The sequence below is a fragment of the Poeciliopsis prolifica genome, unplaced genomic scaffold (genome assembly GCF_027474105.1).
Source record: "Poeciliopsis prolifica strain line A6 unplaced genomic scaffold, Auburn_PproV2 SCAFFOLD072, whole genome shotgun sequence".
NCBI classification, from domain to species: domain Eukaryota; kingdom Metazoa; phylum Chordata; class Actinopteri; order Cyprinodontiformes; family Poeciliidae; genus Poeciliopsis; species Poeciliopsis prolifica.
The window spans coordinates 1,760,775-1,814,304 of record NW_026562447.1 but is presented as its reverse complement, the minus strand read 5'-3'; the positions used below and the strand labels follow the sequence as shown (position 1 = coordinate 1,814,304).

The window sequence follows — 53,530 nt, the reverse complement described above, 5'->3', positions numbered from 1 at the left end:
TCTGAGAGCGGCGCCTTTCATCTCAGGTAAGACGCTGTTTCTATAAAACTCCAATAAAATATCACAGCTTTTAGTGCTTTATGAGCATTTGAGCCACTATTCATGTTTCTAGGTTATTCTATCAAGGCAGTTATGTAATTATGTGCAAAGATATTTAACTTTGGTCAAACGTGCCATCAGGTTTGACCTTGTAACTGTTAAAGGGAAACTAGTCTCAGCTTAAGCTCTGCAGGAGGATTACTGAATCGTGTCCCCATCCTGTGAAACGTTGTGCTGAGGCGTCAGTCAGAGCAAAATGCTGTTTTTTCTACAGCAGTATGTAGGTTACCTGTCAGGAAATTAAGCTTATTAACTGTTTAAGTAATGTGTCATACGCCATGCTGAGTTCCCTGATATTTCACGTAACGATTTGTGGTAAGAGATTATAACTAGAGAAGACCAGGTTTGGCACTTTATGCGTTTTTTTCTCATAGAGAAAAGATACATCAGGATACAAGAGCTGCAAATTATATCACATTATACAGATTTTTTATTTGGGAATATTAGTGATGCATTAAAATGCAAATAAACAATTTATTTCTTTTTTAAGGTAAGAAAATAAACATTTTATTGCCTAGAATGCAACAATATGGGATTCCTTTAGTTTTGATCTGCGGCTAAAGACTCTTTAATGTCACATTTAATTTAAGATCAGTACAGTTTCAGAATGATTTATTGATCATTTTTATATTTATGGATTAATATTGAATGGCAACAAAAATTTGGATATTTTACTATCAATTTCTACTCATAAATGAAAAGTAATGCATTATTATTGGAATATAGTAGCTATACACGCCATTAATTACCAAATCCCTCTTCATGAGCCTCATATGAAGGTCAGATATGGCCCTGTGTGACATCATCAGAACCGATGAAGCTCTGTCAAAGCATCAACATTTGACAACCGTGTAATATAAACAGGTTAAATAATGAGGTGGGGGCAGGGAGGCTCTGTACAGCAGTCTGGACCTTTGTCTGCTCTAATCGTGCAGCTAGCATAGCCGTCGGTGCGTCTCCATCCCTGGTCTGAGTCCAGCGTTCATGAGCCATTTGTGAAGCAGCAGAGCAGGAAATGAGGTTGGAGCTCTGCAGTCGTCGGAGCCTGGAGGAGTCATGGCAGATCCGCCGGGCCCCTCCCACACAGACGGCAGGAATGGGTGGGGGTATGAATACAGGAGAAGCGATCGCAAACTGGTGTTAATGGACAAAGACATCTTTGCTCTCCGAATGTATTACAGTAGAAACAGAGGTTAACTGAAGCGAAGTTATTGATGAGGCGCTGTCCAGTGTTTATCCTCTGTGAGGTTTGGGAGCAGCACTCTGACTCCACTGTTGTCTGGCTTCTTCGTCTGTGTCTGAAGTCTTCTTCTTGTCTTATTTTCATGGCTCCTTTCCATTTTAGGTGCTGGAGCTGATAACTATGTCCTTATTATTATTATAAAATCTCCAGTTTTCTGCATAATTGTTAAAAATGTCACCATAGTCAGAGTTTGTTATGAGACAGATAATCAGTCCCTGAGCTACTATTGCTGTCCGCAGAACTGAACCAATCAGAGCCAGGAGGCGGATCTTAGCGCTGTCAATCAGCAGTGTGTATTTGCTAATGCTAATCATAGAGAAACAACTCACCATTACTGGAAAACTGTCAATTTGCCGTAATTGGTGGCCATGCTAACTAGCATTAGCATTCACAACAAGGTGTGCTAGCTGCATCGTAACAGAGGGAAAGGTGATTGACAGCGCTGAGACCCGCCTCCTGGCTCTGATTGGTTGCTTCTAAAAAGTACTGGAAGAAGGCAGATGAAATAGATTTTTTCACAGATTATCTGTTTCATGTAAACATATAAAAAACATTGTTTACATATAAAAATCACAGCCTGCAAGTTTTTAAAGAGAACGTATTGATAAAACTGCCTGATAACAAACATGCATCAGAATCTTTTGGGGAAAATAATCACGGTGCCATCTGTTAGTCTGAATGATGAATTATCAGCTTCACTGGCACAGCCATTTGTTTCTGACAGTTTGAGCAGAATCAATAATTTGCAGAAAGTGAATCAGAGTTGCATGAATCGCTTTGTCTGCTCACACAGGGAGAGCGATAATTGAGCAAAGTTTTGTCAGATTAAGGTTGTCATTAATGTAAACAAATAAGACAACTGGAGGGAAAAATCACTTTATTTCAAGGGTAATTTCAGGCAAACCACTGGTAGAGGCAGTTTATCATAATTACTATGCTGTTATATTCTGTCATACATTGCTTTATTACAAAGGTTCCGATTTACAGACTGAGCAAAAGTCTTGGGTCGCCGACATTTCAGTGTTTTAAAGTGGTTTGATTACAATGTGGCGTTGGACTTTTCATTATCCATCCATCCATCCGGTAAAATATTCCAATTTCTCTAAATTTCTGAGGATTTTATTTTCATTATCTTATATTACCGTTATATTTTGTCATTCTGTAAACACATTTTTTCATTTTTATTTTCTATTCTCAACTCATTTCCATCCAAACCCAGAAACGGTGGCCCCTCCTGCAGTATCCTTTGTGTTATTGGGGTTAAGCAGCAGCCCTGTTGGCCGGACTCTCAGACCCGGCCCGGCCTCCCGCCGCCTCCGGCCCCCGGTGTAACGGGACACCGATCCGTGTCTGAGCAGTCATGGCCTGTTCCACCTGACTCGCTCCCGGCTGCTGCTCCTGTTAGCTTTTCTTCCACCGGGCTAATTTATGACCCTATCACAATCCACCAATTACTTAGACTAATTACTGGAGTCTAATAACTCTAAAATGCTCACCTGAGTTTTGATCTCTAATATATAAAGAAGGAGCTGGGACACATGCGTTGCTAGCATGTTGAATCACTTAAAAAACTGTAAGTATGCTGATCTTTTTTAACTTACATATCTGTATTTTTTTGGCAAGCTGCACGTTTTCCTTTCTTTCTTCCTCCTTCATTTGATTTCCTTATTTGCAAATTCTGGGAGTGGCTCAGCTGAACTGCATGCTTACAGTGTTTGTTTCCAACTGTCTTGGTGACTTTTCTTTGCTTTATTAATATTATTTTTCTCAACTCCAACCATCAAAGGTCAGTAAATTAATCTTGGTCTTAATACTTATATCAAGTAATAGTAGTAATATAAATTTGATCATTGTTCAGAGTGAAATAACTGCTAATCTTTTGTTCTAAAATATTGCATTTAACATCACTTTGGTCTGACTTTATTAGTCAATATGTAATAAATTGAACATTTTTTGACTAAAATGAGTTAGAGAAGTTAATTTTGCTTGCAGATGTTTCTTATGCCAAGTGATCTGAAAATTACGTTATAATAATATAAACATTGTGTTTTAAAGCGGCTTAGGAAATATCAACATGAGTCTGGTTAGCTCTAACATTCGTCTGGAAGTGAACCAGCAGAAGAGAACCAGCTAAATATTGAAGCATTCGGCTCTCAGTGTCTTCTATAAGCAAGAAATAGAAAGAAATCAAACAATCACAGATAACTTGTGGCTTCCTCCAAAGCTAAACACAGGTGCAATTGTTTTATATTAATGAAAACACAATGCATTGTTTATCCATTTAAAAAACTGTGCTGGGTAATCTGTTTGTACAGTGTGATAGCTCTTTCTGGAGAAGGAGACGTAGCTAAATACAGCAACATAGTCCAGTAGACTCGGTTTAATTGGGGATTAAAATTGCAACATTTTGAGTTGGTGCATTTTGCTTTCACACTGCGCTGTGTGAAACAATCCAAACTGATTGAAAAACCTGTTTCCCTCCTCGCCTGCGGTGGCGCTGCATCAAGAACAACTGAAGGAAACGACACAAAAACCTCTGAAGAAGACACTCAGCGCAACTTCCTTCTTCGCAATATGTGACCAAAAATGAGAGTCAGGTTTTAGTGTTTGAAGGATTTCTATTTTGTCTTTGGTAAAAGACCACAAGCTGTTTCTCCCGTTAGCACTAATGTAGCGTGTTTTATAGTTTGCTTCCTTCTTTTGGAGTCACCTCTGGTTTGCTTGGCGTTCACATGTGCATTCAAACTGCACCAGAGTTCACATCAACTAAACTCAGACTGAGATTTGTAAACGAATCAGAGTTTGATGTTTTGGTCCACAATTTGATTAGTTTTGTATAGTTTTGGTTTAATTGATGCTCCGATATGTCCATTTTTCTTTTTATGTGCGTAGTTAACAATTAATTGATTGCTAAATTAGTTGACAATTAATCAAGCCCAGGAAAAAATGGTGAGTTCTTATTGGTGCTCCCTAATCAAACCAGACTTTCTAGACAAACAAAGTAATGCTTGATTAAAGTATCTGTAGAAATATGTGGCCAGACACTGATTATCACAAAAAGAAAAACAAAAAGCGCAAACAATTCATGGCAACAACAGCTCCACCAATGGGACTATTTTCTATAAAAAGAAAAATGAAGAACTTACATTTATTTGCTCACACAATTTAGCATTCCTTATTTGAAATCTTTCAAGTCCAGGCTTAAAGAGTAAATCAGTTAATGACGGCAATAAACCATCAATGGCTCTGTCCAAAAACACAATGAGAGTTTAAAACACAACCACTGACCCAGGAGCTGTTGCTACAGCAGCAGTGGCACAGTCCATATTTCATACGTATTTCATACATTTTAAAATCTTTTATTGTTGTTTCAAAAAGCCCAATCATGTCTATTTATACGAGAGACACAAGCTGAGCCTTACATGTGTAGCTCATTATATGTGCACTTGTACACAGGCTGTGGTTAATGCCACGTCCCAACACAGTTAATGAAAAGCGACAACCAGCCAGTGCTGCAGGGGATGCAGGGTTAGATAACCCTACACACACACACACACACACCCACACACACACACACACACACACACACACACACACACCCACACACACACACACACACACACACACACACACACACACACACACACACACACTGTCTTCTCTGAGGGATTATTTCCTCGCATCCTGCTTGTGCTCTGGTTGGAGGTGTCCACTGTGAGTCTTTGGGTTTCGTCTTCCTGTCTCATGTGTCAAAGCGTGTTGACACATGCAGAGGCAGCGATGCATTATGAAAGACGTCCGCAGATTGCTCAGTGCTGCACAATACCTGCACAGGGATTCACATACAGGAGTCTAATTGCTCTGTGCAGATAAAGGCTGGCGGCATTTCTGATCGATAATCGGTTAGTTTTATCTTCCTACATCCACAGATATATCTGTATTTGAATCATCGTGATCATAATTAGCTTAAAGGTGACCTTTTATGCTTCATTGAGCAGGTTAGCATAAATGTATGCTAGCCTGAAAAACATGTTCATTGCATTTTTATTTGTTTCTGAAGAAAATTATACTTAATGAGATTTGATTTTATTTTGAACTCCTTTTAGAATGAAGCGTTTTGGGGCTTCTGTCACTTTAAATCCAAATAAGGTGCTGCTGGCCACGCCCCCCAACTCACTCGCAGATAAAAATGGCTAGAAAATGATCAGGAATGTTTTTTTTTTTTTTACTATCCGGGAGTTTATTTCACAAGGAAGTGCTTTTCCAAGACCAATATTTCTGTTTGCGGCGCTATAAATGCTGTTCCAGTCACAGTTAACTAAAACATAAATAAAAAAATAGTTTTTTACTCATCTATGTGATCATAATAGCAACACAAAATATTGTAATAAAATTCTACCTCTGTATTGCCAACCTGTAAAACAGTGAGAGGCTTCTCCAAAGCCGCTGTAACACAAACTGCTGGAGAAAATCTTTCCTGCCTTCACCACCATGTATGATAACTCTGAAGAATCTTGAGTTAATATGAGTTACAGCAATATTTACATTCCCTTTGGGATCAATAAAGTATTTTGGATTTGAAAACATTCTTGAGCTCCACTTGGATTGCTGGGTAACAGCAGAATGTTACTTTTTAAACAACAAAAATTGATAAGTTGTAGCCAAACGTATTCAGAAGCAGTAGAACCCAACTTTGAACATATCCAAAATGTGAGTTTTGCTCCTTTAAGGAGACATCTGAACATCCAGTTGGCCTTTTGCACCAGTGCATGCTGCAGGCGTCTGAATGGGTGTCTATATGGGGAAAGGCTCAATGCTGCAATACAGGCTAATTCCTGCTAATCCTGCTGCAACTCCTACTACTTACAGAAGGTTTCCAATGGCAGCCCCCAAGCAGGGGAATTGCTGGTGAGATTAGCTCCTGCGTTAGCTCCTCCTCTGAGGTTTTCATTCACGGCCGCGCCGGCCCAGCCCAACATTGCTAACCTTTCGCTCAGAAATGGATTAATTTTTTAAAATGTCTTGTTTCATATTGGGAGAATAATGTAAGTAAGTGAGAGTCACCTTTTCAGATATTTCATTTGATCCTAAATAGTCGATTGATAGATGGGAATCTAAGAGCAAAACAAAAATGAATATCCTTGAGAGAAATCTCTTTATTTGAAAGTGTTGTAAAGGTCGAAGCAATGTTTTTATTTTGTTTGTTGGTTTGTTGGTCTTTTCTCGAGTTTGTCATTTAAATGAGTAGATTTCTCATTTTTATTCTTGTCTTGAAGATTTTCCAGTTCAATTTTTAAAATAAACGTTTGCATTAATTGATTGCTCTCTGGATCTAAATATGCATCTCACATGTCAAGCATATAATTAAAACCGAGTGTTTGACTTGCTTATATAACAACCAGAAAGTTGGATGTCTCCTGAAATAACCCCATACTTATCCACAATACAGTGCAAAGGTTTTAAACCATTTCCTATTTCATTAAACATTGCTTTTCGTCATCCAGATTCTCTTGTTATATTTAAAAGTCGTTCTTTCAATATTTCCAAATGCTCTCAAAATGTGTTTCACCTTTTAAGGCAGTGTATTCCTCCAGTTTTTAGTTAAAGGCTCTTTAGGAATCAATTGAACTGAGTTGATATAAAATTTGCTGGCACCAAAATGTCTAAAAAATCCATTATATATAATGTATTGACACTGGTTTATTCATTGGGTTTAAGAGCCTTCATATGTCATAGGTCGCAGGTAAGTGGCTTAGTGGACACAAATAAACAAACAAAACAAATTGATTAACTACTGAAATTGGTATAAAACAAGAAAATCTGACAACCATTTTGAAAAGCTAGAGGATCTTTGGAAGCAAAGATTTTAACAACTGACAGTTCTTCCTGTTTCAAGAGGTTCAGTGGCAGTGGTTAGAGCAGAGGTAACCAAAGTCAGTGTCCTCCATGTTTTTTTTCTTCATGTTTTCTGAATCAAATGTTGATTTATGAGCAGAACCTCTGCAGAAGTTTAAGATAAAAGGAGTTGAATCAGCTGTTTTGGAGCAAAGACATGTCAGAAACTGTGTGGAGTTTGACATCTTCTGCCAGAGAAGCACTTTATCTGTTTTGTTTTGCTTTGTGTCGTTGTGCAGGAGATCTCTCCTGAAAATGTTTCCACAATCAGGAAAATCGATTGTCTTCGACAACTTTCCGGATCCCACCGACACCTGGGAAATCATTGAGACAATCGGGAAAGGAACATACGGGAAAGTCTACAAGGTTCTGAACAAAAAAGATGGAAGCAAAGCAGCTGTGAAGATATTGGATCCCATTCATGTGAGTCATAAGTTTGGTAGTACCTTGGAAGTTTACTGCAGTACCTTTGTCTCCTACATCAAATAGCTCTTTTTTTGCTGGAGGAGTAGATTTAGCTTTTCAATCTTACAAAAAACAACATTGTATTCTTAAAAACTGGAATACAGAGAAGCACACACACCTCCAAATTGCACCCACATCGCCAAATTGCACCCAGATTCAGCTATAATATGTGCTGGAAGACTAAAGGGAGTAAAAACATTATTTTCTACCAAGTATTTTTTGTCTAGTTTCTAGTGAAAATATCTTAGTACACTTGAAATAAGACAAAACTAACTTACAAACAACTTTTTAGCATATAGGAGCTTGTTTTTAGTAAATAATTACTTTTTATTGATGGAAAAAGTATAGTACTGGCATATTATTTCACTTATAACATGGACTTTACATGGGCTGTCCTACTCCTAATTACTGTGACTAAACAAATTAAACAAAATATTAACATGTTTGATCAAACCTATTTAGCTATTGGTTTATTTAATTGTGCCCCACTTGTGCAGCGTTATCAATTCAATTTGTAATTCAATAAAATTATGTTTGTATTTTAAAAAAATTAATGTTTTAAGTCAGTTCAGCGTTGTTTTTCTGTATAGGACTGATACTGATAACTCACATATAGGTAATCTAGATTTGGTGTTAAAACTAAACATTAGATATTCATAAAAGTTGAGAGAAATACCGGCGCATTTAGATTTTTTAGCCATTATCCTTCCCCAAAATAAGGGATAAATACACCTTCCTGATGACAGCTTTAAAAACTTGCATCAAAAAGTTGATAGTTGTTTGTTTTGTGATGATTTTAAAGACTTGAGATGTGTTGTAAAAATGTCTCTGCTTTGCAGGATATAGATGAGGAGATTGAGGCAGAATACAACATCCTCAAAGCTCTGTCCGACCACCCAAACGTCGTCAAGTTTTATGGGATGTTTTACAAGAAGGATCTGAAATGTGGCGATCAGTTGTGGCTTGTGCTGGAGGTAAGGACCACAAAATGTTTTGATAAGGTGGGACGACGGAGATGATATCAGGTCTGGGCGTTGAGACTTAAAATTAAAACCTCTTATTTTTATCATACCAGATGCAAGTTTTGCTTTCTTTCTTTTCTAAAACAGACATTACCAATGACAGAAAACATTTTCAAAAAGTGGCTTTTATTCAGTCATCCGTTCTGTGAGTTGTACAATGGAGTATTAGGACCAGGCTGCAAGAATCTTTGCTTAATTTGAGAATATAGTCATAATATTAGCAGAATAAAGATGCAATTTTACTAGAAAAACTTCTTAAAATTACAAGAAAAAAGTTGTTTTAAAGAGAACAGAGCTTAACCCTGGTAGGGTGGTTCTTCATTTTTCTCAATTTGCTCAAATTTATGATATTGAAAATACTTTGATGCTTCGATAATAAAAGATGAAGGATTTACTCATCTTCACAAGATGCTCAACATTCCTCATTCTATTTTTTTGCTACTTTTTGTGCTACTTTATCATCCTAATATTACAACTTTTTTCTTGTAGTTAAAAAAAAACCCTAGATGGAGTCCTGGTGCTAATTCTGCATCATAGAGCTCAAAGTCCAACAGCGGTAAAACACGCAGAGGAAACAAGATGGCGGCTCTTGGAGCGCTGACGTCACTTCTGAAATATGAAAACCCACGAAGGGCAATGGTGGAAAAAAATTCAGATTTTCCAAAACTTACATTTTCAGAAACCAAAAATTTAATTGCTGAATCAACTTTTCACCAGACCTGTATTGTACGTCTTGCTATCCATTGGTGCCTCATAATGAACGGGGATTATGTAAGAGATTTAGCCACCATTAGCATCCCAGGAGTTTACTTACAGCCTACCTGGGGGATCTGGTCCCATGCCAGCTCACGTCATGAGGGAGGAGGTTTGCTGTGAGCAGCAGAGCAGGGATTTCTATTCACCAGGGATGTCTCTGCAGATTACCTTACAACATCTCAGGCTGAAACGTCCAATTGGCTTTATGCTCCTGCATCTGCTGTTGTTCAGGGTTGGTGGGATGCCACAGGATTGTTTTGGTCAGAGAGCAGACTAGTAAAAACCCTCTGCCTCCTTGTGTGTCTTAAATGTCAGGTTCTAGCCAAACGTGTAATGGACTGAGGTCGAACTCAGATGAGGAAACGTGATTGTGAGATTTGGTAAAATGTCAGATATTAGTGTTTGCTCTTGTGTTTTAGGTTCTGCATTCAGGACATGGATTTGATTCCAATGAAGCTAAATAGTTTTTAAACAAAAAGTATTTGATTCTCCCTGGGTCTCACATTATAGGTCTGGTGGATTCTGTATAATTTGGGACCAAAAGAAAAAAATTGGAGGGGAGTCAGATTTTAGCTATTATAGGATTTATCTTTTGACTCCCTATGATTTGTTTTGGTTGTATTTACCCACAATGCCCTGCGTTGTAGTCCACTTCCTTCTTTTATACTGGTTTGTGGTTGACTTATTGTTCGCATAAGCATTTGAACTGCACCAAAATTCACTTAAATCAAACCGAGACCGAGGTTAGTATGCGGACCAGAGCTCACTCTTTGGTCAGCTTCAGAGTTTGATTACACACCTACACAAATGAGCTGGAGTTTGATTAAAGTGGACTAAAGAGAACTGGTGTGAATGCAACTTATAGTGAAAATCCCGTTCATTCGGGAAAATGTGAATGCACACTGGACCACTGGAGGCTCCTTACGCGATATCTGGTTGACTGGGAGGCAAGACGAGACTCTTTAACTTAGTTTTGTGTTAAATACAGTGGAGGATCTGTGATGCTGAGGGCCCAGGGTTTGGGCTTGGATAAAAATCAGGCGGTTTCTGAAAATTTAAAATAGGTCGGAACTGAGTTCTATCTTGTGATCTTCATGCAGATTTTTAAAAACTCGTTGCTTTGTCTGTGGCGCCCTTATCCAAAAAACTTTAATATCAGCATCAATTTCTGCAGAGTAATATTTTTCTCAGATCTGTGAGAAAGAAGTAAACCACAGTGCTCTTTGGACTGTAGTGGTTGTGATGCAGAGTTTCCATATTTTTGTAATCCTATCCCACAGGGTTCTGCTCTGACAACAGTGGCGATATGCAAGCCCAGCAGATGGTTTTCACCTTTCCATCTTGAGTTTCGTTGCCTTTTTATCGCCGTTCTTCCTCCAGACTTTTGTAGAGGTCCTTCAAGTTACTTTACTCTAAAAACAAATACCTGCTGGAAAGACAAAAATTTAATCCTAAACCAGAAATATTTGTTATTTTCTGCAGGGTAGTTGTCGCCTAATCCGTTGACGTTTGCTTAAAGTAAGTGCTGGTTTTACATATGTGGAATATGGCCTGACACCCAGGGTAATATGGACCAGGGGGCGGCATATATTTAAAAAAAAACAACAAAAAAAACCCAACAAAAAAACAAAGCTTGATTTATTTTTGTAGAGCATATCTAAAATATTTCAAAGAAAACGAAGCTTTGGAAGCGACAATGCTACGTCACACATATTATTATTTGCAAAGCAGCCAATTAAAGAGCAGCATTCATTTTCCTTGTACCTGATTGGCTGAGCCACCAAGAGTGGAAGTAAGGAAGACTAGATGTCAGCTTCTGCTACAATGGTTCCATCCATCCGTCCATCCATCCATATCTGTCCATCCGTCTGTTTTATTTACTCCTTGGCTTCACATTTCTCTTGTGAGACGTTTAAATCTGGCAGCGAATGCGAAGGTTGAAGTCGCTGGCTGACGGTTCACTGAGTGTCTGTGTTGTGTATTCATTAGTGTGTGTGTGTGTGTGTGTGTGTGTGCTGTGAAGTAGCTGCACATTGCCTTTCAGGAGGTAAATGACAGGAAAGCATGAAGAGAGGTGGTCACTCACCATGGTTACTGCTCTTCCTTTTCAAACTGTAATTTTGGTCCTCTTGCCGCGCCGAGAGGAGCCTTTAGTGGCAGACCGCTCATTATGAGCTGAATTCATACGAACTGCATCCGCTTCTTTGTTAGCCGCTTCATTGAGGTCTGGGAGCTTTTGGCTTTGACTCTGTGCAGCGCTTCCTTTATGATTGCAGATGTGCGCAGAAATGAGCAATCTTTTATGTGCTGAAGCTTAACGAGGTTAAAAATACTTCCAAGAGATGCAAGAGGGAGCGACTTTTGTTCTGTGATTGAAAGTGAAACGCTGATTTGGGTTTACTTTCGTTTGTTGCATCAAAGGATGAATTTAAAAGGGTCAAAAAAGGCAAGATTTTAAGGACCGCTTCATTTCTTCCCCAAGTCTGCCTATTGTACTTTCTATTGTTCACTGTCTATTGTGTCACTAAATTTAAAAAAATAACTTTTTTCAGTCTCAAAAATGAAATTTGCTACAACCTAGAGGTTCAGTTACTTTGAAAAAATAACTATTCAACCCACCATAAAATTAGGAATGCACCGATACCGATATTTGATAATAGTGTTGCCACTAAGGACGATAACCAATATTTACCGATATTATATACAATACTTTTTTCAACCATTTTGAGAACTTTGGGGAAAAAAAATGACCTGAAACATCAGCAATACTATAAATATTTGTTGTTAAATTTGCCTAAAATATATGTTAAAATATAACCAGTTCAGAAAACACAGAGCTAATCAGAACATATACCAACAGAAAAAAGGGGGCGGAGCAAATTTATTTGCTTATTTATTCACATCTATGATAGTTAAAATAAAACCCTGATACAAACTGAATGTTTGTATGGATGGAAACCATACAAGAAACTTGAAGATGCTGCTATTATTATTAATCCTTTGTTAATAATACATGAGCAAAACAAAAAGAAACAGGAAGCAGGTATGATTCTGCATGAGATCAGCTGTTAGCGTCTCTTCCTCTCTGCTTCTGTGGACGCTAATTACCAATGAGGGTCAAAAGTTTAACCCCCATTCAGACTTTATAATAAACGCTGTCAGGAAGTGGATACCTCACCTGCAATGCCTGTGACAATGACGAGACTCCAGGAACAATGGGGCCCTTGTACAAACATACAGCTTTCCAAACGCAGTCATTTATGATAAATTAAAGATAAAAAATAAAGAAAACCCCCACACATTCTGAATTTATCATCACTGGGAAGCAGACATCAAACGAGCAGTAAATTTGTTTCATCTTTAGATTTGTTTCATCCTCTTCCTCCGCTCGTCTTTGATGACAGCCTTCATTTCCATGACTAAACAAACACCTGACCTGCTGCTCCACTTGATATTCACCATGTTCTTTGACACTAAAAGCTCAGTGAAAACCAAAGGAAGACGATCCTTTCAAATTAATGACAAACATTCAGATTTTAAAACTAAAGACGAAGAATTAAGAGAAATGCTCTGCATCTCGTTATTGATATTATAGATATTCATGCAAAGAAGAAGCTGTTTTTCCTGATCAACAGCAAGCAGCACAGGTTAAGATTAACTGAGAAAATCTAACTCATGGCTTCCAAAACTGCTTTGACCTTTGACTTGAGTTTCAATCATCACCATAACCATGGTTAGAATCCAAAAACCTTCACCTGTAACGTCCAGAACATCATAGTTCTGGTTATTATGGACCTACGACTCTAATCCTTCTATGTTTGTCTCACATCTGATAGGTTGATGTCACGACAAATACAACCAAGTTCACTGTATTTGTTCTTACAAAAGAGAAAATTGAGTTAACATCAATTCTATACGTTAAATAAAATGAAATAAATAACCCTAAACAAACCACAGAGCAATAACAAGAAAGCAAAGCACAAACATTTATGATTAAAATGACTAAAATGATTAAAATGACTAAAATTCTCACAAGTTGCAACTTAAAAGAGACAATAAAATAGAGTTTTGCTTTTATGTCTCATTTTTCAAAGATACTTGAATGGAGCAAGAGAAATCTGCAACCAAAAAAAAGTCTCCCTGAGGATTTTTGCACAGCTTCTTGTGCAAATATCTTGGTGCGCCTGAAGACAAAACCAATTTACAATTAACTTTTCACAAAGACATAGAAGCTTGTTTTAAGTTAATAATTTTAAATATCAATAAAAAAGTACAAGTTCCACTGGCAAATTATTTCATTTATAACATGAAATGTCTTGTTATAAGTGAAACAATCTCCAAGTGATTTTTAATTGATATTTTAAAATTACTGACTTAAAACAAGCTTCTACAGAGTGATAAAAAAAAATTCCAAGATAGTTTTCTTATTTCAAGTGTACTAAGATATGTGCAATAGAAATTACACAAACAAAAAAAAAGAAACATTTTGTGTTTGTGCCGTGTGTGACTGAAAATGAATGCATGGGTAATTAGAGTCAATATACATAAAGTAACGCTGTTGGAATAAAATTCATCTAAATGTGCAGAAATGTGCAGAAATATGCATTAAAATGGACATATTTTCCAGACTAACAGAAGAGACGATTGATTTATCCGTGCAGAGTGTTTCTTAAGCCACACTTAGTGAATAGTTTTGTGTACAAGAAGCATTGAAGCCTAAAATCAACACTTTCAGCTCTCAGCACGGTGACTGACATCCTCTGTGTTTTTATTTCTCTTATACCTTTGGCATCTCCTGAAGACAGGCCCAAATTAGGGGTTATTATTGTTGCCAAGGCAACCTCCGGGGTAATTTTCAGTAATTTTCCAAGAGAGAGGTATCTATTGACAGCAGAGTCCATACCGTGTTGCAGTATAGAAAAAGAAAACACAGACAAACACAAGAAGCCTATTTGTTGTCCAGAATATTCTGCCGCTGTGTAAAAATGCAGTTGAGAAAATGCCAAACATTTTACTCAGATTAAAGTAGCACTAACTCAACATCTTTTTACTCTAGTAAAGGAAAAATGTAACTTTCCAAGAATTTACTCAGAGTAAAAACGTATTTGGTTGAAAGGAAGCTCAGGTACAGAGAAAAAGATCAGAAAATCTGATTTAATTTCCTGAAATGATGTCAAACAGACAAAATAGAAAGTCATGTGCAATTTCTGTCATTTGAAAGAAAAATCAATAGAAAATAACATATTCAGGCAGAAGAAACTCTTTCAAATCATTTTTACTTTGTAAGATGTTTTTATTTGTTTGCATTAGCTCCATTATCTGTTTTGCCAATTGAATTTAACTTCGTCGAGCTCTACCTACAATTTTTCATCACTAATATAGACTTCTGCCTTAAGTTTATTTCACAGTGTGTATTTGAGGACAGTTTAGTCATTTAAGCTCAGATTAAAACGTGCACATTCACCCCTGCTAAACTCACTCTGCAAGATAAGCCTCCATACTGTCAGAATTACTTTTTCTCTCTGTGAAATCTTCTGATTTCTTCCTTCGCTGCTTCTCTGTAAAATATTCCGCATGTAGGTTTGAAATGTTGTGTAAGCCGAGCTATTCATGCTGACTCATGTTGAGTTTTGTCCTCTCGACTGTACATTTTCTTTTTGTCCCTTTCAGCTCTGCAATGGCGGCTCTGTGACGGATTTGGCCAAAGGCATGCTGAAAAGAGGAGAGAGGATGGAGGAAGCCATTATTGCCTATATTTTGCATGAAGCTCTGAAGGTGAGGATTGGTTTTAGCTTGCAAGAGGGAGAAGGGAAATTGGAAAATAGTCTAAATGGGGTAATTACACCAACAGGTGTTTCACAAAAAGAACAACAAAAAGAGTTAACCTCTTGTATTCACAGGGCCTGCAGCACCTGCACATCAACAAAACCATCCACAGGGACGTGAAAGGCAACAACATCCTGCTGACGACGCACGGAGGGATAAAACTCGTGGACTTTGGTACGCAGAGAGAGAGAGAGAGATCCTTTAACGTTACGTCTCTTTCTGGCACCGATCCGCCCAAATCGTGTTCTGGCTCTATTTTGCGGAAGAAGGTCAAACCCATTACTGGGAGCTGCCTGCCAAATAAACGGCGACGCCAATTAGTTTTGTTGAGAGGCCGAAACCAAATTACACCAGCTCGCCAACGCGGCTGATGATTACACTTTTCATTACACCCTATCTTCACTATTGTTCCCCAGACAGCAAAGGGCAGCGCTGCTATTCTTCCCCTGCTTTCGCTCATTTGCTTTTTTGGCTTTCTTAACCAAATGAGGCAACCAAAGTGAAGGGCTCATGATAGGCAAAGTGATTCTGACTATTTACAGCAGATGACTCACTCCCAGTTTTCTTCAGGCGCTGGAAGGGGAAAATAAAAACAGCTGCCTGTTTTCATTACAAATAAAATCCTCCCTCAACGTGTGTGTAGGTTTGCATTTTGTCTGCTAATTGTGGGCCGTCTCTTAAAAGCCTTTTCTTGTAGCTCCTCTTATATGAAGAGGAGCGGAGTGGAGGGGGTTTAATGGAGTCGCTAATGCGCAGCAAGTCCATCGCAGCTTTCTGCTTTCACTGTTTATTACAAAAGTTTTCAACAATACAGGGAAATAGCCGATGTTAAACTGCTGATATTTTATTAAAGTTGACCTGTTATATTAGATTTCATTCTGTTTTGACGTTTGATATTTTGAATGAGCTGTTTCATGGCCTCTTGTCACTTTAAATCCAAATAAGCTGCTTCTGGCCACGACCCCAATCAAATGTTTACACTCGCATGTGAAAGTGGCTGCAAACAGATGCACAATGGTACATCTTTGAAAAGCAGAAGTTGGGGCCCCTGCACAACCAACAGGTATGCAGCAAAAGGTTTCTGGATGGTAAATCAACAGTGAAACACTCGTCTTTTCCAGCAGCCGTTGTACAGTGAACACAGCAGTTAAACCAGCTTCTCGAGCTCAAGTTCGGTTGCTAGGTAACAGGGCTGGGCTCGGCCGGGGTTGCTAGGTAACGGCGCAGTACCTAGCATTAGGAGCAGCTCATTCTCCAAATGCCAAGTACATTCACTCTTTGGCCAACAGAAATCCGGCTAGGTGGTTTTATGAAACGCTGGAGGTGATTTCAAAAGCAGCTGAGAACAAAATGAAAAAGTGCAAAATCTGAAGTTTGCATAATAGCTTCCCATTAATGCACAGAAGGCATTTTTAATTAAGAAGATTATAAAACTTGACTAGAAATAACATTTTCTAAGCACGTCAGTTCCAGGCTGTTTGTTATGACTCTACAGCTTCACACTAACTTATTATTACAATTACGATGTGGCCAAGTGTGGCAATGAGCAGAAAGGGTTAAAAACATCTGTGGTCAGAAAGAAAGAAGCACTATTGCTAATTTATATTTTAGTATATTTTAATTTATATGTTTTTACAAGCAATTGACCCACATCTATACTAATACCATCTGACAACACTTTTTTCAAATTGAGGCTGACGTTGAGTTGTTTTCTGTGCCACAAATGGAAAGTTGTGATTGACTGTAGCATATTTGAAAGCAAGCACATCATGCAAAGCTTAGTAATTGAGGGTAAAATGCAAATAATAGTCAGCTGATGAAAAGGATTTTCTCCGGAAGCATTTGAAAGCTAAATGAGTTCAACTTTTTCTTGCTCCACATCTTGAATCTGCACTGTGTCAGTGCAATAAAAGCTACAACTCATGATTTAGGTAAGAGATGCTGTGGCACCACCACTTTAGTCTGCAGGAAGTGGATTGAAATGCAGGGCATTCTGGGTAAATACAACCAAAGCAAACGCAATAGCCTAGCACAAGTGGGAGAAATGGCTGACAGTCTTTTACCAAAGCGAAAGAGAAATCCTACATCTAAAACCTGTCGCTACACCAATTTTGTGAAGAAGGAAGTTGTGCTTATGTCTCCTTTTTTGTGGTTTCCTCCTGTGGTTCTTGCTGCAGCGCCTCCAGAGGTGAGGAGGGGGACAGGCTTCATTTAGGTTGAATCTTGAGAAAGATGGAGCGGTTTGGATAATAATACTGATGTGTGACGGTGACTCAAAGCGACTGGCGGTTTACTCCGCGCTGCGTCGTGCTGCTGGGATTAATGTGGGCTCTTTCTCATGTGGCGGATGAGGAGATAAAACCCCAGTTGTGACTCATCACTAACAGAGACAAAATGGCAAAGAGCAGCGGAAGAATGAGTGGAGATCTTTGCTCATGAATATTTTAATTGTCAGTGTTATCTCTGTGATGATTATTGAAAAAAGAGGAAAAAAGAGCCAATATCAATATGAGTTGTTTACGTACTCTGACTTATTCTAGATGTTCAGTTTGTCTTGGCTCATGTTGGGAGATTGTTTGGGGAGGGAGGATTTTAACGACACAACGTCGCCTGGCTGTCTGTGCCGCTTTGTGCTGCAGATGATGATAATCCTCTTTGATGCTTTTCGCTCCAGTGTTTTCTCTCCATCCTGCGCTGCCACAGCGTTTCAGAAGCTGCTCAAAGTTGGGTTTTACAGGCGCTTTTTTCATGCTGCAGCAAAGAGCCTTTAGAGACATTGTTTCTGTTTTAGAAGACATCTATTCCTGTTTAATCTTAGTTACACGTTTAACCATCTGGATAATCAGCTTTGTTTTCCTTCAAGCCACTTTATTTTAGAATAACACTCAGAGTTTATACGCAGAAAACTCTGGAACTTCCTGATTTCAGTGTTTTCTGGGTCTGGAAAAAAAACTACAGAAAACACTGAAAGATGAAAATATGAGAAAGAAAGAAAAAAAAATTGCTGTTTGTCTTTCTTCCCTTCCTTCCTTTCTTTTATTCCTCCCTTCTTATTTCTACCTTTCCTTCCTTAGTTTATATTTCTACTTTTTTCCTTTTTCTCTCCTCTTTTCCATTTCCAACTTTTCTTCTTTCATTTTTTCTTTTCTTCCTTACTTTCTGTTTCATCCTTTCTTCCTCTCTTTATTTCTATCTTTTCTTCTTGTTTTGTCTTTGTTCTTATTGCTACATTTCTTCACTTTTTGCTATTTCTACTCTCTGTCATTCCTTCCCTCTTTTCTTACTTCCTAGTTCTGCCTTTCCTTCATTCCTATATCCCTCATTTCCTTCAGATGTTTTCTACACTTTATTTATTTTTATTCTTCTGTATATTTAATTTACATTTCTTTTTTTCACAAATTTTCTTTGCATATTTTTGAAGAAATGTTCCCTGAACCTTTTTTGTCGGTTACTTTGCTCCTGCAAATAAAATAAAATATTATACTAATCAGGTTAATTGCTTCACCAACTCAAGTCCTGATTCAGTTTGAGAAAAACTAAGACAATAAACTTAACTCTTTTGAACAACTTCTTATTGCTGAAGTTTTTGTTTTAAATTTCCAACAAATTAAACCGGACAATGACTCCTGAGGTTCAGGCTGAGTTTTGCAGCAACATGTTGCCCCAAAGTTGCCTTTTTCTGTCATTAGATGTTTTTTGTATTTTTTTTCTGGAGGCCATTTTTGCGTTTTGGGTTCAACTGGCTTCAGTCGGAGCCACTGACACAAACCAACATGGCGTGACGATGCTTCATCTGGACCAGAGTCCCGTCTGCAGGCCAGCATACTCTGTGCTTTGCTCTATTGCACAAATAAAGGATGCGTGAGAAAACAATACCTCTCGTTTATTAACTAGTGGGTCTGCAATTAATTGCACTAATTATAAAACTGTCATCAAAATAAGCACTGTTTTTATATCAAAAAACCCCCTTCATCTGCTAAATTATTCAATAAAAAGACATATGAGATAATTTGTTTTGTTTTTAAATCTAATGTTTAGGTTATTCAACCATAAAATTGGTGCAAAATTTTATTATACACCAATGTAATTAAAAAGTACTTATTTTAGAAATGCACAGCTGAAGTCTGTTCTGCTTTAGCATGTTTAGCATTAAGATGCTATTTTCAGCTTGACAAGCTAATAAGCTAACTGGTTTTAGCACAACTTGAACACAACAGTAGTTATGAAATGATATTGTCCTGTTTCCAGTTACCAAGGCTTGTTACATTTGAATTTTATTCAAATGTTGTTCTTGAGATGTCCAGCAAAGTCACACTAGGATTTGTCATTCAAAGTAATGCATCAGCTTCTATCTGCATATACAGTATGTGTGTCACAGAAGAAACGTTCTTATACGTTTGAGCAACTTCTGCTTTTTTTGTTGAAATTTTGACAAATCATCACTTTTAGCAACAAATTTTATTTTTGTAAGAAACAGAAACACAATAAATAGATATTTATCAGCATGAATATGCCAGATTTATCCAAATAAGTTGATTTTCATCTGCAGGAATTTAAAAGAATTACATTATGATTTACAGTAAACACATATAATGAAAAATCGGTAGGAAAAAAAACATTTTAAAATAGATGTAATAGCTTTTTGTTGCCTATTATTACCTCCATTGAGCCTTGAGGCTAAGCTAACTGAAGTGTGCATCATTTTTCCTTGCAGGTGTTTCAGCCCAGCTGACAAATACCCGTCTGAGGAGGAACACTTCGGTAGGAACCCCCTTCTGGATGGCCCCCGAGGTACATGAAAACGGCCCCATAAAAGCTCCCCAGCCTCGTCTTTTTCCACTACATTAGCCTGGAGCAGATCCCAGTGGGCAGTTCACTTCATAATGATGCAAGAGATAACGCCGTCAAACACAGTGTGCAGGAAAAGTGGCAGCCTCCATCACTCATGTCCCATCATGCCCCACTGCCCCCAAGCTCCAGGCAGCCATTGGACAGAAATGGTCGTATTTAAAAGAGGCCATCACTGATGCAGATTTTATTATTGAATCATTTCTCGATTGCTGCACATAAAGGAAGCCAGTTTCTTTATGGTCGTATTTTTTGTTTGTAGACAAATATGCCAGCATATAAGTGATTAAACACAATTTGTAATTAAATTTCGCCTGGAATCACAGCTCACTAGTATTTTAATATGTTTAATATGATAAAATATTACTATTTTTAAATTGAACCAAATCTGGCTTTAGTTAAAATATTTAATTTCTCCGTTGACAAAGGAGAAACAATAAAAATAATAAATACATAATCCAGTTAACCTTTTATGTTTTAGTCAAAATGTTAATTTTTGTCATAGTTCTTGGACATCTAAAGTTAAAATACATTAAAAAAGGACAAAAAACTGTAAATAATGTTAAAAATTAGACACTCAAAGCACTTTTCACAGGAAACAAGAAAGAAATTAGTTTAGAAACTCTCTTAAAGTCATTGCTTTATAGAACTAATTTAGGTTACTTTATTTGTTCTTCCTCTTTTGATAATATTTTTGAACATAATTACTGGTGAGCTTTGTGTCGACAACATTTACAAAAGATACAAAGAGTCTCGAGCTTCAGAAACAGAAGATCCACCTTTCAAGCAAATCTTGAGACTTTTTTCTTTAAATTTTATTCGACTGAATTCACAGCACCTCTAACCCACAAACAACCAACCATAACTACGATTAACCCCAAAACTACAACGGAAGAGAAATTTGCAGCCTCTGTTGGGTGGAATTAAACTTCCAAGCCACATTTTGTATTTAAACCAACGTCTGATTGGAAACTGTTGCCTGAAACTCTGAAATCAAAGGAACATTTTACATACGGTTTGCATGCAGCACAAACCAGGCATTGGACCACAGCTGGTGTGACGCAAGAAGTCTGGATCCAAGGATTTCAATTCATTTTGCATGTTTGTAGACAAAATCCTAAGAAAGAGCCTTGCTTGTTGCTCTGTCTGACAACAAACAATTATTTACTGACTGATTTAGTTCTCAGGAGATTTAACTGATTTAGATTGAGGGTAAGTTTCATATTTTTCATCAGATTTATGTATTTATTTTTTACATTTAAAACCTAATGTTTCTCTAGGCTAGTAAATGATCTTGGAAATTGGCTTTGTTGTTATTTTCTTTAAATTCTGGGAGGAAAGTTGATAAATTAGTACTTGTGCATCTTCATGGCAAGATATCAATGATTTCTTTGCTCATATCATCTGTGTACATCGGTTAAAACCCGTTGAGAACAGAAAACACAAATTGTCTGATGTAAGACATTTTGCAATAACAGCAGCGAGTGTGTGTGTGTGTGTGTGTGTGTGTGTGTGTAGGGGTGTGTGTGTCTGCATGCCTTGCACTCGGATGATTCATGTTTTTGTTTGGGTACCATGTTACCCCCAAGCCAAATATGATTGACTGGAGGAGTGTGTGGCTCTGTGTGTGTTCACCTCTCTGAGTTAAGCAGTTGCTTCTTTTCTTGATGATCCCTGATGTTACTTTGCTTAGAAAATATATTTAACTGCAAGATACAGAGCTGCACAAAAGTTTAAATCATCCTATTTTATACACTGCTTCCAAAAATACAGTTTTATGTTATATTGCTATCTTTTTAAATATGGTTTTGTAGCAGATCTTTCTACCTCCTGTGAATTTTTTTATTTATATCTAAATAATCAAAATCTAAACATGTTCTTTTTTTAATGAGAAATGTCGTAACGGTGAAACTGTAACACCTTGTCGGCTATTTGTCTAAAAGAAACAGCCGCCTGCCTTTCTTAAAGAGGCAGTAGCTTGATTTTTACAGAATTTTATAGCACAATCATGTTACCCTCAGTTGCTATGAAAATGCTGTTCATATTAAAAACAGCTTAAAAGAAATGTCACTTTGCATTATCAACCTCTTGCAACTACGTCACTTAGTCACACGAGGCGCCATGATGGTAAGTCAGAAGTAAGGGACGGGAATATTGATCAGAGGGACCAAGTTTATTTTCCTGAGTTGTTTTGCTAATATATTCATGACTTCTACTTGTAGTAGTCGAGCTAATTTGTCTGTAGCGATAACACTCCTGGTTGGAGCTCATAGCTAAGCTAGCTTAGCTTAGAAACTGTAAGGCGTCTGTCTCTTTAAGAAGCTCCTGCTCTTTCTGACACTTTCGTATGATATCACAGCAATGTGCTAGGAAATGGACTAGTCTTCGCTGGTGTTGGTAGGTAACAGTGCACTACCTGGTGATTGAGACGTAACAATCCGTAAGTTTTTGAAATGGTTCATTTTTCAGACACCAAAACACATAAAGTTATTGTCAAAAAATGACCAGGGGTATTTTTTTCAAGTACTTTGACTGTTTTTAGAAGGAGCAAAAACCCAAATGAAAGTACAAAATGTGAACTTTGCATTATAATTCCCCTTTAAATACCAGCATAAGTGGCAGGATAAGAAACGATGCAACAGTGGCTTCATAAAGGAAGTAGACTCTATTTTACACTTATTTCACACGGTTCTGCCCCCTGTTCTTTCTCCACAGGTCATAGCCTGCGAACAGCAGCTGGACTCGACCTACGACGCTCGCTGTGATGTCTGGTCTCTGGGCATCACAGCCATAGAGCTGGGAGATGGAGACCCTCCTCTGTCTGACCTCCACCCCATGAGAGCCCTTTTTAAAATACCCAGGTAAGCCTCCACTAATAAACATTACCAGCAAGCCAATTGAAAGGTAAGAAAAAGTCAAAAATGTTTGTTAGTTTGAATAGAACAAAATAAATCCAATTCGATTGTTAGTGACCAAAGTGCGGCCTTCATGTTTTCATTTTTATTTATTCTGAAGGTGAAAACTAATTGTTTATCACCAATGATTTTGGTGTGAGACCTACATAAGCATTTACCTTCGATGTCCCTCTATCTGCTCTGTCTGTCCCTGATCTGACACACACACACACACACACACACACACACACACACACACACACACACACACACACACACACGCACACACACACACACACACACGCGCGCACACACGCGCGCACACACACCCACGCGGTCCCAGTGAAGCAGTGTTTGCCGTGGGGGTCGTGGTCCACCGGAGCCGTCACACGAGCCTCTCTGAATCTGTGCGACTGCTGCAGCCAGAGCTCCAGGCTTATTGTTCGCACTTCTTACCTCCCTTCTTTCACAGCTGCTGGTTTATTCGGCAGGCAGACTTAGAAAGAGAGATGCTGCGGGCTTTAACTGAACCACTGTCTGAGTTTATTTAGCACAAGATCACTGAGGTCAGCTTCTGCACACCCATGTTGCAAATCTTAATTATTATCTCTTTCAACTCTCATATTTTAGATTTATGCTCAATCTGAAACTAGTGAAAACACTTTTAGGAGTTTTTAAAAATACAATCAATTTCTTTGTTTATGTTTTATTTTATTTTATTAATCTTGTTTTTTTCCGTTAAACTTCAACCTCCATTTAAAAAGATCATTAATGAGAGGAAATGGTAAACTGCGTTGAAGAAAACACTGTTTGGGAGAATCTTCCACCTCGCACTTCTTTAGCTATGCAGAACAGCACAGCATTCTGGGAGATGTAGGCAGAGGAAAGACTTTAACTCTTGGGTTACCTAGCAACTCACTCGCTCTCCGGTTACATAGCAACAACTGGTTGAGTTACTGGCGCAGCAGCAGTTTAAGGTTTCTCCACCGTTTTTTTGAATGTCTTAAAAATAAGAAAACAACGGTGTGGAGTGAAACAGAAAGGTCACACCAAGATTTTGGTAGTAGTTCAGATACTTCAATAATCAATAGTTATCTATTGATTTTATCAATAGATAACTATTGATAAACACTGAGTTATCTATCAGTGTTTATTTTGTAATATCTGGAGTCATTTCTATATGCCACTCTGTTTGTCTTCTGGACAACAAAACACTCTTTAATAGTCCCTACATTCGCTGAACGCAGTCCAGATGCAGCTGCCATCTATATTTGCTGTTTTGTGTGATAAACAGGAGATGTATGTCTGCTCATTAGAGCAATTTATTGCTGCTGTTTGCAAAGCCGGCTGCATTAGCAGGGACCACTGACTTCTCTCCCATGTGCCAGAAACTCTCTTGTAAAAAGGTACTTAAAGCAGAAGGAGGAATTATGGTGAGTCATTTGACTGCTGCGGAGTCTTTTTAAGCAGAAGTGCTCAGTCTGTCTATTTAACAGGTTTTTTCTCCTCTAGAGGCTTTTATGGAAATCTGCACAGAAAAGAAAATGTGTTTTTATATCATAAATTAGCCGTATCTCTGCCACCCAAACACTTTTGCTTCGGTTCACCTAAAAAAATAGAAAACAGTCCTTGATGTTCTCAGTGACAAATTGTTCCAGTGTTGAGATTTCTCTCCATCATTCCTCTGGGTTCCTTTGTTCTCCTCCCGCGTTAATCCCGTCTTATCTTTCTGCTCATCTTTTCCATTTCTTCCTTCAACAGAAACCCTCCGCCGACTCTCCACCAAACCGAGCTCTGGTCAGACGACTTTAATGACTTTATCTGCAAGTGAGTGTGAAAGTCTCTCTGCTCCGGTTGGGATCGAGATGTTTACGCTGACTGGGAATACGATGCTCTGCCTTTGTTGTCCTGCGTCGCAGATGTCTGATAAAGGACTTTGAGCTGAGGCCCAACGTGTTGGATTTGCTGCATCATGTGTTCATCAAGCAGACTGTCGGCAGGGAGAAAATCCTGCAGAAGCAACTGATTGAACTCATTGATTTCAATCAGCAAATTGGATTGATTGAAAAAACAAGGTATTGTACCCATAGGGAAAGTGTACAGAAAAGGGTTATGGCCATCAAAAAATAATAAAAATTATATTCTGATTTTTTGGGGGGAAGAATTCAAATATTTTCTTCCTCAAAATTCTGATTATTTACTCAGAATTCAGATTTTTCTTTCTCAAATTTCAGAATTTTTACTTTGATACTGAAATTAATCTAAAAATTCTGAGTTTTCTTTTCCTTGAAATTCAGAATTTAGACTTGTTTCTAAAACTTCCAACTTTTTCTCAGTATTCTTTGTAAATATTTTTCAAAAGTCAAACAAATAACCAAACTCTTTAAGGTGTTTGTACACTGGTGTCAAACGTCCATTGATGATAGAAAAAGGGAAGTAAATTTTCAACTTTTGAGATTAACTTCAGAATTTTTATAGAAAAAACAAGAAAATTTCAGAGTTCCAAAAGTCAGAAATTTTGTCGGTAATATTTGACTTTTTGAAATAAAAAGATTTCTGAGTTTTTCTAGAATATTTCTGCAATCTCAAAATGAGTTTTTTCTTGCAAATTTTTGACTTTTGGAGCTTTTAAAAAAGTTTTTCAGGTCTATATTTAATGGAATTAATGGAAAAAATATTGAAATTTCAGAATTTGAAAAGTTGCATATTTGGGGGGAAAAGCTCAGAAATTTTTTGATTAATTTTAAACATTTTGTAAAAAAAAAAAAATTGGTGGAAAAATTTTCAACTTTTGGAGTTTAAAATTTTTAAGCTTTTCCTAGAAAATTCCTGAGTGTTTTGGCAGAAATGTACTCTTTTTTTATCAACAATGTCTCTAATATTCTGTCATATGTCAATTATATTGTTAGTTTATGTGTATGCACAATAGTTTCTTCCTTGTTATAGGATGTGCACATCTGCACTTCATCCTGTCCCAAAGTTAGTTGGTGAATTTGAGTTATAAGATTAAATTTCCACAAACAATTTAAACAATTCTGATTTTGAGAAATAGTCAGAATTCCCTTTTTTAGTTTTTTCAGTGGCCCTAATCTTTTTTCTGGTTTTCTTGTGCTCCTGTCCCTGCATCCCATTTCCACCCTAAAATGCCTCATATTTCCTCTAAACCCTGTGAGAAACACAAACCTGCTTTATGCCAGTCAGTTTTAAGTGGTGCTCCTCAGCTTAGCCTTTGTAGGCTGCATAATCCAAATTAACCTCCTTTCAGGATGTTTTACAAGCCCTGTCGCCCCCAAACAAACATCACCTCCATCCTGCTGCTGCATCAGTGGAGGTGCAACACGTCGGTCTGTTCCTGTATGATCATGAAATGTTAATCCTGTTTCTTTCATTTAAGCCATCATGGAAAGACAGACAGAAGTACAGACAGTAATGACAGGTAATGGAAGTATTTGTGGCCCCTATAAGCCACAGTAGGAGCTTTATGGTTCAATTAGGTGTGATTGTGTAGTTATATTAGCCAGATCAATTAAGTTTCAGATTTAGATTGTTTATATAGTTTCTTTTGTTGTAGAAATTGAATCTATTTGCTGTCATTTTTTTCTAGTTTTCTAGTCTGTAGAAATAGCAAAAACAGATTAGCTTTAAAAGATCAATAAAATTCCTTATTAATCTTAAATAATCAGCATTTTAACATGCATTTTCTTAAAAAAAAAAGTCTTTATTCTGCTGGGGTTTTAAATGAAATGTAATAAAGTATAACTTTGACGGAGAGGAAAATGAAGCTCGACTTTCAATTTTCTCTCTTTCTCAAACTTTGCTTTAAACTTTTAGTTTTTTTAAATTATCTCAATATATTTTTATTGATTTCCCAAGTAATAAAGTTAGTATTTTTGAACAATTTTCAGTAAAATTTGAAATATTTGCATTTGATGTGAATTTTATTCCAGGCATGAACGTATTCACACAAAGAAAGGAAGCCACATGAAGACGCAAGCCGACACAGACGAGGTGGACGACCTCGCCACCCTGGAGGTTCTGGACGAGGTGAGAAACAAAACGCTGGATTATTCAACTGTACAGAAAATATTTGACAACTTTCATAAAACAGGTTGCCTCTACAGTTCAAAAGAGAATTAGGAACTCTAAAAATGACTTTTTTTTCTGAGAATTTTAACATTTTCATCTCAGAATTCTGACATTAATCTCAAAATTGTGACTTTTAACTCAAATTCTGACTTTGATCCCAAAATTCTGATTTTTGACTTTTGGAGAACCATTACATTTTTTTAATCCCAAAATCCTGCTTTAAATCTCAAAATTGAGGCCTTAATATCAGAATTTTGACTTAAACATCAACATTTTGTTTGATCTCAAAATTCTTGTTTTATTCTCAGAGTTCTGGCTGTAATCTCATAATTCTGCATTTGATCACAGAAATATGGATTTAATCCCAGATTAAAGTTCTGCTTCTGCTGGAGTCTTTAATGCAGAAAAGTATCTAGGAGGAACCAAAACTAACTTTCTGTAAGAGCATGTTGAATTTTTTTTTAAATATTGTCTGTTAAAGTCAAAATAATTTCTTTCAGTGTCCTAATCCTGTTGCATACTTGTGGGATTTCTGTTCCTTTCCTGAATAAACAAACTCGACTCAGATCTGCAAGGCTGCAGTGAAACTATTTTTCTCTCAGAAACTGTAAAATGCAGATTTATTTTATATAAACTATTTATTGGTATGCCAATATAATTGCTTTTGCTGAGTAATTTATCAAATCTGGTTGCTGCATTGACGTCTCAAATGATGCAATCAGCTTCGGCTGCCGGCGGATATTTTCCTCCATCCATCAATCTTAGACGCTCAGCTGTTGCAGATGAACCTGGAAGTGTTTCGACATCAGTATTGATCATCACTTCATGAAAATAATACGCTGACACAGCAGCGGCTTTGACTTGCTGGGGATTATAGGAAATATTTTATGCTGATAAGCATAAAAAAGTCTTTATTCTGCTGGGGTTTTAAATGAAATGCAACTTCACTTAAGCTTCTTCACTGAGGAAGAAGCTTAATTCTTTTCTTTATGTTTGTGTGTTTTTTGGGTCAGAACACGGTCACAGAGCATCTGCAGAGCCGCTACACCAGAGATCGGATTTACACGTATGTTGGTGACATCCTGATTGCTGTGAATCCCTTTCATAAAATGGAGATTTACTCTCCTCAGGTCAGTGGAGAACCATTAAATTTATTTTATTTACTCATGCTAAGCATGTTTGGTTGTCAAAACTCTTTAAAAATCTCTGCTTTTCCTTTTGTGGTATCATTCTAACTATTATTTATCAGAATGTATGACAAGGGTGTCCATTAGGACTTTTGTGGCCTGGGGGCAGAAATTTTTTCTGGCCCCCAACTGCAGTTCAGGAATGACACACATTTATTTTTTATATTAAATCAGGGTAAAGTGATCAATAATATATATTTTTTGCAATAAAAAATATTAAATACAACACAAAGTAATTGGTTTTTTCAATAAGTAGAACCACGTCGATCCAGAGACATTTTTTTTGCACCCAAATCAGCTTTTTATTTAATTTATTCCAATCAGCTAAATATAGCAAAACTTTTTAAAAATCTTGTTTTTATAAGTCGGAATACATTCTTGGGAAAATTTAAAACTGTGCAAAATATTTCTTAAGTGTTGGATTTATGAAGAATAACATCCGTTTCCTCCAAAATTATAGAAATATCTGGTTACTTTATTTGCTTGAGTTTTTATTTTTATAAATAGAAACAGCCCTGATTTACTCATCATATCTAATGTTTATCTTTCACCTCCATGTGAATATTGTGTTTGAATATAAATATATATTTTTATTTTATTTCTTTGTAGCAAACTAAGATGTACATTGGCGCCAAGCGCACAGCAAACCCTCCACACATCTTTGCGGTGGCGGACATTGCCTACCAGTCGATGGTCTCATACAACACCGATCAGGTAAATTACATTTTGGGACATAAAAACACTTTAAATAAATTAAAATATTATTACAAAGTCCATTTATTTCAGTATCTATATCTAATTACAAACGGATGCATGTCTTCCAGGCTTTATTTCTGTAAATTATGCTGATTTTTCACTTAGCTTCAATAATAACATGAGATTTAAGATTAAAATATTATATCAGATCATTAAAAACTGAAGCATGGACTACACCTGGTTTCATCTCTTTTTGCTTTTTTTGTTGCTAAATGATTCAGTTCATCAAACTACATTTATTATCAGACAAATATAAGCCTAGTGAATACAAAAAGCAGTATTCAAAGCGGCGGCTTTAATTTTTCAAGGGAAAAACATGCAGATCAACCTGGAAATATATGAAAATGTAATTGTTTAAATAGTTTAGTTGTGGTTATTCTGTGCTAAGCTGCTTTTTTGTGATTTATTTTAACTAGTAATACCAATGCTGTCTGACCTGTAGAATCAAGAAATCAACATGAGGTAGGCTAAAAGGTCCTAAAAAGCAAAACATCATTATTTGCAGTTTCTAATGCTCTCTAATGCATAACAGGAATCAGCAAATACTCAAGTACTCCTCTAAAATCGCTTTAAACTGCATGTTTTAATAGTCAAATATAACTTAATACGCAGAGTGAAAGCCATTTTGTTGCTACTGCAGAAGCTAAACTCCACGGTCTTCCTTATTTCTCCTCTTGAAGGTTCAGCCAATCAGCACCAAGGAATATAAATGCCACTCCTGGATTGGCTGCTTCGCAAAAGCCAGCTAATAACATGTTAGCTAGCATTTCTCCTACCTGTTTCAGCTTCCCAGGCTGAGCTTTTTTTCAAATATTTTAGAATAGGTGAATTTTCCGTGTGTAATTTGGAGTTACGGTCCACAGACAAATCTGTGAATACGCAGAAAAATACTGTAGTAAGTCTTTGATCAACGACCAGGTTGGTTTTATGATGGCGTATCAGGGCCGTTCTAGATAGAAAAAATAGGAATTCATTTCTACTGGAAAATTGAAAAAAAAAACACCAAAAAAACAACAACAAAAAAAAACTTAGAAATGTCCATATTTTTTCTCAAAAATTCTGAGATTAGTTTGAACATTTTCTTGTTTTTTCTGAACACACTCAAATTTTGCTTTCTTCTAACATGCTACTTATCATTATTTTTTGTGCTAATGCTAGTTAGCATGCTTTACAATTCCTTCAATTAGCATGCTAAGTATTTGGAAAATGTATTAATTCTGATGTTATTGTTGGGATTCTCCACCTCTAATCAATTTGATTTTGCTGAATACTAAGTCAGCAATGTTCATTTTTATTGAGTTTTAAGTCATTTAGTCTTGATTTTTGTGACTTCCTGTGTGCAGTGCGTTGTGATCAGCGGGGAAAGTGGAGCAGGGAAGACGGAAAGCGCACATCTGTTAGTGCAGCAGCTGACCATTCTCGGGAAGGCGAGTAAATCAACCTTCATCCCTTTATCATCATATTTTATATTCTCTCTATTCTGTTTTTTTTTAAATCACACAATTAAAAACAGAATATTTATTGATAAATTATTGCTGCATTATTGCAAAGATATTTGCACTGAAAACTAGACTAAAAACACTGTAAAAATGTTTGTGTTTTTGCATTCTGGAGCTCTGTTTCGGTTACTTTTGAGTTTGAGTTTATTATGATGAATTTTTTGATTTACAAACGTTCGTCTCTTCCATTCTCTTTGTGCCAAGCGACTTATTGTGTTGTTTTCTGTCGTTTTCCTCCATTCTGACCTGGAACAATGTTTCGTTCAGGCCAACAACCGTACGCTCCAGGAGAAAATCCTGCTGGTCAACAGTCTGGTGGAGGCTTTCGGAAACGCCTGCACCGTCATCAACGACAACTCCAGCCGCTTCGGGAAATACTTGGAGATGAAGTTCACCGACGGCGGAACGGTGATCGGAGCGCAGATATCCGAGTACCTGCTGGAGAAATCCAGGGTCATCCACCAGGCGATGTAAATACTTTCCCGTCTTCCTGAAATTCATCCGCACTGACATTCATACAAATTTAAATCACCCAATGAGAAAACAGCACCATAAAGGTTGTGTTTCCACTCAGCGGTCGGGTTCAGTGTGTAATGGACTGTCTCTTTCTTTCCTTTCACCTTTACTCACCCATTTGAAGCTGGTGACATTTCCCTGCGGCCTGCACTTCAGCCGCTCCGTCTTTTCCTCTTATCAGGTGTCTGGGGTCAAGTGCAGAGAAGGGCCCATTTCTTGTTTGATCAAAGATTGTTTTCTAGTGAGCTGAACTTCAAAGACAGACTCAAGTATTTCATTAGAAGACAGACACAAGGGTCAGAGGGGCTAATTTGGCAGGAAACAAAGTGTGCCGCTGCTTTTTCTGGAGCTTATTATTGGAGAGAAAGCGAACAAGATGGGATCCATATCAGGCTGCAGATTCTTTAAAACAGTTTGTGATAAAAGAAAGATCAAAAAGTCAGAAATTTATTGCTTTTTGTGTCCAATGGACGTCTTTGATCAACATCAGTTTAAAAAAACAATATCTAAAATAGTTATTCTCCACTACTTAATTTGTAATAGGTAATTGGTAGGCTTTTGAAATGGCTCATTTTCCAGACACTAGAAACCATTATTGAGTGTTTTTAACATGTTTTGTTTATTTTTAGAAGCAGTAGGGACCAAAATGGAAGTACAAAAACAAGCAAAATGTACATTTTTCACAATCCGTCCCCTTTAAATAATGATGAGAAAAGTCTAGCTTATACGATTCTAAAAGGTGTGCAAACACGTTTTATGTCCACAATTAACCAATTTGTTATTTTCTGATTGTGTGGATCTGAGCTTTTAATTCGTTGGTCAAACCCAGCTTTTGTAATTCACAGCATTACTCCAACAAATCAGAGAAACTTGTGCAGTTTTAGACGCTCTTCTATGTTTTTATGTTTTCTGCAGAGGTGAGAAGAACTTCCACATTTTCTACTACATTTATGCTGGTCTGGCTGACAAGAAGAAACTAGCCCACTACAAGCTGTCTGACTGCAAGACACCTAAGTAGGTTTCATCCCTCAACCCTCTTATGTTCTTCCAACTATGTTTACTTTGTGCTTCTTCAGAGTCCAGCTGTCACCCTTGTGTTTCCTCTTTGTCCTGCAGGTACCTTTACACAGAAAACTTGAAATTAGGCCCTGACATAGTGAGCAACGCCCTCTACAAAGAGCAGTTTGATGCAGTAGAGCAATGTTTCAAAGTCATTGGATTCACCCTGGAGGTACGAACTGCTGCAGTGGAAACCGGGGACAGAGCAGCGAGTCGCCCCTCCTCAAGACTGCACCACAAATTATTACATGGAATATTATCAAACTAAATTCAAACGTCTTCACTTTTCTCTGAAAAGCGGCACATGACTATTAAAAAGGGTCAACATCGTCTGTGATGTAGCATAAAGCTACAGCAAGGCGTTGTCATTGAAACGGCTAAAGAGGCTCAAAGCACCGACCTCTCCTGGGATCGGCACGTCAATATCACTTATTCTGTAATCACTCTCTGGAGCTGGAGCTAAAGCACATCACGCATCTCAGAGTGTGTAATAAATCCCCTATTTCAGGGATTAAACAGTGCAAAACATATTTATGAGATTGTTTTTCCCAACTTAAAAGTTCTTTCTCAAATACTTTTTAGATTTTAATTTTCCCAGTTTGATTGGGGAGCAAAATTTCAACATTTGTTGCATTTTCACCTTCTGTGGTTCTTTTTCACACTGAACTGTGTCAAACAAACCAAACTAATTAGGAAATCTGTTCCCCTCCTTGCCTGTGGGGGCACTGCACTAAGAATTACTGAAGGAAATAACACAGAAACCTCTGAAGAAGACATGACCACAACTTTCTTCTTCACTAAGTGCAAACAAAAATGGTGTAGCGTCAGATTTTAGAAAGGCCGCGAGCTATTTATTAATCTAGCGCTAGACTAGCTTGTTTGTTTTGGTTGAATTTACCCACAATTCCCTCTGTTGTAGTCCATTTTCTGTTTTTGGAGAGGTCACATATGGATTCCAACCACACCAAGATTGTCTTCAATCGAACTGAGACATAGTTTTATGTAGGCCTCCAGTAAAACATGGTGGTGGCAGCATCATGCTGTGGAGATACAAGTACAAGTACAAGCCACACTTTCCAGATTTTAATTTGAAAATAAAAAGATCACCTTCAAAATTATTTCCTACTTTGTGATGATTTATCACACAGTAATTTTTGTTTTGCCTATATAACAATCAAAAATGTTGATAAAAAGCAGTTGAAGTCTAAATAAACCTTTGAAAATCCTTCAGGAAGCTGATAAATTATTACCAGAAAGTTTGGATTCTTGAAGGAGAAGTATGTTTGCAAAAATGCAAGTCGTTTTAATCTTCTCCAGCAGCTGTTTATCTGTCGTTCCTGCAGGAGCTGGGCAGTGTTTACAGCATCCTGGCGGCCATCCTTAACTCTGGTGACATTGAGTTTTCTGCAGTCGCCTCAGAGCATCAAACTGACAAGAGCAACATCACCAACATTTCAGTCCTGGAGAACGGTGAGAGATCGGGAGAATTTGTTCTGCTCTCCGTCCCTCCTCCCTCTGTCGCCTTCCTACATTCACTCTGCAGAGAGCGCGGGTAAAAATAGCACTCTGTTATTGGGAAATAAATTATACATCAGCAGAGACATGCAATTCACTGAAAATTGTTAGCAAACATGTATCACAATAATTAGATTTTGCCCTGTGTGGTTTATATAATCTTCTCCAAATATAAACACACGTTCCAGCTTGGTTGTTTCTGTTAATCTGAAATATTTTCTATCATTCCATTACTACAGTTTAGCTTTTATTATCTTGTGTTTCCCGGCAGTGGCGTCCCTGCTGCGGATCCGGTCGGACGAGCTCCAGGAAGCCCTGACCTCCCACTGCGTGGTGGCGCGGGGTGAGACCATCGTCCGGCCCAACACGGTGGATAAGGCGGTGGAGGTGAGGGACGCCATGGGGAAGGCGCTGTACGCCCGGCTCTTCAGCTGGATCGTGAACCGCATCAACGCGCTGCTGCGGCCCGACAGTCAGCCGGGGTGAGACCAGGAGCAGAACATTATACTTTAGAGCAGAGGTGTGCAAAGTGCGGGTCGCGGGCCATCTGTGGCTCTTGAAAGGATGTTGTTCGGACCTTGGCCACGAGTCAAGAAGGTTAAAAATTTGATCAACAAAACAGAAAACAACTGATGACCAAAACAAAATGAGGAAATTGTCTTGAAGCCCTTTTTATGTTTTGGTATTTTCAAGATTTACAATAAATCTCAATAAATTAAAGTCTTGTCTTTTCATTTAATGAATTTTGTGCCCACCCACCACCAGTTCAAATCTGCCAGTTTTGGACTGCGGGGCAAAATGTTTTGACACTCCTGCTTTAAGGTGTTTCCACCAGTAGATAACATTTGTTAGATTTTCAGCTGCTACAGTCCACCTTCACACTGCACTTGTCAATCAAGCCAAACTAATTGAAAAACCTGTTCCCCTCCACACCTGTGGTGGCGCTGCACCAAGAACCAATGAAGGAAACAACATGAATAAGACATGGATGCAAATTCCTTCTTTACACATCGTAAACAAAAATGAAGTTTCTGCGGTTGTAGGATTTCTCTTTTGTTATTGGAAAACACCGCCAGCTGTTTTTCCCCGTTGGCGCTAAACACGCACGTTTGTTTTGGTGGTAACACTTTATTTGAAGGGGTGTGAATAAAACTGACATGACACATGTCATAAACATGAAGGAGTTTTTCTGAATGTTTATGACTGACTGACTGACAGATTTATCGCACTTGTAATGCAGTCTTGCATTAAAAGTGTCATTGTTTACCAAATTATGCTGCATGACATTCATGAAAGCTCCTTCATGCTTATGACAGGTGTTATCTCAGTCCTATACACACCCCTTCAAATATACAAATAGAGTGTTACTGTTTGCCCAGTGCTATAGTTCACTTCCTGCTTTTTTATGTTTGTGTAACCAGGCTGAATTGTCTTCCTTTGTCGTTCTTATCACCTCCAGAGAGGACGATAAGGGTCTGAACATCGGCATCCTGGATATCTTTGGCTTTGAGAACTTCAAGAAGAACTCTTTCGAGCAGCTCTGCATCAACCTCGCCAACGAGCAGATCCAGTTTTACTTCAACCAGCACATATTCGCTTGGGAACAGGTAGAGATGCACCTGATCGACACTTCCTGCCAGTTGAGATTTATTTAATCCTTCTGATCAAAAAACAGCTATCACCATAATTTCATCTAAACCCGACTAACATGTCTTTTGTCTGTTAGATAGTTTAAAATGACCTGTTATGCTTCCTTGAACAGGTAAGAATAGGGGCAACACAAAACATGTTCATTGCTTTTTTTTTTTTTTTGCACAGAATCATTCAACAAAAATGCAGCAAATGACATTTGTTCTTTCCAGCAGCCATTGTACAGCGCATTCAGTGGTAAACTCAGCCGGTAAAACATTCAGCACTGTATTTTTAGTCTGGTTTCCTGTGCAAATATTTCAGTAAACTTGAAATAAGGAAAATCTAACTTAACAGCAACTTTTCAAGAAGAAATTGCAATAATTCTTTAATTTTGATGCCAAATTTTTTTGCTTACACCAATGGAAAAAAAATTATTTTGCGAGTGGAAGTAGTACTTTGTAACCAAACTTAAGCAATTATTGACTTGAAACCATATTCTACAAAGATATAGGAGCTGTTTTTCTTTTTAGTTAGTTCTGCTGTGGTTGCTAGGTAATGAACAGAGTTCTGCTGTGGTTGCTAGGCAATGAACAGAGTTCTGCTGTGGTTGCTAGGCAATGAACAGAGTTCTGCTGTGGTTGCTAGGCAATGAACAGAGTTCCGCTGTGGTTGCTAGGCAATGAACATAGTTCCGCTGTGGTTGCTAGGTAGCAGTCAGTACCTGCTGATTTGCAACATTATATTCTTGAGGTTTTTGAAATGGCAGATTTTCCAAAACACCAAGAAAAGCATGAATTTATTTCCAAAAAATGGCTGGATGGGTGTTTTTTTTTTAATGCATGGTCTGTTTTTAGTAGCTGTAGGGACCAAAGTACCAAAACATAAGAGGTCCCCTTTAAAAACTTTCAATAATGTCTGCTGCTGTCTTTATTTATGGCAGAATGAGCTTCACATTTCTCCCTTTGTGTTGTCTCGCGGGAGGCTTTGCCTAGAGGGGGTCACAGAATGGTTTGCTAATGTTAAACGATTTGGACCTTCCCGCAGAGCGGGGCAATAAATCACCTCAAATGAGGGTCAATTAGGAGCTGGAGACACTTAATGTTGGACTTTAATTCACTCTTGGGGATTGCTGGAACCGGGCCCAGAAATACATTGTTCTTTTGCTAACTGAATGTACATAGAGAGCATATGTGAAATGTTCATTACTGAGATTAATAAGCATATCCTTAGTGTATTACAGGTTCATATGCATTTGCTTTATCACCTTATATTTCCTTTAACGTGTTTAGGGTCTAAATTTGTTTGTTGTGTCATGTTTTTTCGTGATATGTCATGATTATGTAACAGTGCTGGTTTATGCTGCAACAAGCAGATTGGTTTAAGGTTGTTTGTTCCCATTTTGTCTCTTTCTCTGTTGAAGTCTCTTGTGATATTTTGCTGAGTCATCACAGCTCTGAGTCAGCCTGATGCAATAAGGGGGACTGAAACGGTGGCTGCTCTGCCTCACATCAGTTGTATTTAAATAAGGAACATCAAATCAGATTCAACATGCACATCTACTTTCAAAGATCTAGGGCTGCAGGTAGTGTTTTTTTCAAATAATTGATTATTCTGACAATTAATTGAGTGATCAGATTTTTAAAATAACACGTTCTGCTAATATTTTCTATTTAATTACTTAACCACCTAAATATGTTCTTAAATAAGCCCTTTATGCTTCACTTAGCTGATCTTTTCTCTATTTTTTTCAATTAACCAATTAATAATTAGATAGACAAAGGTGTTTAATAGGAATATTTTACAGAATTTGACTCAGATGAACAAAAACTGTGACACTTGAAGAGCTTTGGGTTGAACATAATTACATAAAAAGAAGGTTTTTCATCTAAAATGCAAATTGTTCATGTTTTTGTACAGTTTTGGCTTCATTTCTGCCTTAACAGTGTTGTTTTTCAGAAAAAAGCATATTTCTGAGTCTCTATACTCCAAATAATGATTATTCAATAACTAAATTAGTTGACAGTTATTTCAATAATCAATTAATCTGATTAATTGTTTCAGCCCAGGGAGGTTATAGAATCTTATTACTACTTACAGGACATTTTTCAGCAGAGTTGAGTGGTAATTTGTTGCATTTTCTTTCATTCTATTATTTGTTTTAGTTATTTATTGAATATTTTTGTCACGACTTGTAGAGATCTATGGTTTTCTGATACTTAGAGTGTATTTTAGGCTCCTTGCAGGTTGTAATCTCATTAATCACAGTGTTGTATCGACTACTTTACTGTCATTTACAGGAGAGGTGTCCAAAGTGTGTCTCAAAGGCCATTTGATGCCCTTGAAATTATTTTGTTTCGGCCCCTGACCACAAGTCAAGAATGGTAAAAAACAAAACAGATAATGACTGATGACTCAAAAAAAGGTGGAAATTGCCTGATTTTAATAATGCAGCAGTCCAAAAGCCTTTTCATTTTTTGGCTCTCAAATGACAACAGATTTAATTAAAATAGTTGAGCAAGTATAAATAAATATCCTAAAGTCTTTCAGCCACCAAATTGCAATTACAGAGTTTTAAAGGTTGGTGAAAAGATTTAAGATGCAAACAAACATTTAAAAATAGAAAAAATAAATGAACTCACAAACGTTACTGAATGAAAATACAACATTTTCTGGAAGCACAAAAGTTTCCCAGTTTCAGTTGAAGGTTTTTCTCCCCTGATTAGGATGAGTATCTCAACGAAGAGGTCGATGCTCGGATGATCGAGTACGAGGACAACCGGCCCCTCCTCGACCTGTTTCTGCAGAAACCTATGGGGCTGCTCTCCCTGCTGGACGAGGAAAGCCGCTTCCCACAGGCCACAGACCAGACGCTTGTAGGTCAGTTCATGTTTGACTGTCTATCCAAAGATTTTACATGCATCCATTTTGTTCAATTTTGTTTTTACTCACCGTCTAAATTCACCAAAACTGGAGATTTTATATTGAAAAGAAGCATTTGTTTTTAAAATTTGTGACATTATATTACAGTGATAACAACCTGACTAGTTTTGTAATTTGCTAACGATATACTGTTTGGTATTTTAGAGAAATTTGAAGATAATCTGAAAACAAAGAGCTTCTGGAGGCCTAAAAGGATGGATCTTGGCTTTGGTATTCATCACTATGCTGGGAAGGTAAGTCCCCTTTTATTAAACATGACCTATTTATTCTTCTTTGAACAGGCTAGCATAGCTCTTTGTGCCGCACAAAACATGCTCAATACATTTCTTGTACAAAATTCTGCTTCGATAAGGAGATTTTAGTTTGGTCTTGTCACTTTAAATCCAAATAAACTGCAGCTGGCCACGCCCCCCCAACTCATGTGAAAGTGGCAGCAAATATACGCTCAATTATGCAACTGTACATCTTTGAATAGCAGGAAGTGATTTCTGAATGGTAAGGCAACAACAAAACAGTAAAATCAGCTGACCAAACTTGCTGGAACTCTTCTTGGGTTGCTAGGTAACAGTTCCTATCTTATGTAACTTTTTGAAACACCTAATTTTCCAAACACTACAAAAACATTAACTTATTGCCAAAAACACAATAAAAGTACTTTTTTAAAGTACTTTTAGAAGCAGTTGAGACTCACATGCAAGCACAAAAAGGTACCAAATTTTTATTTCGCATAAGAGGTCACCTTTAACTCCCAAAGTGCACTGCTAAAACTTTTCCAGAGGGCTTCTTCCTGATGTTTTTAATCTTTGTGAACTTTAAGGTGATTTACAACGCTGCTGGCTTCTTGGCCAAGAACAGAGAGACACTCCCAGCAGACATTATCCTCCTGCTGAGGTCATCGGAGAACGAGCTGATCCGCAAACTGGTCACACATCCTCTCACCAAAACGGGTAAAACCAGCAGCAGATTTGGGCAAATTAACTAAAATGTCCTGTAGAAAACAACCTCCTCATGATATCATTGTGTACTGTTTTTAACAAGAAACAAAAATCTGGTTCGCACAACAAGGTTATTGTTCTTCATTGTTTGCAAGATATTTGTTGTAAGGTTTACGTTAAAACCCAGTTGGCAGCCAAAACTAATCTCTTAATCGCCTCAATGAAAGCTTCACAGCTTTTATATCAAGCAGAGTGAGAGTTTTATCACTGAGCTAATCTACAGTTATTCTGGGTTTTAATAAAATCTAAACCTTTTTAACAGAGCTGTACAGAATATAAAACCATTTGTTTACAAAATGGTGTAAGAAACTGTTCAAAATGCTGTTTTGGGTGTTGACAACATTTGAGATTTGGAAAATTGTACCTTTGTTTACAAGAAAGAGTTAAAAAAAAATATTGTCTTCAGGGCTGAAGACAAACAAAAATGGCTAAAATGCAAAACAAAAAATACCAAATTCAGACAGAAGGAACACTTTTCGGAATTAGCATAGAGCTTAAGAGACTAATACAGTAGGTTACATATGGAACATGTTAAAGGATAGTATAGTACTTCCATTAATGATATACTATTTACTGTATGTTCACTTTTCCTTCACATGCTGAAGCGGAAATCAGCATCTTACTGTAATCTGGATGACATGGTTGAAAAACGCATCACAAAATAAAGGTTTAATATTTGTTTATATTGATAATAATTGATTAGTTTTTTTGTCTTAAATATCTCAAACGCTTGTGTCACCTTCCCCGTTTTATCCAGTCGATACTTTGGCAAAATCTAAAACTTCTGCTGCTCAAAGTTACTCTCTACTTTGTTGCTAGGTAACCAAAGAGTGAGTGAGTTGCTAGGTAACCAAAGAGTGAGTGAGTTGCTAGGTAACGAAAGAGTGAGTGAGTTGCTAGGTAACCAAAGGGTGAGTGAGTTAGTTGATTCCACCGACTAGTTTTAGCGAAACTGTGAGAGGCTAAAGTCTTTCCTCTGCCTTCATCTCCCAGAATGCTTTGCGGCTCTGGATTGGAGCTCCGTGGAATTATTGACATTCTGCTGATCTTGATCATATCATGACATACATTGTTCTTGACTTAATGCCCAGTCCTTCTCTAATCTTATCTTTTATAAGATAATATTATGAAAGATCTAATCTTTTATAATATTATAAAAGATAAAAACTCAGGGGAAACTCAGATTTGTTAGACCAGCATTATAATTTGATATAAAATTGGAGGAAATTAAAGTTTGCTCAACTTGTTGAAGAAACATAAGATTTATGATTATTTTATAACCGTTTGTAAAACATAGGGATAATGACAAATTCTAAATATGAAATGTTATTTTTTATTATATTTATTAATTTGAGGACAATTCTGTGCAGAATTTCTGCAGGGAAATTTTTTATTTAAAGCGCTGCGTCTTTGATGCACTGTGTATTTCACAGGTAACCTTGCCCACACTAAGGGTAAAGGCGTAAACACACTGAGAGCGCCGCGGACCCCCACACGGACTATGACCTTGGCTAAGGTACAGTGTACTTACCTGCATTATTATCATCACATCATCTCCTTCATACACACTTTCAATTTATTTATTCTGACTTAATTCCTCTGTGATTTAAAGTTTAATCTTTTGTGTTACTGCAGAGTTTTCTGTTTCAGCTTTGATTACTCCTTGTTTTATTAATTTCCTTGCTCTTTTCTCTTTGCATTTGTTTCGGAAAAGATGGGGATGCTTACGTTGTACAGCTCTTTTTCTTTTAGCGAGGTAATCAGTATATTTATTTATGGATTACTCCCTTACGTAAACCTTTCCTCCTCCTAGAGATCCCCAAACAAAACCGGTAGATCCAGACTCCACATGTCGGTCTGTTTGAGCTTCCTTATCACCAACATGCTTGTTTGATACAAAAATCTATCATTTTGTGGGTTAAAATCTGATGTTTAATCTATATTTAACATTATGGTTCATCTGTATTTGGATTTTAATTGATGGCAAAACAGAAAGTTGTGCATGATGTTGAAATGGAAGAAAATCATTCATAGTTTTAAAGTTTTTTAAATTGAAATCTGGAAAGTGTGGCATGCATTTATATTCTGCTCCCTTTATTCTTAGTCCTCTAAATAAAATCCAGTGGAACCAAGTGGCGATAATACCAAAATGGATCGGCTCGGATGGATTGTGAAATCTTTGTAAACAAAAATGCTCATAAAAATATTAATCATCAAAATGGAAAGTTTATTTTAATCTTCATTTTTCAATCCAAACATTCATTAACCCACTCTGCTGCCATCTTTTAGCATCCGCTAAATAAAACCCCTCCTGGCAACTTAATTATGGTATTTGCTTGTGTGATTTGCTTTAGATTGCAGCCGTACCGTTTGTTAAATGTGGGCCTGGAGGCGACTAGCTAACCTCAAAGCTTTGACAGAAGCTACATGCTCTGTGCTTGACGAGTTCTTGCATTTATTTCCATTCATTTGCATAAATTAGAGCCTGAAAGGCTCATCAAAGCTCATCATGGCTCAGCTCTTAACAGGAAACAAAGAGACGATTAAACAGCAGAACTGAACCAGGAGCAGCACAGACCTGATACTGTGGAGGTTCATTATGCATCCAACTCTACATCCAACTGTACATCCATCCATCCATCCATCCAACAACCAACCAACCAACCAACCAACCATCCATCCATCCATCCATCCATCATCCATCCATCCATCCATCCATCCATCCATACATACCAACCAACCAACCAACCAACCAACCAACCAACCAACCAACCAACCAACCAACCAACCAACCAACCAACCACCAACCAACCAACAACCAACCAACCATCCATCCATCCATCCATCCATCCATCCATCCATACCAACCAACCAACCAACCAACCAACCAACCAACCAACCAACCAACCACCAACCAACCAACCAACCAACCAACCAACTAACTAACTTAAATCCTGGCAGCTTCTTCCATCCGTCTTTACTCCATCATTTGCAACAATTTTTAGGAGGAAACAAAAGTCAGTTTTGAACTAAATGTATTAATGGCCGATTGATTCATCAAAGAAATCGCAAGTGTCACATCAAGGTTATGCTTAAAATAGATTAGAAAAAACTGCAGGAAGTGTAATTGCAGGACACAGTTGGTAATATTAGTTTATTTTGTATTTTTTAGCCAGCAGAACGTGGTGAGGCCCCGTACCATCCGAGAGAAACCACCAACATGAAGACGCAGACCGTGGCCTCGTACTTCAGGGTAATCCAGCTTTAAAGAGCTGTTGTTCTTCAACACTTTTAAATCTTTAAAAAATATCAAAACCACTGAAGCTGTAACAAACATCACAATTAGAGAAGTCCAAATGTTCAAAGTGAGTTCATTCTGCTGAAATAAACAGAATTAATTATTCATCTTTTTACACATTCCTGTAAATATGGAAGGTTTTGTCTTTTTAGACATCCCGCTTTGTGTGGATGAAACTAGCTTAAATCCAACCTATTTGTGTCGTCACAGTACTCTCTGATGGACCTCCTGTCCAAGATGGTGGCCGGGCAGCCGCACTTCGTCCGCTGCATCAAACCCAACAACGAGCGCCATGCCAACAAGTTCGACCGGGAGAAGGTTCTGGTCCAGCTGCGCTACACCGGCGTCCTGGAAACCGCCAAGATCCGACGCCAGGGCTACTCCCATCGCATCCTGTTTGCTAACTTCATGAAGAGGTCAGTTTTCCACTGAAGAACCTCGTAACCTCGGCGGAAACTTTAACGCTTTTCCCGGTTGAATGAATGCGATGAATCCTGCAGGTACTACATCTTGGCGTTTCACGCTCATGAAGAGCCGGCTGTGACTCCAGAGACGTGCGCCGCCATATTGGAGAAGGCAAAACTGGAAAACTGGGCAATGGGGAAGACCAAGGTGAGGAGAGATGGTCGTCAAACAGATTAACAGTCAGTAGCTTAACTAGCGTTTGCCAGATCTAAAAGTTTTTCTTATGTTTGACCTAATCTATTAAACACCTTAAATTACTTTGAAATTTAATTTGTGAATCTTAATTAGCTCCAGAGCAAAATGAATTCCCAGCTTAAAGGGACAGTTCAGCAATTACAGTGCAGTATGTTTCAGTTATCACATTTTGCACATTTTTGTACTTAAATTTTGTTTCAACTTCTTCTAAAAACTTCTTCTAAAGTTAATGTTTTTTGGTGTTGGGAAAATGAGCCTTTTGGAAACCTTCTGATTGTTAAGTCACATTCAAAACCCTGAGCCTTGTTGCCTAGCAACCCAGGCTGTGCTCCAGCATCTTTGGTCAGCTGGTTTTATTGCTGTATTTACTGTACAATGGCTGCTGGAAAAATAAAAACGAGTTTCGTTGTTGACTTACCACCCTGAAACCATTTGCTGCATTCTTGTTGATTGTGTAGGATGCCCCATTTCTGCTTTTCAAAGATGTACAGTTCTATCATTGCGCATCTATTTGCAGCCATTTTCTGTTGTGAGTGTAAACACTGAGTTGGGGGCGTGGCCAGCAACAGATTATTTGGGTTTAAAGTGACAAAAAGAGCAAATTCTGAAAGGACAAGACTAAACTCTTATTTAAAATGATTTTATGCAAAAAATGTTTGGTTTAGACCATAGAGATATCCTTAGGTGACCTTTAATCTCCAACTGTCTTAGCGTTTCCTCCCTGTTGTGCTCCCAAGGTGTTCCTGAAGTATTACCACGTCGAACATCTGAACCTGATGGTGCAGCAGGCGACGCAGAGGATCGTGCTGCTCCAGGCTTGTGTCCGAGGCTGGCTGGGAGCCAAACGGTACCGGAGGATGCTGAAAGAGCGAGAACAAAGCGCTCTGGTTCTGCAGTCAGGTTGGTCGGTCGGTCGGTCGGTCCACGCTGACGCTTCACTCAAAACACAAACATTTATGCTGATTCATGCTTTCCTCTGCAGCTTACAGAGGTCACAAAGTTCGGAAGAAAGTAGCCGACGATAAAAGCAAAGTGAAGTTTGACACTTTTATAATCCAATTTCAGGCTGGTAAGAAAACTTTGCAGACCAAACTTCAGATTTGAGTGTAAAATTGTTTATATTTGGTTGATTGCTTTGCTTGCTTCAGTTTGCAGAGGATATCTGGCAAGAAAGACGTACAAGGAGTTGGTAGATGAGAAAAACAAGGCAGCTACCAAGATCCAGGCTCGCTACAGAGGCCACAAGGAGCGGAAAAGTTTCCAACGAAAACGGTAGAAGAGAACCAACATTTTAAAATTCATTAATGAGCAAAAATATTTACAACCTTTGAATTCTGTACATTTTTGATTCAGTAGTAACAAAATGTTCACTTTATTTTATTAGGATATTATGAAATAGATCAACTCAAAATGAAATAGATCAACTCAAAATAAAATATTATGTGAAGTAGAAGAAAAAAATTTGAAAGTTTCACATTTTTGTTTTTAGAAATATTGTGGAAAAATCTCCTTTACTTTTTCTGACAAAATCTGCAACGATGTTTGTAGGGAAGCCAAAGAGAAGGAGAAAGCGGAGACTGCTCTTAAAGAAGCGGGACCAGAACCTGCTGATGAAACGGCGTCTAAAACAGAAAACAGTGAAGAAGAAGAAGCGAAAGCTGCTGTTGTTCTTCAGAGCAACTTCCGAGGCTACAAAGAGAGAAAAAAATTCAAGGAGAGAAAGAAGACGGTGGCCGGAGCGGAGCTGGAGATACCAAATGAAAACAAGGAGAAAACTGTTAAAGATGGAGAGGAAACCGCAGCGAGCAATCAGGAGGAGAACAACGAGGAAGAGGATGAGAGCACTTATGAGGCAGAGGAGAACGATGACAGCGATAATACCCAGGTACCGGAAGACGAGGAAAACACAGAGGTGAGCGACGAAGCCGTCATTCAGGACGCAGAAACCAGAAACACAAGCGCGCAGGAAGCTGCCAATCTAGAAGAGGAAACTAAAGCAGCGACTGTCATCCAGAGCAACTTCAGAGGCCACAAAGAGAGGAAGAGGCTGCAGGAGGAAGGCAAGGTCACAGGTAAGCAGCAGAAGAAGGAGGAGCCAGAGACTCCAGGTGTTTCTTCTTCTGGTGATGATCCAGATGAGGCAAAGGCAGCTGTGGTGCTCCAAAGCAACTTCCGCGGACACAAGGAGCGGAAACGACTCGAGGAGGAAGGAAAAATTCCCCGGAGGAATAAGAAGGAACCTACAAACGAAGAGCAACCCGTTCCCGATGACCAGGAGAACGTTCCGGAGGCGGCGGACGAGGAGAAAGCAGCGACTGTCCTGCAGAGTAACTTCAGAGGACATCGGGACCGGAAGAAGCTGAAAGCTGAGAAAGAAGCGCGGCAGAAAGAGACAGATGGCGGAGCAGTTCGTGATGAAGCGGAGCCCGGCGGGAAGGAAAAGGACGAGGCGCTGGATGTCAGCGATGTGGCGATCGAGCGCAAAGAGCAGGAAGATCTGGAGAAAGAGAGGCGGGAGGAAGAGCATGCAGCGGTGAGAATCCAGAGTAACTTCAGGGGATATAAGGACCGGAAGAACCTGAAGGCCAACAGGGAGGCGGCCCGGACGGAAGCCGAGCAGCTGGAAAGTTTCTCCAAAGAGGTACGGTCCGATCAGAACGGAGCCAACATTTACTGAGACACACCTCACCGACATGACATCATCTACTGAAGAGGATTAGGGCACTGAAAAAAAATTATTCTGACTTTAATCTGAGGATTCACTGTCATCTCAAAATCCTGATTTTTTTTAAATAGAATTATTTTCTTCAAAATTCTTTTTTTTCTGAGAATTTCCTCAGAATTTTGACTTTTTTTCCTCAGAATTCTGATTATTTTAGTTTTTTCCTCTGAACTTTAGTCTCTTAATTCTGACTTCAATCTCAGAGTTCTTATTTTTTCTCAGAATTTTATTCTGAGAATTCTTAAATTGTAATGGTAGAATTTTGATTTTAAAGTTTAAGTATGTAGGTTTTATTTTAAATATATATTTTTTCCATAGCTGTTAAAACAGTCACCATGTCGTCACAGTATCATATAAAACAGGAAATCTGTGAAAAATATTTTGCTCCTTTTTGTGCTGTTATTGTCTTTTGAAGAAATGCACCTTTTCTGACCAAAAACAACCAATAAGAGCCAAGAGGCGGGTCTCGGCGCTGTCAATCATCCTCACATATGCTGCTTAATGTGCTAATTATTACTTATCACAAATAGCACATTTATCCTGGGTGGCTTTACTAACTAGCCTGGCTCTGATTGGATTTTTTTACATAGTGATATGTAGAAATATGTCTTTTATAAAAGTTGCATATTGCAGTTTTAAGTCTGTGATTAGTGACCAGAGCCACATTAGCGATACACATATTCTTTTTCTTTTTTCTTTCAGCATTGCTGGTTGGTGAAAGAAAACATTGTTATTCTTATTCTACTCATATCTTCACTAATCTCTCCGACAGATTGCGGAGACTTCCCAGGACTTTGCGGCCCTGCAGCAGAAGCTGAATGAGATCATCCTGGCCCATCAATCAAACCCTGAAAACAATGGCATGTTTGTGAGAGGAAAAGCAATCAATGGCTACGCCCCACAGATTCAGTCAGGTAAGATGGTGAGATTGGCTTAGTGAGAAACAGATCATCCACCAATGAATATCAGTCATACTGCTGGCAGACACTCAGCCGAGGTTAATGTGAACTTTGGGCTTTTGAAGGATAATTAATACTGTCACTTAAGAGAGAGATGGTTCAATTTTTTACTGTATTTATGAGTCAAGGCATTAATAATCACCCAAACACAAAGACACCAACTGAGCTAGGAAGCGATGCAATAAGCGTTTGGATCATTTTCTTGAACTATTCAGCAGATTTTATTGCAACCTTTCTCGGTCAGATGATGATTTTATCAAGGCAGCTATTTTTCTCCTCTTCTGTCGTGCAACTTCATTAGATCAGGAAAACCGAGAAAGTCAAGTGCCAAAACAGGAAGCGCCTCGCCACTTGATGTGTCATCAGAAGTGAAATTTGATTTGCACAGTTGATAGCTGTAATTGGTTTCAGGGCGGTGAGCGAGAGAAGCTGGAAACTGAAAGTTTGGAGTCTGAAAGCCCAGATGGCGCCTCGAATGAAACAGTCGAGATGGATTCAGGTGTCTTTAACTATGAAGCACTGGAATGCTATTCTATTTAGAAAATATTTCAAAAATGATCTAATTTGTCAATCATTTGATATTATTTTAATTGTGTAACTCAAGAGTATTTCAGCTACTTATTGTTATTATTACAGTAACTGTAACTTGTTCACTCAGCTATATTTCAATATTGTTGAAAAACACAATTTAGCATTTCCATTAAATAATAAACAGAATTAAAATCACATATGTATAAATTTGTTCATGCGATAAATAATTAAAAAACATGCAATTCCATTATCCTGGAGTCTTCCTGTCATCTTCTTCTTCGTAGTTTCTGCCAGTGGCAACGTCCTGTTGTGTTTTTTTGGCAGTAGAAGAATATTGACAAAGTAATGGAAGTAGCTGTGTTTCCATTGACCATATAATTGCATAAAAAAGGGTAAGCTAGTAATCTGCTAGCTTTAGCTACATAGCATAAAAACTGACTTTAACAAAGGATTCCAGACAGTTTTCAGACTGTCTGTGGTCACAGATTGAATAATCTGCGTAATTTCTAAGGGGAATTATCTGTTTCGCACTCTGAGATCACTTTTCAACAATCTAATCCGTCTTCATGAATTTTGGTGACACAGTAAGCTGAACCAGAATCATTAGCGCCACACGCAATGAAAGCAGACGAATGTCGGCCGCACTGTTCTTCATAGAAAAGGTCAACAAAAGTTAATCATGTTTTGTGAGCCAACAATTACGGCAGAAATTAATTTGACGGTGTTTAAAATTAGCGTTAGTCGTCGGTGTGAAAGAGAATGACCTTTTAGATGGAGTTGTTTAATAACATTAGACACTTTTCATCTTCTTTTCCTGGGAGCTTTTGCATATGATGGATTGTTTTTCTGCCAGTTTGAGCGTTAATAATAAGCGGCAAGCAAAGGTCAGTCTAATTGCAATAACATAGATGAGTGATATTGTCTAGAAGAGCACTGAAGGTAAATTATGACAAATAGCAGCTTTGGTAAAAGTCAGACATTTTGTGACGACACAACATGGATGTTAAATCATTTATTTGTTTTTGATATTTTGTTACAGAAATGTGATCGACAGCATCCAGGTTATATAAAATACACAGGGTCATTGGAGATAAACTGCTTGGTCTCATAGTATTGTATGAAAATAGATTTGTGTAAAGTTTAGTGGAAGGAAAAACTGACAGAAAAAACAATTTCAGATAGTCGCCTTGTAAACATCATACACTTTATCAGCAAGTTGATATTTATTGGGTCTAAATTCATAAATGGACACTTTTCAGATTCATGAGAAATTAATGTTTATGCATTTCTAGAATGGTTTGTATTAAAAATCTCAGTTTTACACACAAAAATACTCTTTCCTGGACTAATTTTACATGACAACCAAGCTAAATTTTGAGTTATAAACACTAAAACTGTAACATTTTCCAAGTTTTTCCTGCAGAGGCACAGTTGTGATTGCTTCTTTTGTTACTTTTCAGTCGCCTGAAGCTCCAAAATTCAAAACTGCCACTTGACATTTTTAAATGTTTCTGTTACTTTTCAGCTGACAAGAGATTTTTGAGAACCCCCCGCAGAACGCAGCAGCCCAAAACCCTGAACACACCAGAGGACTCCACTTACTACACGCTCATTCATGTGAGTGGCAGGAAAAAAAAAGCTGATTGATTCTGGATATTTCTGACTGCAAACTTTAGAAACCGTAATTGCTTTCACAGTTGCTGGTTTTTACAATGCGCCATTGATTGGCTTTTTATTTTCCTTTTATTGTGCTGATGAGGCGTTTACCGCCAAATTGACTGGAAAAGAAAAAGTTCTCTACTTTTTGAAAATGTTTTTTTTAAATTATTATTTCAGCAAAGGAACAGTTTATTAACTTTATTCGGCCAAATTACTCATTTTTACAAGCCAACTTCGCGGTACCAGAACTCTGTGACACTTTGCGCTATCTGAAAAATTCAACAGTTTCTGAAAGAGGAGACGTTGCACTTTCCAGCCAGTGTCAGGTTATTACGGTAATTTTATTCCTGCAACTGGAGGAATCATGTTTTCTTCATTTTAATCTCATAAAACAATCTTTCAATTGAATGTAACTGGAGAAATTGTCACTAACAATCCTATTCATCAATTTCATTCATATTAAACATAAATTATATATAATTATTTTATTATTTTTATATGTTTCTCTAGAAAATCATCCTGGAATTTTCTTCCCAATGAAAATATATCCAACCTTTTAAATTAAGATCCATATATTTAAAAACGCTTTGGTTGACTTTAAGTTTTTTTGGTTTTTTTAACTTTCTTTTAATATGGTTCTACTTAGTAGTTTTTTACTTGGCACTGTATCTGTTTTGTTGTTTTCTGTATTTATTTATTTTAGTATAAATATGACATAAAGCTCATATATTTATGTGAGGGGACTTTGTAAAGTTCTTTATAAATAAAGTTTGATAATTAGCTATTAATTACAGCTTATATTAATTCAATAACTATTATTTATTTTATGTCGACTTGTTTTACATTTTGTTTTTCATTTCTTTTTATTAGAATTTTTTCTTTTAGGAAAGTATTTCTTATACTTTCCTAGTATTTTTCAAATGTTTTTTTAATATAATTTTTATACATTTGTTTCTCATTCAAACAGTAATATTTGCTTTTTTCCGTTTTCCCACTCAGAGATCTGTCCAGGACGATAAACGCAAACCCAGAAAAGAGGAGTAAGTATCTAGATAAATTGATTAACCGTTCATTCATTCAAATTAGCTTCACTAATATTTATTGTACCTGTGAATGAAGTTTTAATTCTCTTTAAGAAATAAGTTAACTTCTTAAAATTCCTGCAATTTGACCCAAAAAGTGCTGGAGCATTCTGGGAAGTGAGTGTCCATGTGGGAGTTCATGCATATTTATGTTGTGCAGAAGACACAAGGTGAGTTTACCGCCCAGAGCGAGGAAGTGAAGATAGACTGATAGGGCTGGCTGAACAAGCAAGAGGTGCTTTTTCACCACAGCTTGAGGAAAACACACACACGCACACACACGCCACGATGCTCTAAACATCAAGGCGAATAATTTGTTAGCAGATAAATAAAGCCAGGAATGGACAGGAGTAGTTTACATGCATCATTAAGGATGAGAAGGTCAGGAGAAACGATGGAGCTGACAGGTGGGAGATGGGAAAGCGTTGGCGATAAGGAGGGAATTGTACTGCGAGTAAATGATAATAAATGTGTGAAGGAAGGAGAAGCAGGAAGGGAGGCTGTGCTGAAGGTATGTAGAGATTATAGGCACAGCTGCTTTAACGTCTCTGTAAGATGCAACAAGATGGGATGAAGCATCCTGTATGATCCTGGAAATCCTCCACTTATTGTGAAAAAGTGATTTCACCAAAGGAAACATTTGATTTCACATCTTAATCTAGTTTCTGCAGATATAGAAAACAGTGAAAACTTTTGCTTTGGCTATACAGAGTAGGATCGCTTTTTAAAATGTTGCATCATCTTTTATAAAATATTACAGGGGAAATTATCAAGTTTAGCAACCCTCAAATATCTGGATCACTGTTTTGTGGCCAGTAAAAAATAATTTATCGATTCAGGACGTTTAAGCTGGTCCAAACCTTGAAATTGTGAATATGCAAATGTGCTAAATTTACATTTTATACATTTGTGTACATTTATTTGTGTCTCTACTGCTTCTAACAACAACAAGCCAAGCTCTAAAAAAGATGTTTTTGGTGAAGATGAGTGGGTTCAAAAACCTCCCACTAAGTCTAATTCAACAGGCACTACGCTGTTAGCTAGCAACCAAAGTGTAGCTCCAGCATGTTTGGTCAGTTTGTTTTACTGGTGTACAATGGCTGCTGGAAAATACAAGTGTTTTGTTGTTCACTTATCATCAAAAAACTATTTGCTGAATTCTTGTTTGTTGTCCAGGAGGCTCCACTTCTGCTTTTCAAAGATGCACTTTGAAAATTTGTTCTTGCATTATTATCTTTTATTATGTTCTTGCATTATTATTTGATAATTGCATATCTGTTTACAGTCATTTTCAGGGGTTGTGTAAATGTTGAGTTGGGGGGTGTGGCCAGCAGCAGATTATCTGGATTTAAAGTGACAAGACACCCTAAAACGCCTCATTCCAAACTGAGAATAAAATCTCGTTATCTAATTAATTAGAATTGTCACAATGACTAATTTTGTAGAACCATAAATGGTCCCAGAAGTTATTTGGATAAACAATAATATTGTTGTTTTGAGAACATTGTTAATTAATATATTGATATGGGATAATAATGCAGGAACACATTTTCAAAGATCAATCAACTTTAAATTTTTATGAACATTCAACTCTGGAAAACAAAATGTCCGGTTCAGCCCTGTGTTTGTTCTCCAGTCCAGGGAAGCAGCTTGACGTGGACGACCAGTACTACCGCACCCTGTCCACCAAACGGCCCGAACCCTCCAGCTCCACCCGGGGGACGCACGAGAGGAGGCAGTCTGTAGAGAGGAGACAGTCCATGGAGCGAAGACAGTCCATGGACAGGAGACGATCCACGGTCCGCAGTCACCACGGAGACAGACGGCTGTCCACGGACCAAAGGTCGGCAGGTTCTAGTCGACAGATGAGAGAGAGGGCGGTCACTGAGCCCGAGCTTCCCAGACCCGTGAAACAAGACAACAGGTGCGTCCTCAAAGGTTCTCGATGTGGAGAAGACGATATTTTAAAGTTCTGCCTCTTGGCGCCAGAACCTTTCAGGGTCCACAGGGGTTCATAAGGTTACAGCGGCTCTGCAAGATTAGATGGTGCAAGACATTTAAAACCCAGTAAAAGAATCTTAAAATCAATCCTGAGACGTACTGGGAGCAGGTGTGATGTTGGGTTGCTGTGACATGAATCTGTGATGGAAACTGATTCAACTGGTTTTCTGTGTTTGTGGGGTTTTAAATGCCATGCAGTCAGAAAAATACATAAAAAACAATAAATAGTTTTTAGTGATAGTATAACAAAAATACGGTGCTGGTGGCCACATGACTCTCTGGATGTTGATATAGAATTTATTCATAATGTAAACAAATGTCAAAATATTAAATCATTTAATTAAAATAGATTGTTTATAAATGAGTATTTTTAAAGTTTGAGGTTCTAAAAGGGCAGATTTATCTGCCTGGTGTCTGTGATGGGCGGTTTGGATGATGAATGGTCAGAGATGATAACCAAAATGAAAACACAAATCGTTTCATCTCCTCCTTTTTGTAATTTTGCTTTGTTTGTTTTGTGAGTCTCCATCTTCAGAACCATCTGTGACACGTTGGGTTTGTGTTTGCAGGCGCTCCGTTCCGCGGATGTCGTCGACGGAGAGCCGAAGCGGAGACAATCCGTACGACTTCAGGCACCTGCTGAGGAAGACGTCGCAGAGACGAAGGCTCATCAAGAAGTACTGAACCGGGCCGGACTTGAGAATGGACCTGCAGCTTCTCCTGTGGCAGATTTTAAACGTTTTAGAGAACGTGCAGGAGATCATGCGTCACTGGTTTCTGAGAATCAAGAATAGATTGTAAATAATAAATGTAATAAAGTTGTTGTATATTAAGATTTATTCATGTTGACTATTGAAAGTGTTTGTGTTGATGCCCATTTTCTTAATTTTCACATATTTACTTTTGGAAAATAAGCCTCAGATTTGTTGTGTTTTGCTGTCTCGATGTCTTGTTTGTTAATTTAAACATAAAGTATTTTAAAATTATCTTTCTTTGCAGTCTCATCATATTACTGCATCTTAAATTATATTATTTTCTCTCTTTTGCTGCTTTGCATGCAGTTCACAGACATGATCTCAGACCAACCCCAGAGATTTACTATATTATTGTGAATTTCTCTCACATTCAGCTTGTAACCTTTAGAGGAGGAACAACCCCACAGGGACTGTCAGGAAACCCCCAACTACAGGCTTACAGAAAATATCCCCCAAAAGCTACCACTGCTCATTAGGACCAATGTAGATAGAAAAAAAAAGACTTTGACATTTTGGGATTCATCTCAAAAAAATTCTGGAAAAATCTTTTGGGCTGCAAAAGTTGAAAATTTGCAAGAAGTAGCTCAGAAAGCATTTTATTTAACCTTAGAAGCTATAAATCCCAGATCT

General features: G+C 37.7%; 1 protein-coding gene across 7 annotated transcripts; it reads left to right on the top strand.

Moving 5' to 3' along the window:
• The first annotated feature begins 2,886 nt into the window (after window positions 1-2,886).
• myo3a (myosin IIIA) lies at window positions 2,887-53,131 on the top strand. Of its 7 annotated transcripts, none has more exons than XM_055020946.1 (37): window positions 2,887-2,915; window positions 7,477-7,660; window positions 8,542-8,676; window positions 15,151-15,255; window positions 15,381-15,480; window positions 20,021-20,097; window positions 22,870-23,015; window positions 24,810-24,875; window positions 24,968-25,123; window positions 26,443-26,484; window positions 26,996-27,092; window positions 28,148-28,264; window positions 28,931-29,035; window positions 30,421-30,504; window positions 30,844-31,046; window positions 32,008-32,106; window positions 32,209-32,323; window positions 33,495-33,621; window positions 33,938-34,148; window positions 35,126-35,273; window positions 38,022-38,175; window positions 38,383-38,471; window positions 39,056-39,185; window positions 40,667-40,749; window positions 40,948-40,989; window positions 42,406-42,486; window positions 42,742-42,947; window positions 43,032-43,143; window positions 43,929-44,091; window positions 44,174-44,260; window positions 44,340-44,463; window positions 44,740-45,832; window positions 46,686-46,827; window positions 48,929-49,020; window positions 50,062-50,102; window positions 51,781-52,068; window positions 52,715-53,131. In XM_055020946.1, exons 2-37 carry the CDS (start codon window positions 7,493-7,495, stop codon window positions 52,827-52,829), a joined length of 5,343 nt encoding a protein of 1,780 aa, XP_054876921.1. In that variant the 5' UTR covers window positions 2,887-2,915; window positions 7,477-7,492; the 3' UTR covers window positions 52,830-53,131. The 7 variants fall into 7 exon arrangements, with proteins under 7 accessions (XP_054876921.1, XP_054876914.1, XP_054876915.1 ...); XM_055020939.1 differs by lacking the exon at window positions 2,887-2,915 and adding an exon at window positions 6,011-6,250; XM_055020944.1 differs by lacking the exon at window positions 2,887-2,915 and adding an exon at window positions 6,029-6,052.
• Window positions 53,132-53,530: the final 399 nt, after the last annotated feature.

Excerpts from the sequence above, each read along its gene's own strand:
- myo3a (XM_055020939.1), top strand. The coding sequence starts at position 6,129 with ATGGGTGTCTATATGGGGAAAGGCTCAATGCTGCAATACAGGCTAATT. Across the intron at positions 43,144-43,928 it reads GGGCAATGGGGAAGACCAAG|GTGTTCCTGAAGTATTACCA; the intron begins GTGAGGAGAGAT and ends TGTGCTCCCAAG. Across the intron at positions 44,261-44,339 it reads TATAATCCAATTTCAGGCTG|TTTGCAGAGGATATCTGGCA; the intron begins GTAAGAAAACTT and ends TGCTTGCTTCAG.